Here is a 72,089-nt window from a genome sequence, read left to right on the forward strand (position 1 = left end):
ATACAGGATGGACCCAGAAATTGATGTTTTTAGTCAACACTACTGTTGATCAGGCTAAAGTTTGAGAACTACTGTTACAGAGAATAGAGAGACACTGAGTCTCTAAACAGAAAATGTACATGGTTTTATATATTTTAATTAATTTCCTTCCTATAGACATGGGAAAATAGATGGGTAATGGTTTCTCGAGGCTCTTAGATAAGAGTAATTAAGGAAATGGGAAGTTTCATGAAATTAAATCAATATCAAAAGTTATTCTTGGGGTACCTGGGTGGCTCAGTCAGTTAAGCTTCCGACTTTGGCTCAGGTCATGCTCTCACAGCTTGTGAGTTCAAGCCCCGCGTCAGGCTCTGTGCTGACGGCTCAGAGCCTGGAGCCTGCTTAAATTCTGTGTCTCCCTCTCTCTCTGCCCCTACCCTGCTTGCGCTGTCGCTCACAAATGAATAAATGTTAAAAAAAAATTTAAGTTATTCTTTATTTAATACGATATTCTTGCCCTTTGGTTTTATAATTGTTCTCCTTGTATTCAATTATGGTGACAGTTGATGGTAATTTTGGCAAAGGGGTTTGATGCTCTTATTTGACAAAAAAAAAATTTAGCAATGTCATGTTTTTTCCCTATTATTTTTCACTTTGTTTTACTGGGAAATGCATTCAAATTCTGAGTATCTCTATTAGGAGAAAAAACACTCTTCTTCTCTACAAGTTGATCATTTCAGAGATTGGAAATGCCCTGCGTGTGAGAGTCCTCACATTTATGGGGCTCGTGCTCTGTGATTTCAAGGCCGAATGAGGCACAATCTACCAGAGTATTGGAGTGTGAATATGGAGTTGTAACTGTTAATGGTCTTTTCTCTCCCATATTTAAACCTTCTGGTTTCCAGGTTTCCACAGTAAAAAAACTAATGTTGTCATTCTTTTCTGAGTAGCTTTAAACCTGACAGGTGTGTAAGCCTTGATAAAAATAAGAATCTGAAAGAGGATGATGATACCAAAACATAGGAAGGCACAGAGAAAATATAAACTTCAAGGAATTGTAAAGAGTTTGAGAGGACAACATATAAAATGGTGACAGTCTGATCACTGAAAATGGATATAAACTTTTCCTTGTGAGAAAATCTCATCCCAATCTTGATAAACAATTAATTTACCACTTAAAAATCTCTCAACTTCTACACTCAGTTATACACTCAGTTGATATCTTACTCATGACAAATGTCCTTACAAATCTCATAAATTGTCCTTTGAATTCCCTCCAAAAACTTTCCTATCACTATATTGGCATTATCTCATCATATATATTTATTTGTATAAATGTTTGAGGAGAAGGCATTGGCGAACTTTTCAACAACATAGAACCTCTCATTCATGTGAGATTTTGCTGTGTCTAAACTGACTTCTAACATGAAATACATACTCTGTAAATATCGATAGTACTATTAAGTGAATGAACTATTTTTAATAAATATACATGAAAATGTTACTATTCTACAGAATATGTAAAAGATTCATTGGGTAATAAATACTGGAGCAACATCTTCAGGCTTTTAACGTTTAGGACATTTGCAACGTAAGAAAAGGGAAATATAGAATACATATTTTCATGTGCATAATATTATGGAATCTTATAAGTATGTATCTGGAAATTTTAAAAAAAAGGATAAAAAAATGTTCTCATTACCTCAACCTTGAAATAGTGATTACTAACTTTGTAACCTATTTCCTTTTAATTTCTTCTCATCCATACTAAAATTTGTCACACTGAGTACCTGATTTCCTTCCCCAGTGTATGCATTCACATCACATATATCACTCCCAAGGGAGAAACCTTGGCTTCTAGGGAAGTGGTAAAACTCCTAGCAAATATATTGATGGGTAGCCCTCCAAAGACCACAGCACATGAATGCACACAGTGTAACTGATGTGAAAACGTCACTGGGAGGGACTTGCTGACAATGGCAAAAAGATTGAAAAACAATGTCTCAGTGTTGTAGCATGTGCTTGTCTTTGTCTGCAAAGATGACTGAGATCTCCCCTGGCCCAAACTGAATGACTAGCCAGCATACCCAGGCTCTAGCACCTTAGTAAGACATTAATGGTCTTCTAGGTTAGTGGCTGACACCTTGGACCCAAGGATGGTCTCAGTTAATCAGGTTCAAATGCTGGAAATTCCCTGGAATATTATAGAAAAATTTGACAACACCATGTATTACCACAAATTTGGGGAAACAGTCATCTTACTCTTGTATTAGTTAGCTGCTGCCTCATAAATATTGTTTTTAGAAACTAACGGGACTGCTAGAAGTGATAGACATAGGTTGAAAATCTCAACCCCACCAGTCTAAGTCTAAGAAGGTTGTAAAACTAACAGTGTTCGTAATTCTATTGGCAGCAAACTTGTCCTAATTATATGTGAGGCTACTTCTATTCTTTGCTTTCACTTCTGTTAAACAAAGGTAGATCTGTGTCAAAAGAAAACAATTCCTTTATAAGAGAGAATATTATTAGCTACTCGTCATTTTTCAGAAAGAGCAGCCACTTCTTAAGGAGGACACTCATTACTATCATTGCTTCATAAATCCATACATTTTCTTTGGAGCTGAGGATTCAAGAGAAACTAGACTCTGCTTTAGGTTGCAGTGATAACATGAAAGGAAATACTCCCAGAGAATAACTTAACTTTCACTTATTTCCTCTATGATGTTAAGTGCACATTTATAGCAGCCATGTGAAAAGTATGGGTCATGTTTTATCCCCTTGTTTGCCAACCAAAATATAAAAAGGAAACTTTCTGTCCTTTGTATCATTGTATCTTACTGGGATGAAATGTTCCATGAACTCTGAGTGCAAATATATGGCCTATTGCTTTCCTTCATTATCATTATTTTCCAATGTGTTCACCAGTCGCCAATTGCAGCTTTAGCAGGACGTCCAGTGTTTCCATTTTGGGCTCCCCTTCCCCAGGTATAATCTCAAATTTTCTAATCTTCAGAGTACTTGCCTATTAGTGTGCTTGCCAACCAGTAAATACTCTATATTAACTGCAGTACTACCATTTTTGCTTTGTGCCACAGGTGCCACACTACCTATTGGGGGATAATGCCACAGGTGCCAAGGCACTACTGGGGGCTGATGGTCCTTCAGGCATAAACCCTGACCATCCCTATCATAAGGAGGACCAGTATTCCAGATCTCTGCCCCAGCCTCTCTGGGCCTTCTAAGGAGGCACACTCCCCTTCCCTCTTTTGCATGAGAAATGGACCCCTGTGAGCCCTGCCTTCAGTCTTTGAATTGGCCTACACCACAACATGCTAAAGGTCTATGTGAAAAGCCAACAGTTAACATCATATTCAATGGTGGATGTCCACCCTCACCACGTCTATTCAACACAGTATTAGAAGTCCTAGCCAGAGACTGGGGTAGGAACCGAGAGGGCAGAACATCATGGAAGTTTTTTGTGTGTCTTGCATCCATGAAATACAGCCAGACCAAAACTAAACCATCCTGCACACCTAGAAAACTGGTCTGAGGATTAACACAACAATCTTCACAAACTGAACCACAGAATTCAGCAGTGTGCGGTGTGGAGAGGTGAACTTGGGGAGAGAGAAGCCGAGGAGAGCAGGGAGGTGCTTTTGTGTGCAGAGAGAGGATGGAGATTGAGGGTGGGTGAATATGGGAAAATCACCCCTCCCCAAAAGTAGCTGGAGAGAAAGTGGAAAATTGGAAACAGCCACAGGGACTGAACTAAAAAGGGAGAAAGGAGAGGGTTTAAATTCCAGTAAGACTGTAAACAGGGGGAGTGCAGAGTCTGCAACTCTGCAACTTGATACCTAGTGGTGCTCTGGTATAAAGGGTGAATCCCCAGGAGCAGAAAGGGGTCTGGGAGGTTCTCGGGCCACATGGGGAGAAACGGTTCCACTGCTGGAAGGATATTTGGTAGAGGCTATGAGGCCACCCTGGCCCAACAAACCCCAGAGAATGGCCACATTTGTTGGTGCTGGAACAATGTTGTTGGCTGTGAATCCTGGTGACAGATGTGTGTTGTGATTTTCCATAATCCAAGGCACTGCTGCTACACTGTCTCGTGAACTATTTCTGGGGTAGGCAGGCATCTGTCCACAGTCTCTGGGCATTGGCAGCAGCATGGTCCTGTGAACATTCCTAGGTGTCGCCAGTGACCAGCCACTGCTTGGTGAGACCCTTCTGCAGAGGGGCAGAGCAGGTCAAAGCTACAGTCCCTCAGAAGTGGGGGGCTGTGGAAGGGAGCCTCATCTGAGACAAAACTTGGGAGGGAGGTGTTGCCTGGGGCTTGGTCATGGACACTGTGGAAACGGGGAGTGGATGGAAACAAAAGACGAAGTATGGGTGCACAATTGCTGATGGGGAGAACAGAGTTCCAATACTAGAGACTGGGTAGCTGGGTGAGCCATTGTCAGCCCTCCCACACATGCGCATACGCACCTACAAGAGCCACAGCAATCCACCCCAGTAGGCTAGCAGTGCCATCTAGTGGAGAACAGACCTGTTACACCAAGTCCCTCCCAACAGGGCCAACCTCCCTCTTCAAGAATACAAGTCTCACTGCCAGCTTAGTTTATGGACTATACAGCCCTCCATACGTTGACTTCTAGGGGAAAATGAAGCAATTTTAGTCATGTTTCAGTCTGTTAGCTGCTCCAACTATTCAATTTTCTTTCTTTTTTTTCTCTTTTTCATTTCCTTTTCCTTGAATATAAAAAAAGAAAAATTCGTTTTTACTTTCAATTTTTATTAAAAGATATATTTTTTATTTTTTTCTACTATATCTTTTGCTTTTGCGTATTTTTTTCAAATCCCATTTTACTTACATCATTTCATTTTAGTCTATTCAGTATATTAATTTTGTCAAATTTTCAAATGACTTACTTTTTTTCTTTTTTTAACCTTTTTCTCTAATCTATCAAGCCCCTTTCAACACCCAAACCAAACCACACCTAGAATCTAGCATCATTTATTCAAATTTGTGTGTGTATTTGTTTTTAATTTTTTAATTTTAATTTATTTTTTTAATTTTCTAATGTTTTACTTCTTTTCGAGAGAGAGAGAGAGTGTGAGTGGGGGAGGAGCAGAGAGAGAGGGAGACACAGAATCTGGAGCAGGGTCCAGGCTCTGAGCTGTCAGCACAGAGCCTGATGTGGGCCTCAAACTCACGAACAGTGAGATCATTACCTGAGCCAAAGTCAGATGCTCAACCGACTGAGGCACCCAGGGTACACTAATTTTAAATTTTTTATTTTAATTTTTTGTAATTTTAATTTTTTCTACCTTGTTAATTCCTTTTCACCCTGCAAAATGATGAAATGAAGGAATTCACTGAAATTAAACAACAGGAAGAAAAGACAGCCAGGGACTTGACCAACACAAATACAAGCAAGATGTCTAAACCAGAATTTAGAATCACGATAAGAATACTAGCTGGAGTCAAAAATAGATGAGAATCCCCTTCTGCAGAGACAAAAGAAGTAAAAGCTAGTCAGGATGAAATATAAAGTGCTATAACTGAGCTACAATCTCGAATGGATGCCATGGTGGCAAGGATGGATGAGGCAGAACAGAGAATCAGCGATATAGAGGACGAACTTATGGAGAATAATAAAGCAGAAAAAGAGGGAGATTAAGCAAAAGAGCACGATTTAAGGATTAAAGAAATCAGTGACTCATTAAGAAGGAACAACATCAGAATCATAGGGGTCCCAGAAGAGGAAGAGAGAGAAAAAGGGGTAGAAGGGTTATGTGAGCAAATCATAATGGAAAACTTTCCTAACATGAGGTAAGACACAGACATCAAAATCCAGGAAGCACAGAGAACCCCAGTTAGATTTAACAAAAACTGACCTAAACAAGACATGTCATAGTCAAATTCACAAAAATTCAGGCAAGGAGAAAATCATGAAAGCAGCAAGTGAAAAAAGTCCTTAATGTACAAGGAAAGACACATCAGGTTTGCAGCAGACCTATCCATAGAAACTTGGCAGGCCAGAAAGGACTGGCAGGGTATATTCAATGTGCTGAATCAGAAAAATATGCAGCCAAGAATTCTTTATCCATCAAGGCTATCATTCAGAATAGAAGGAAAGATAAAAAGTGCCCCAGACAAACAAAAATTAAAGGAGTTTGTGACCACCAAACCAGCCATGGAAGAAATTTTAAGGGGGACTCTCTGAGTGGACAAAGGATGAAAAAAAAAAATAAAAATAAATAAATGAATAAATACCAAAACCAACAAAGATTAGAAAGGACGAGAGAACACCACCAGAAACTCCAACTCTACAAGCATCATAATGGCAATAAATTCATATCTTTCAGTACTCACTCTAAACGTCAAAGGACTAAATACTCCAATCAAAAGACATAGGGTAACAGAATGGATAAGAAAACAAATCCATCTGTATGCTGTTTACAAAGGACCCACTTTAGACCTAAAGACACCTTCAAATTGAAAGTAAGGGGATGGAAACCATCTATCATGCTAATGGGCAACAAAAGAAAGTGGGAGTAGCCATACTTATATCAGAAAAGCTAGACTTTAAAATAAAGACTGTATCAAGAGATGCAGAAGGGCATTATAATAATCAAGGGGTTTAGCCACCAAGAAGACCTAACAACTGTAAACATTTAGGCAACAAACACAACAACACAACAGAAATAAAAACAATAATAAGAGAATATTATGAGCAATTATATGCCAATAAAATGGACAATCTGGAAGAAATGGACAAATTCCTAGAAACATATACACTACCAAAACTGAAACAGGAAGAAATAGAAAATTGGAACAGTCCCATAACCAGTAAGGAAATAGAATTAGTAATAAAAAAAAAATCTACCAAAAAACAAGAGTCCAAGGCCAGATGGCTTTCCACGGGAATTCTACCAAACATGTAAGAAAGTTCCAAAAAATAGAAATGGAAGGAAAACTTCCAAACTTATTCTATGAAGCCATCATTACCTTGATTCTAAAACCAGACAGAAACCCCACTAAAAAGGAGAACTACAGACCAATATCCCTGATGAACATGGACGCAAAAATCCTCATTAATATATTAGCCAATTGGCCCCAAAAATATATTTAAAAAAGTATTCACCCCAACGAAGTGGGATTTGTACCTGGGATACAGGGCTGGTTCAATATCAGCAAAACAATGAACGTGATTCATCACATCAATAAAAGAAAGGACAAGAAACATATGATTCTCTCAATAGATGCAGAGGAAGTATTTGACAAAATATACCATCCTTCCTTGATAAAAACCTTCAAGAAAGTAGGGATAGAAGGATCATACCTCGAGATCATAAAAGCAATATATGAACGACCCAATGCTAATATCATCCTCAATGGGGAAAAACTGAGAGCTTTACCCCTAAGGTCAGGAACATGACAGGGATGTCCACCGTCACCACTCTTATTCAACATAGTATTGGAAGTCTTAGTCTCTGCAATCAGACAACACTAAGGAACAAAAGGCGTCCAAATCAGCCAGGAGGAGGTCAAACTTGCACTCTTTGCAGATGACATAATACTCTGTATGGAAAACCCTAAAGATTCCACCAAAAAACTACTAGAACTGATTCACGAATTCAGCAAAGTTGCAGGATATAAAATCAATGCACGGAAATTGGTTGCATTCCTATACACCAACAATGAAGCAACAGAAAGAGAAATCAAGGAATCGATCCCATTTACAGTTGCACCAAAAACCATAAAATACCTAGGAATAAATCTAACCAAAGAGATGAAAAATCTATACACTGAAAACTATAGAAAGCTGATGAAAGAAATTGAAGAAGACACAAAGAAATGGAAAATGATTCCATGCTCCTGAATAGGAAGAACAAATATTGTTAAAATGTCAATACTACCCAAAGCAATCTACATATTCAAAGGGATCCCTATCAAAATAACACCAGCATTCTTCACAGAGCTAGAACAAATAATCTTAAAAATTTTATGGAACCAGAAAAGACCCCAAATAGCCAAAGCAATCTTGAAAAAGAAAACCAAAGCAGGAGGCATCACAACCCCAGACTTCAAGCTATACTACAAATCTGTAATAATCAAGACAGTATGGTACTCGCACAAGAACAGACACTTAAATTAATGTAATAGAATAGAGAACCTAGAAATGGACCCACAAACGTATGGCCAAATAATCTTTGACAAAGCAGGAAAGAATATCCAATGGAATAAAGACAGTCTCTTCAGCAAGTGGTGCTGGGAAAACTGGACAGTGACATGCAGAAGAATGAACCTGGACCACTTTCTTACATCATACACAAAAATAAATTCAAATTGGATGAAAGACCTCAATGTAAGACAGGAACCCATCAAAATCCTCGAGGAGAAATCAGGCAAAAACCTCTTGGATCCTGCCCGCAGTAATTTCTTACTCAACATGTCTCCGGAGGCAAGGAAAACCAAAGCAAAAATGAACTACTGGGACCTCATGAAAATAAAAAGCTTCTGCACAGCGAAGGAAATAATCAGCAAAACTAAAAGGCAACTGACAGAATGGGAGAAGATATTTGCAAATGATATATCAGATAAAGGGTTAGTATCCAAAATACATAAAGAACTTATCAAACTCAACTCCCAAAAACCAAATAATCCAGTGAAGAAATGGGCAAAAGACATGAATAGACACTTCTCCAAGGAAGACATCCAGATGGCCAACTGAGACATGAAAAAAATGCTCAACTTTACTCATCATCAGGGAAATACAAATCAAAACCACAAGGAGATACCACCTTACACCTGTCAGAAGGGTTAACATTAACAACTCAGGCAACAACATATGTTGGCAAGGATGCGGAGAAAGAGGATCTCTTTTGCATTGTTGGTGGGAATGCAGGCTGGTGCAGCCACTCTAGAAAAAAGTATGGAGGTTCCTCAAAAAACTAAAAATGGAACTACCCTACGACCCAGCAATTGCACTGCTAGGCATTTATCCACGGGATACAGGTGTGCTGTTTTGAAGGGACACATGCACCCCCATGTTTATAGCAGCACTATCAACAATAGTCAAAGTATGGAAAGAACCCAAATGTCCATCAATGGATGAATGGACAAAGAAAATGCGGTGTATATATACAATGGAGTATTACTCGGCAATCAAAAAGAATGAAATCTTGCCATTTGCAACTATGTGGATGGAACTGGTGGGTATTATGCTAAATGAAATTAGTCAGCCAGAGAAAGAAAAATATCATATGACTTCACTGATATGAGGAATTTAAGAGACAAAACAGATGAACATAAGGGAAGGGAAGCAAAAATATTAGAAAAACAGGGAAGGGGACAAAACATAAGAGACTCATAAATATGGAGGACAAACTGAGGGTTACTGGAGGGATTGTGGGACGGGGTATTGGATAAATGGGTAAGGGGCATTAAGGAATCTACTCCTGAAATTATTGTTGCACTATATGCTAACTAATTTGGATGCAAATAAAAAAGTAAAACTAAAAAGAAATAAAATAAACAAAAAAGAAATCCTAGCCAGAGCACCTAGGCAAGAAAAAGAAATAAAGGCAACCAAATAAAGAAGGAAGAAATAAAACTGTCTGTATATGCTGATGACATGAGGTCGTATAAAGAAAATCCTAAAGATTCCACCATAAAAGTGAACTACTGAACAATTTTGTAAAGTTGCAGGATACAAATTCAATATACAAAAATACATCATTTTTATAGAATAATTGCAAACTAGTAGAAGGGAAATGAAGAAAACTAATCCCATTTACAATCACGTCAAAAAGAATTAATTTCACCAAGTATATGAAAGACCTGTACACCAAAAAGTATAAGGTTGATGCAAAAAACTGAAGACACACAAATAAATGGAAAGACAGTCCATGTTTATGGATTGGAAAAATATTTTTTAAATGTATATACCACCTAAATCCAGCTACAGATTCAATACAATCCCTATCAAAATTCCAGTGGCATTTCTCCTAGAAATACAACCAAAAACCTTAACATTTATATGGAACCACAAAAAGCCTTGAAATTCTAAAGCAATCTTGAAAGAACAACAATGTTGAAGGCATTACACATCCTAATTTCAAACTATATTAAGATCCATAGTAATCAAAGCCATGTGTTGTTAACATGAGAACAGACACATGTATCAATGGAATAAGGGGCATATCAGAAATAAATTCATATTAATAGGAAACCTATGATTTATGAGTATATATATATATATATATATATATATATATATATATATATGTGTGTGTGTGTGTGTGTGTGTGTGTGTGTGCGCGCGCTCACACACACACACACACACACACACACACACACACACACACATATATACTTGAATATTTCTCATCCACAAGAATGGACACCCTGCCATAGTGACAATACGGATGAACTTTGAGGGCATTATGCTAAGTTCGATAAGTCACAGAAAGACCCATACTGCATGATGTCGCTTATATGTGGAATCCTAAAAAAAGAGTCAAACTCATTGAAACACAGAGAGAAAAAATGGTTAATAGGGGTTGAGGGTGAGGGAAATAGGGAGATGTTGATAAAAAGGTACAAACTTCAGCTATAAGATGAATAAGGCATGAGAATCTCGTGTAAAACATGGTGTCTAGAGATAATAACACTGTATTTCATAATTTAAATCTGCTGAGAGAGTAGAACTGAAATGTTCATACCAAACCAAAACACTAAATACATAAGGCAATGAGGCACCTGGGTGGCTCCATCAGTTGAGTGTCCAACATCGGCTCAGCCATGATCTTGCACTTCATGAGTTCGAGCCCAACATCAGCCTCACTGCTGTCAGCACAGAGCCTGCTTTGGATCCTCTGCGCCCACTATTTTCTGCCCCTCCCCCGCTTGCACTCTCTTAAAATTAAATAAACATTTAAAAAATACATGAGCCTATGGATATGTTAACTATATGGGGGAGGGTATCTTTTCAAAGTGTATACGTATATCAAATCTCCATGATGTACACGTCAAATATGCTACAATTTTATGTCTGAATTTTATTTCGATAAAGCTGAATCTTGAAAGAAAGAAAAAAGGAAAGGAAGGAAGGAAGGAAGGAAGGAAGGAAGGAAGGAAGGAAGAGAAAGAAAGAAAGAGAGAGAAAGAAAGAAAGAAAGAAAGAAAGGGCAGCTTTAGGGGAGAGCGGTGAAAAGTGCTATTTTAGAAAAGGTGGTCCAGGAGGGTTCTCTGAGCAGAGACCTGAATAAAGCAAGAGGGTCAGTCTGAAGACACTTATGAGGAAGAGTATGCCCAGGAAGTTGCAAGGGATACATTTGATGTGTTTGGTAAACAGCAAGAAAGGCCTTGCAGCTGAGTCCTAAGTGGCCCTCCAGCAGCAGCAGCAGCAGCAGCAGCAGCAGCAGCAGCAGCAGCAGGAAAAGCACTAACCATGAGAAGCTTGTATTTCATAACATTTTTAGTCTAAAAGGAATTATTCAGAATTAGGAGATTCTATAAGACAACTTGCCTGGCCTATTTTTTTTAAGTTTTAGTCAACATACAGTTCAATATTAGCGTCAGGAATAGAATTCAGTGATTCATCACTTACGTACAATATCCAGTGTTCATGCCAAGTGTCCTCCTTAATGCCCAACACCCATCTAGCCTATCTCCCACCCACATCCCTCCATCAACCTTCAGTTTGTTCTCTATCATTAAGAGTCTTCTGTGGTTTGTTTTTCTCACTCCTCTTCCCCCGCCATTCCCTTATGTTCACCAGTTTTGTTTCTTAAATACCACATATAAACAAAAATCATACAGTATTTGTCTTTCTCTGACTTATTTCACCTAGCATAATACATCCTAGCTCCATCCACATTGTTGCAAATGGAAACTATTTCATTCTGTTTGAACGTTGAGTAATATTCCATTATATATATCTATATTGTCATATTTTCTTTATTCATCAGTCAATAGACATTTGGGCTCTTTCCATAATCTGGCTATTTCAGATAATGCTGCTATAAATATCGGGATGCAATTCAAATCAGCATTTCCATAAACTTTGGGGAAGAACCTAACAGTGCAATTACTGAGTGGTAGGGTTTTTCTATTTTTCGTTTTCTGACAAACCTCCATACAGTTTTCTAGAGTCACTGCACCACTTTTCCTTTCCACCAGCAGTTTAAGACGGTTCCCCTTTCTCTGCATCCTTGCCAACATCTGTTGTTTTCTGAGTTGTTAATTTTAGTCATTCTGATTGGTGTCTGACAAGTGATGAGGTACTACTATGGTTTTGATTTGCATTTTCCTAATGATGAATGATGTTAAGATCCTTTCATGTGTCTCTTGGCTATCTGGATGTCTTCCTTGGAAAAAAGTCTATTCTTGTCTTCTGCCCATTTTTAACTGGATTTTTTGTTTTATTAGTGTTGAGTGTTATATGTTGTTTATATTTTTGGATACTATCCCTTTATCAGATATGTCATTTGCAAATATCTTCTCCTATTTTATAGGCTGCCTTTTAGTTTTGTTGGTTGTTTCCTTTTCTGTGTGGAAGCTATTTATCTTGGTAAAGTCCCAACAGTTCATGTTTCCTTTTGTTTCCCATGCCTCACAAGAATTTTCTAGTAAGACCTTGCTATGGCCAATGTCAAAGAGGTTACTGTCTTAGTTGTCCTCTAGGATTTTGATGGTTTCCTCTCTCACATTTAGGTCTTTCATCCATTTTGAATTCACTTTTGTGTATGGTGTAAGAAAGTGGTCCAGGTTCATTCTTTTGCATGTCGGTCTCCAGTTTTCCCAACACCATTTGTTGAAGAGACTGTCTTTTTTCCACTGGATATTCTTTCCTGCTTTGTTGAAGATTAGTTGACCATATGGTTATGGGTCCATTTCTGGTTCTCTATTCTGTTCCATTTATCTAAGTGTCTGTTTTTGTGCCACTGCCATACTATCTTAATGATTACAGTTTTGTAACACAACCGAAAGTCTAGAATTGTAATGCCTCCAGCTTTGCTTTGCTTCTCTAGATTGCTTTGGCTATTTGGGGTCTTTTGTGGTTCCATACAAATTTTAGGATTGTTGCTACTAGCTCTGCAAAAACTGTCCGTTGTATTTTCATACGGGTTAGTTGCCTTAGTATGGACATTTTAACAATATTTTCCTTTCCAATCCATGAGCATGGAATGTTTTTCCATTTCTCCGCGTCATCTTCCATTTCTTTCATGAGTATTCTATAGTTTTCAGAGTACATACATTTTCCCTCTTTGGTTACGTTTATTTCTAGGTTTCTTATGGTTTTTGGTGCAATGGTAAATGAGCTGGATTCCTTGATTTCTTTTCTGCAGCTTCATTATTCGCATATAGAGATGCAGAATTTTTCTGCTCACCGATTTTGTATCTTGTGACTTCACTGAATTTGTTTATCAGTCTAGTAACTTTTTGGTGGAGTCTTTCAGGTTCCCTACAAGGAGAACCATGTCATCCTAGAATAATGAAAGCTTGACTTCTTCCTTGCTGATTTGGGTGCGCTTTTTGTTTTTTTCGTGTTGTCTGATTGCAGAGGTTAGGATTTCTAGTACTATGTTAAATAACACTGGTGAGAGTGGACATCCCTTCTTGTTCCTGAATGTAGAGGTACAGCTCTCAATTTTTCTCCCTTGAGGATTACCTTATCTTTGAGTATTTTGTATATGGCTTTTATGATTTGGAGGTATGTTCCTTCTATCCCTACTTTATTGAGTGTTCTTATGATGAATGGATGTTGTACTTTGTCGTTTTTTTTTTTTTTTCTGCATCTATTGACAGAATCCTATGGCTCTTATCCTTTCTTTTATTGATGTGGTGTATCACATTGATTGATTTGCCAATATTGAACAACTTTGCAGCAGAGGAATAACTCCCACTTGATCATGGTGAATAGTTCTTTTAGTGTATTGTTGGATTCAATTTGCTAGTATTTTCTTGATAATTTTTGCATTCATGTTCATGGAGGATACTGGTCTGTTCTTCCCTTTTAGTGGGGTCTTTGCCTGGTTTAGGAATCAGGGTAATGCTTACCTAATAGATGCATTTGGAAGTTTTCCTTCCATTTCTACTTTTTGGAATAGTTTCAGAAGAATGGCTATTAACACCTCTTTAAATATTCGGTGAACTCTCCAATGAAGCCCTCTGGACTTCAGACTTGGACTTTTTTTTTTTTTTTCTAGGAGGTTTCGTATTCCTTGTTCACTTTCCTTGCTGGTTATCAGTCTTTTCAGCCTTTCTATTTCTTCCTTTTTCAGCTTTGGTAATTTATATGTTTCTAGAATTTTATTCATTTCTCCCAGATTTCCCAGTTTGTTGACATATAAATTTTCATAACATTCTCTTATATTGTTTGTATTTCTGTGGTGTTGGTTGTTATTTCTCCTCCCTCATATGTGATTTTATTTATGTGAGCCTTTCTCTTTTCTTCTTGATACATCTGGTGCGGAGTTTCTCAATTTTATTAATTTTTTCAAAGCGCCAGCTCCTGGTTGCATTTACCTGCACTACTGTTTCTTTGGCTTCCACATCATTTATTTCCGCTCTAAAATTTATTATTTTCTTCCTTTGGCTGGCTTTGGGCTTCATTTGTTGTCTTTCTCTATTTCCTTTTGGTGTAAGGCCAGGCTGTTTATTTGAGGTTGCTGCTCAATATTGAGGTATTGTTGCAGAAAAAGACTCGCTGAGCACTACAGGAGAATTCTAGGCCCAGAAACATACTAGCTCCCTCACATCCACACACACATATGAAGGATTTTAATAATAAAGAGATATGATAGCATCATTGGGAAAAGAAAAATATTTAATAAATTAAACTGGAATTTGATTATTCATATGGAAAACCAAATTTGGCCCCCTATGCTCTGCTATACACATATATTAATTCCACGTGTGTTTAAGGTATGACTTTAAAATGATTAGGAATATATATATATTTATATATGTAAATATCATTCTGACTCTGGAATAAAGGAGAAGGATTACTAAAGATTAATTAAAATATTCTTCCATGATTAAATTTAGAAATTCTGACCAGCAAGAGACATGTCTTTTAAAGTAAAATGCCAAGGGAGCACCTGGCTGACTAAGTTGGTTAAGCATCCAACTTTGGCTCAGGTCATGATCTCACAGTTTGTGCGCTCAAGCCCTACATCAGGCTCTATGTTGACCACTTAGATCCTGGAACCTGCTTCAGATTCTGTGTCTCCCTCTCTCACTGCCCCTCCCCTGTTCACATTCTGTCTCTCTGTCCTTCAAAAATAAATACATATTTAAAAAATTAAAGTTTAATGCCAAGGAAAAACTAAGAAAAAATATTGCCAGGCATACAACCAACAGATAGTTCAAATAAATCATAAAAATCTCTAAAAATTAATAAGTAAAAAAGAGAAGCAAGGCCAAAGAACAGTTGTCAGAACCTACAAATGGGTTTTCAAAGAAGGCCAATGTTACGTAGCAGTAAGTATATGAAGATAAGTCAACTTCTTTAGTTTTTAGGTAAATGGAAATCAAGGCTACAGCTAGATAGCACTTATAATCTTTCAGTTGGCAATAATTTAAAAGTCCACAGGACAAGGCATGGAGAAAATGTAGATCAATGGAATAATTTATACAAAACTAGGGTAGGAGAAATTGATAAAACCATTTTAGGGGGAAATATCTTATAAAGTTTGCTTATTTCATAGCCAGCAATTCTTATCCTAGGCATACACTCAAAAGACCTTCTTGCATACACTATCCCAAGAGACATGAACAAAATTGTTCATCTTAACTAACGTCTTTCATATGAGTCCAAAAGTATAATCAGCCAAAATGGCCATCAGTGAGTTGAGGAGACAAAATAATTATAATATGTTCACACAATGGAATATTATACAGTAGTGTAAGTAAATGAACCACAGCTACCCAAAAATATTGGATAATCTCAGTGACAAAAAGGTGAAAAAAGGAAAATGCCAAAAGAACATATAAGATATGATACCATTTTCAAATGAATTAAGCTTTAAAATACATGCTATTTAGGCATCAACATATGTGTGTGTGTGTCAATATAAAAACTACATTCTAATGCAAGTGTGTAATGAACACAAAATTCAGGATCATGATTTACCAAGGGTCAGGTAGGAATAAGAATTGTAAAAGGGGAGAAGTAGCTATAAATTTAAGATCCCAGTTCTTGAATTGAGTGGTAGGCCAAAATATGTTCATGGTATTATTTTTAATTGATTGAAAAAGGAACAATGATGATATGGCTCACTTACCACAGAATTAAGATGATTCTGTAATTTTTTTGGCATATATTATCTTCTGGCAAATACAACAACTAGATAATGCCTACATTTCTTCAACTGGACATAAAAAAAGTTCAATTAAATGTACTAATTTTTGTAGACAGTTTACATTATATTTGAAATCTTCAATAGTAAATATAATACACAAATAAATCCATCTCTGAAATTAATTTCCATGGAAGAAATTTAAAAAGAAAAAGACAAGATGAAACCCGGTATCTTAAGGGAACCTTTCCTAAAATAGTTGTTTGGAGAAGCGTCTGACCATAGTCTAAGATTTGTTAATCACCTCTGTGGGGCACCAGTCCCCAAGGTCTACACCACATGCACCGACTAGCCTTCATGTTCTACATAAACACTTCTTGGAGCACAAGTATACCAGAGAAGGGCTCTCCTTTCATGGGCAGACATCAGCCTACAAATGTTTCTAATGGGAGTGCTCATTAAAAGACTACAAATATCCCATAAAAAACACATTTACGAAACAAAATTTGTCAACTTTACCACAAATCATGATTCTAGTTTTTCTCCAACAACCACATTAAATAGAGACTTCACTGAATCTTAGCTCAGCTGTTGCATTTAAATGCAAATGTGATTGTGGAGTTAGTATAATAAAGTGGTGGCTCACCAGTATTTCATGGACTCAGTAACTTGCCAAACAAGAATTCTTCTGACGACCTGTGTAATAATGGCAACATGGATATCTTTGGGCTACATAAGAACATGAGAGCTGTGAATTCTTCAATCCTGAAATGTAAATATGTTCTAATTTTCTTCCTAGTTTTCTTTCCACATCATTGTTACATTCAAATTATGTTTAAATATGTGTGCTCTATTTGTCTTAAATTTCACTGAACAAACAAAAATGTAAGCTCATGCTATACCATTACAAACTAAAGTCCACACCATGAAAAATTAAAAGCTGTTTCAGTGAAAACATAGCATTCCTCCTTTTTAACATCGTTTCTTCTGCTTGCGTTCATAGTCTTAAACATTGACTTTTAAATTAAAATTACAATGACATCTAAAAGTTGAGACCCATGGTTTAAAACAATATGGAAAATGTTTGCAAGCATAAGATGAAAGTCCTATTTTGGCTTCACAGTATTAAATTACATAAGGTGTAACACTGGCTGGGCACTTCCAATTAGTATACCTGGGGCCTTATGTTCCTCAAAGCTTAAACTGGGTCAGTAATGTTTTTCACCTGCTAAACCTACTTAACATATATTTTAGAAACTGCGTGTGTGTCATGAATGCTCCCTCCTTTCTTCAATGATTTAGCACATCTGCAGTACTACGTTCACTTCTCAACTAACTAATCCAAGGTATTTTATAATCCATGGTGAGTCCAATGGATAGCCACCAGAAAAGCATGGTAATTAAACTTCTTACAGTGTGAGCAATGGCTGACAAGCATCTACACTTAATCTGGGAACATAAATCTAAGAGTATATTTGATAACAGGATCTAATATTAAAGAAAACTCAAAAGATATATGAAAATATTTAAAGAGGCAAAATAAAAAATATTGTCTAGGGATACACAAGTGGGTAATCACACTACTAAAATACAAGGAGGTTATTACTATAAACATGAGGATAGTGGGTACTTTAGGGGACAAGGAAGGGTAATGATTGGGATGAGACACAAAGAGAAGTTCCTGGGGTGCTTGCCAAGGTTCTATTTTTTGAACTGAATGTTAGTTATCAGAATATTCACCTTGATTCAGTGAGCTTTTTGCTTCTATGTTTTATTTCATAATAAAACTGTCTTTTTTAATGAAGCCATATTGAATTGACTTATTCCATGTTATTTCCAGAATAAAGAAAAACAGGCAGTGCCTGAGAGTTAAAGAGGCATCTCTGAACTCAACATAAGGAGTAAGTATGAATCCCTCTTTAAAAGATATTTAGGAGCCTATAAATGCTGGTGACTATGTGGAGAAACAGAAATCCTCTTGCACTGTTGGTGAGAATGCAAACCAGTGGGGCCACTCTGGAAAACATTGTGGAGGTTCCTCAAAAAATTAAAAACAAATCTACCCTATGACCCAGCAATAGCATGGCTAGGAATTTACCCAAGGGATACAGGAGTGCTGGTGCCTAGGGGCACGTGTACCCCGATGTTTATAGCAGCACTTTCAACAATATCCAAATTATAGAAAGAGCCTAAATGTTCATCAACTGATGAATGGATAAAGAAGATGTGGTTTATATATACAATGGAATACTACGTGGCAATGAGAAAGAATGAAATATGGCCATTTACAGCAACGTGGATGGAACTGGAAGGTATTATGCTAACTGAAATGAGTCCATCCGAGAAAGACAGATACCATATATTTTTACTCTTATGTGGATCCTGAGAAACTTAACAGAAGACCATGGGGGAGGGAAGAGGGAGGAAAGTTACAGAGAGAGAGAGGAAAGCAACCTATTAGAGACTCTTAAATACAGAGAACAAATTGAGGGTTGATGGGGGGTAGGGGAGAGGGGAAAGTGGGTGATGGGCATTGAGGAGGGCACCTGTTGGGATGAGCACTGAGTGTTGTATGGAAAACAATTTGACAATAAATTATATTTAAAAAAAATAAAAGACAGAAAGCTATGAAAACAGGAGTTGTGTGAATATTCTGTGGAAGGCCTGCTTCGTAGGACAGAAGGCTGGATTGTGGCTTCTGAGTCTATGTAAACTCTAAAATTCTATGGCTTTCTCATTCCCAACACTATCCCAACTCGACATGGTCAAGAAAAGCTGACTACATTTTGTAATCAAGGCATGGGGAGCTTAAGTCCTCTGTCTTTTCCTGCCTCTGAGTTGGTCAGTTCACTATGTACATTGTGTTTGTGGGCACTTTTGTGTACATGAGTGTCTGTGCATTTGAAAAGTTATCCACACATAAAATTTTAACCATTCCAGTTTAGTTTTAGACCATCATGGTAATATTACCAGTGGGAAAAATAAAGAGAGTAAGGAAAAAATAAAATAATAATAATTTGTGGGTAGGTGAATACAATGTTTAACGTTTTAGAATTAAATATGAACCAAGCATAGTTCTAGTGTTTTCACAAATACTAACCCTCACAGCCTCCCTGTGAGGGACATTATTAGCTTTACAGAATGTACAGAGAACATGATGTACAAACAGGTTATATAACTGCCCAAGGAGACTTTACTTCCCACTACTTAGCTAGGATTTCACACCAAGCTCTGAGTCCAGAATCCATGCACTTAAACACTAACTCAACTTAACTGACATCCTATCAGATAAAGACTTCACAATCGTTAATTAAATGAAATTTCCATTTTTATATTGAGAAAAGCTGTATCCCTGTATCATACTACTTGGTAATCACAGTTCCTTCTTCATGTTTATAACATTTTCAAGTTCTAACTAAAATGCTTGTAACAATGATACACTGTAGGGAATTTTCCTTATTTTACTATAACTGCAACAAAGAAATTTAGTATTCTTTGGCTCCAAACACACTATGAATATAAAGTACTCTAGCCAAAGCTCATGTTCTAACACTATATGCATAAAAAATTTATAAGCCAAAAAATAAAACTAAAAAAAATATAGTAAGTTAATTCACTCATTAATTACTCCATCTATTTAATGATATGATAATGTATTCAGAAATAATGAAATTTGTGTATTCTTTATCCTTTTTCTGTATTCTTTCAGAATTGAAGTCAGATTTTACCTACAGATTTCTGAAGCAAACAGAGAATTGATCCATATGATTGGTAAATTCCACGGGAAAAACAACACACTGACTGTTTAATGAACTGATTTTTGTTCAAGTTACCTATCTTGCTAATCCTGCTGAATGGCCTGATGAGTAGGAGCTAACACAGGTTTTTGACGTGTGTAAGTGATAACCAATCCTTCTGGAATAGGTTCCTTTTAATTCTGCAAAAAATTATAAGGCTATTTAACTGGTATAATAGCAGTCATGAAAGGTATTCAAAGAAACGAATGGCCTCTGTACATGTAAATAATGGTTAATAAGAAAGACAATTTTTTCCCAGCACCAAAAAAGAGCAGTATAGTGAGGAACACCAAAATTGATTCAGAAATATCAGTGTCTGCAGGGTTGAATAGGAGTGAAAATATGAGGAGAGGTTGGTGGTGATGCTGGTGGTGATGATAATAGCTGGAATGCAGACATTTGGACATGAATGTGGAAAGTGATTTTCCTACCAAATGGTGCAGCTTATCCAAAAATAGTAGGTTATTTACCTTTTTACCTTAAACTCCACTCCTTTGATAAGGGAAAACTTGTCATGTCAAGTGATCTAATGTCATAATTTCAAGAAGGAACAGCTCTAAATATATCCTACTCCTAACTTATGTCATTAACTTTATGGATTTATTGCTTACCCAAAATACAGAGAACCCTAAGTGTTGTAGTATATTAAGCCTTTTCAATTGTTTACAATTTAGTGTGATTGCAATTATCGTATTATTTTTATTATTTTTATTTTTTTTCTTTTAATATGAAATTTATTTTCAAATTGGTTTCCATACAACACCCAGTGCTCATCCAAACAGGGGCCCTCTTCGATGCTCATCACCCACTTTCCCCTCTCTCCACCCCCCAAAGACCATCAGCTTGTTATCAGTTTTTAAGAGTCTCTTATGCTTTGGCTCTCTCCCTCTCTAATTTTTTTTCCTTCCCCTCCCCCATGGTCTTTTGTTAAGTTTCTCAGGATCCACATAAGAATGAAAACATATGGTATCTGTCTTCTTCTGTGTGACTTATTTCACTTAGCATAACGATCTCCAGTTCCATCCATGTTGCTACAAAAGGCCATATTTCATTCTTTCATTGCCAAGTAGTATTCCATTGTGTATATAAACCACAATTTCTTTATCCATTCATCAGTTGATGGACATTTAGACCCTTTCCATAATTTGGCAATTGTTGAAAGTGCTGCTATAAACATTGGGGTACAAGTGCCCCTGTGCATCAGCACTCTTGTATCCCAGCACTCTTGTATCCCTTGCTAGATACAGATCCCACTGTATCTAGCAGTGCTATTGCTGGGTCATAGGGTACATCTATTTTTAATTTTTTGAGGAACCTCCACAATGTTTTCCAGAGTGGCTGCACCAGTTTGCACTCCCACCAACAGTGCAAGACGGTTCCCATTTCTCCACATCATCACCAGTATCTATAGTCTCTTGATTTGTTCATTTTAGCCACTCCGACTGGCGTGAGGTGGTATCTCAGTGTGGTTTTGCTTTGTATTTCCCTGATGAAGAGTATCTTTTCATGTGCCTGTTGGCCATCCGGATGTCTTCTTTAGAGAAGTGTCTACTCATGTTTTCTGCACATTTCTTCACTTGATTATTTGTTTTTTGGGTGTGGAATTTGGTGAGTTCTTTCTAGATTTTGAATACTAGCTCTTTGTCTGATATGCCATTTGCAAATATCTTTTCCCATTCCGTCAGTTGCCTTTAGTTTTGTTGATTGTTTCCTTTGTAGTGCAGAAGATTTTATCTTCGTGAGTCCCAATAGTTCATCTTTGCTTGTAATTCCTTTCCCTTTGGAGATGTGTCAAGTAAGAATTGCTGCGGCTAAGGTCAGAGAGGTTTTTCCTCCTTTCTTCCCTACTCCTTTTGGATATTTTTTGATGGTTTCCTGTCTCACATTCAGGTCCCTCATCCATTTTGGGTTTATTTTTGTCAATGGTGTAAGAAAGTGGTCTAGTTTCATTCTTCTGCATGTTGCTGTCAAGTTCTTCCAGCACCATTTGTTAAAGAGACTGTCTTTTTTCCATTGGCCAGAGACTAGTTGGCCGTACTTCTGTGGAACTAATTCTGGAGTCTCTATTGTATTCCATTGGTCTATGTGTCTGTTTTTGTGCCAATACCATGCTGTCTTGATGATTACAGATTTGTAGTAGAGACTAAATTCTGGGATTGTGATGCCTCCCGCTTTGGTCTTCTTCTTCAATATTACTTTGGCTATTCGGGGTCTTTTGTGGTTCCATACAAATTTTAGGATAGCTTGTTCTAACTTTGAGAATGCTGGCACAATTTTGTTTGCGATTGCATTGAATGTGTAGATTGCTTTGGGTAGTATTGACATCTTAACAATATTTATTCTCCCAATCATGAGCACAGAATGTTTTTCCATTCCACCATTGGGGCTACAGTGAGACTGGTGTGTACCTTATCTTCCCCTCTCCCAGGGACAGGACTCACTGTGGAGTGGTGTGGCCCCTGTCTGGGCTATTTGCACACTGCCAGGCTTGTGGTGCTGCTTTGATGGGATCTGGCCAAGGGTGTATTAGCTGGGGTGGATCAGCAGGTTGCACAGGGGCAGGAGGGGTAGGCTTAGCTCACTTTGCTGTTGATGGTCCCCTGCGGGAGTGGCCCTGCAGCACCAGGAGGGAGGCAGGACTTTCAAAGAGATGGATCCACAGAAGCCCAGCATTGGACATTTGCACAGTGCAAGCAAGTTTGGTGACAGGAAATGGTTCCCTTTGGAATTTCACCTGGGGCATGGGAGAGGGAAATGGCACCTGCCAGGGCCTTTGTTCCCCTGCTGAGCTGCATTCTGTCTTCCAGGGCTCAACAACTGTCTCTCCTGGCATCCTCTCACCCTCCCTGCTTCCCAAGAGCAGAGCTGTTGACTTTTAACATTCCAGATGTTAAGTCCTGCTGGCTGTAAGGACTCACGCAGTCCAGCCCCTCCTCTTTTCAAGCCAGACTTCAGCGGCTCTGCCTTGCTGGGAGGGCTGCCCCTACACACCCCAGCTCCCTCCTGCCAGTCCGTGTATCACGCACCACCTCTCCTCCCTTCCTACCCTCTTCCATGGGCCTCTTGTCTATGCTTGGCTCTAGAGAGTCCATTCTTCTAGTCTTCTGGTGGTTTTCTGGGTTATTTAGGCAGATGTAGGTGGAATCTAAGTGACCAGCCAGACAAGGTGAGACCAGCATCCTACTATGCCGCCATGTTCTGGAGAGCCTCTAGCATATTATTTTTAGAATCACTCTGGTTATGAATAAACACAGGGAAGCTATGGTCACTGAATACAGTGTTAAAAGAAATATTCCAAAAGGAGAGAGCACACAAACAAGTGAATGTGGGATACTCATGCAGACTTTAGACATTTTATTTCTACCTAAAGTGATGCTATTTTTTGTTACCAGGGTATTGACCTCTAGACCTTCATGAGGAGTCATGGACACAAATAATGAAAGTTCCACTACAGACTTCATCCTGCTGGGGTTTTCTGATCTGCCCCAATTAGAACACATAATCTCTGGGGTTGTCTTTGTCTTCTATATTATGACTCTAGTAGGAAACACAGCCATCATCCTTGTATCTAACCTAGACAGCCAGCTCCATACTCCCATGTATTTCTTCCTATCCAATTTGTCTTTTCTGGATCTCTGTTATGCAACTAGCATTATCCCACAGATGCTGGTAAATCTATGGGGTCCAACAAAGTCTATTACCTATGGAGGGTGTGTGCTCCAATTCTTTTTTGCCCTTGACTTGGGAGCCACAGAATGTCTTCTCTTGGCTGTGATGGCCTATGATCGCTATGCTGCTGTCTGTCAACCTCTTCACTACACAGTATTAATGCACCCTCAGCTTTGCCAGAAGATGGTGCTCACCGCCTGGTTAGGTGGTCTTGGCAGTGCCTTAATTGTTTGTTCCTTGACTTTGAAGTTGCCAAGATGTGGGCACCGGGAGGTGGATAATTTTTTCTGTGAGATGCCAGCCTTGCTCAAGATGGCTTGTGTCTACTCAAAAGTAATTGAGATTGTTGTCTTTGCTCTTGGAGTGATATTTCTTCTAGCACCTCTATCAATAATTTTCATCTCATATGCAATTATCACTCAAGCTGTCATGAGGATAAAGTCAACAGCAAGGTGGCATAAGGTCCTTAATACATGTGGTTCCCACCTCACAGTAGTAACTCTGTTTTATGGAACAATCATTTATATGTACATGAAGCCACAGAATAGCACATCTGAAGATGAAGGGAAGTTCCTTACACTATTTTACACAATCGTCACACCCACCCTTAACCCTCTGATCTACACTTTAAGAAACAAAGATGTGAAGAGTGCAGTAAAGAGAATACTGTGTGAACGAAAATGGTCAGCAAAGTCATGAGTTAGATGGAACAGAAGTAAGGAAATAACACTGACCTTTACCAACAGAAGATGAGTCAATTCATTTCTGTAAGGAACACTTACTGGGTGTCTACCTTGTACCAAGAATTGTACCAAGTTCCGATTTGTAAATAAGTAGGAAGTACACCAAAATTATAGGAGATAGAGATACAGATACATAAAGGAACTTCAATTCACACACTTAAAATGCTTCAAGACTAATCTGGGACTACATATAAGTAAACATATAATGATTAAATGTGCTTAAGTACAGTAATAGAGATATGTACTAACTACTAAGAATATATTTCACCTAGAATATTTTTATGTAGGATTACACTGGACACTGATTTTTTTCTTCCCAGACACCCCGTACATCCACTTGATACTGCCAATGGGGACTTTGTGGTGGAGACCAACTACCCACCCTTATTCATTCCACTTTCTGCTTCAAGTTTTAACTGCTGCAGGGTCACCATGTGGCATATCATATCTCTGAGACTGGCCTCCACTAACATAATGTGAGGAGTGAAATGTGTGGAACTCATGGTTTATCTTATCTAATAAGAAGGTATTTATTCTCACCCTCCTCCCTCCTGTTCCTGCTGGCTGAAGTGTGGATGTGGAAGGTCTCTAGCTTTGCCAAAAATCCTAAGAGGGAATGAAACAATAAGATGGAACCAGAACCCCCACCAGCAGAGCAACGCCTCCACAGTATTACAGCAGAAAAATATTCTATATTATTTAATATAATTAAGTCATTTTATTTTGGGGTTTCTCTGTTAGAGTAACTTAACTTTTAACCTCCATAGCCTGATAAAGAGTTTTAGCTTTTTCTTCTAAAGTTGTGTGGTCCTGGACCAGCACAAACAGCGCCACTTGTCAACTTATCAAAAATGCACACTCTTGGGCCCACCTCAGACCTACTGAGCCAACAATGCAGGATGGACTCAGCAGCTGACGTTTCTTACTAAACACTACAGGCAATGAGCCTAAATTTGAGAACCACTATTACAGCGAATGGGGAGACATTGAGTCTCTAAACAGAATATTAACATGACTTCATAGATTTTAATTAATTTATTTCCTATAGACATGTGAAAATAGATGGGTACCATTTCTCAAGGTTCTTGAATAACAGAAATGAAAAACATAAAATGTTTCATCTATCATGATCTCACGGTTCTTGGGTTCAAGCCCCGCATCCTGTTCTGTGCTGACAGCTCAGAGCCTGAAGCCTGTTTCAGATTCCATGTCTCCCTCTCTCTCTCTCTTTCCGCCCCTCCCCTGCTCATGCTTTGTCTCTCTCTGTCTCAAAAAATAAACAAACATTAATTTTTTTTTAAAGTTACAAAGTTCCTGTTACAAAATAACAAGTCATGGGGTACTTAGATGGCTAAGTTGATTGAGCATCAAACTCTTGATTTCAGCTCAGGTCGTGATCTCAGGGTCATGGGATTGAGCTCCAAGCTGGACTCTGTGCTGAGTGTGGTCCCTGTTTAAGATCCTCTCTGTCTCTCTCTGTCTCTCTCTGTCTCTCTCCCTCTATCTCCCTCTTTCTCTCTATCACTATCCCTCTTCCCCTCTCCTCTGCTTGCTCTCTCTTTCTCTAAAATAAGTCACGAGAATGAAAAGTACAACACAGGGAATATAGCCAAAATATAGTAATGTATGGGAACAGGTGTGACTATATTTACTGTGGTGAACACAAAGTAATGTATAGAATTGTTGATTCACTGTTTATATCTGAAACTAACCTAATATTGTATATCAATTATACTTCAATTAAAAATAAATTTAAACAAAAAAATGTTACACATGGATTTTCAGCTGCATGGAGGTACCCTAACCCTTGTGTTGTTCAAGGGTCAGCCATAGAATGTTAGCTTTGTCACCAATAGATCCGAGTCAGCACCACTTCCTCTGCCTACCAATCATAAGATACATTTTAACTTTTCTGAGCCACCTAACCTTTAAGCCTACTTCATAAGATTGTTGTTGGCCATAAGTGCCTCATGCAGAACAGCTCTTGATAAACGTTTGCTATTACTAATGTGTGATCAATATATCAAATACAAATGCAGAACTCTCAACATCCCAGTGTCTTGGTAAGGTCCATCTTAGTATTGATGGTATGGCATGTTTTCAAATATATTTATTTACCATGTTCATACTTTGGAAATAAATAAATTTATTTTATTTTCTAAATAAAAACTTTTACTGGAAAAAATTTCATGTAAGAAAATGGTTATAATTTAGGGACATCTGGAGGAAGATAACAAGGTAGAAGGACCCTAAACTCACCTCATATGACAAATACAACTAGGTAATACATCAGTGTAAATAATCCAGAAAATGACCCAAAGACTGGCTGAAAAAACTCCACAACTAAACATAGAAAAGAAGCCACATTGAAGAGGGTAGGAAGAGTTAAGACATGCTCAGGAGCTAAACTGCAGGGTCTGGCCCCCAGATGGAGGGACTGGTGGGCAAAGAGAGGGGAGAGAAACAGACTATTACACCTGGAAGCCTTCATGGGGGAAACACATCCCAATAGTGTTTGGATTTGAAAACAGAGGGGCCAAATGTTGTCAGTTCTTACAACAAGGAGACTTAAAGCCTAGAACTTTGAAAATTAGTGGGTCTAGCTTTGGGAGAGCCTGGAAGGCAATAGGAAACTGAGTCCTCATCCTTAAAGTCCCTGATAAGAAACTGAGTTCCTCATCCCTAACTGAGTCCCCTAAAACAACAAACAGCCCTCTGAGATACAGCATAGAAGCAACATTTTGAGAAACATATGAGGCGGATGTGAGGGAGTTATTTACTAATCTCAGGGTTTATTGTGGGACTTATCCAAGAAAAATGGAGCTGGTGCGTGCCATTATCCCTGCCCCCCCCCCCTCATTTCCAGCATGGATACAAGGATACCTGCAGGAATCTATAATGGCTCTGGCATTCACTGCCTAGATAATTTACACCACACCCTGGCCCCTCCAGTCAAGTCTGTATCAGTCCTGGCACTGCAGATCCCGTGCACCAGAATACCAGTACCCCTTGCCAATGCCATGTATCCTGAATGTGCACTTTGTGGGGCATCAGTCTAGTGGATGATGAACTCCTAGGGAGGATGCACACATCTTGTTAAAACTGTGGACCTCACCCATGTGTGCTTTGTGAAGTGGACCCTGCCGGCCCAATCTCTGTGGTGACTGTGTATCCCATATGGAAGAGGGCCATAGCAAACTTGTTAAAAGTGTGTGCCCTGCCAACTACTATCAAGAGCATGAAATATAGATGATGTTCCTAACAGAAACAGACACAGAGAGTTAGGCAAAATGAGAAGACAGAGATGTGTGTTCCAAATGAAAGAACAAGACAAAATCACAGCAAGAGACCTAAGTGAAACGGACATAAATAATATGTCTTATAGAGAATTTAAAATAATGATCTAAAGATACTCATGCCTTGAGAAAAGAGTGGAGAACATCATTGATACATAGAGATAAACAAAGAGATAAAAAAGGAACAAACCAGACATAAAGAGCACAATAATTGAAATTGGAAATACATTAGACACTTAGGCTCTTTCCATGGTTTCGTTATTGTTGACAGCGCTGCTATGAACATTGGGTTGCATGTGTCCTTTCTAACCAGCATTTTTGTATCCCTTGGGTAAATTCCTAGTAGTGCAATTGTTGGGTCTCAGCTCTACTTTTAATTGTTTGACGATCCTCCATACTGTTTTCCAGAGTGACTGCAATGGTTTGCATTCCCACAAATAGTGCAAAGGTGTTCCCCTTTCTCTGAATTCTCACCAACATCTGTTGTTGCCTGAGTTGTTAATTTTAGCTATTCTTACTGGTGTGGAGTGGTATTTCACTGTGTTTTTCTTTTTTCTTTTTTTTTTTTTTTTTTTTGGCTAATAGACACATTTTTTTTTTGGTCCGAGAGCTTTTTTTTTTTAATATGAAATTTATTATCAAATTGGTTTCCATACAACACCCAGTGCTCATCCCAAAAGGTGCCCTCGTCAATACCCATCACCCACCCTCCCCTCCCTTCCACCCCCCATCAACCCTCAGTTTGTTCTCAGTTTTTAAGAGTCTCTTATGCTTTGGCTCTCTCCCACTCTAACCTCTTTTTTTTTCTTCCCCTCCCCCATAGACTTATGTTAAGTTTCTCAGGATCCACATAAGAGTGAAAACATATGGTATCTGTCTTTCTCTGTATGACTTATTTCACTTAGCATAACACTCTCCAGTTCCATCCATGTTGCTACAAAGGGTCATATTTCATTCTTTCTCATTGCCATGTAGTATTCCATTGTGTATATAAACCACAATTTCTTTATCCATTCGTCAGTTGATGGACATTTAGGCTCTTACAATAATTTGGCTATTGTTGAGAGTGCTGCTATAAACATTGGAGTACAAGTGCCCCTATGCATCACCACTACTGTATCCCTTGTGTAAATTCCTAGCAGTGCTACTGCTGGGTCATAGGGTAGGTCTATTTTTAATTTTTTGAGGAATCTCCACACTGTTTTCCAGAGCGGCTGCACCAGTTTGCATTCCCACCAACAGTGCAAGAGGGTTCCTGTTTCTCCACATCCTCACCAGCATCTATAGTCTCCTGATTTGTTCATTTTGGCACTCTGACTAGCATGAGGTGGTATCTCAGTATGGTTTCAATTTGTATTTCCCTGATGAGGAGTGATGTTGAGCATCTTTTCATGTGCCTGTTGGCCATCTGGATGTCTTCTTTAGGGAAGTGTCTATTCATGTTTTCTGCTTCATTTCTTCTTTGGGGGTTTTTTGGGTGTTGAATTTGATAATTTCATTGTAGATTTGGATACTTACCCTTTATCAGATGTCATGTGTAAATATATTCTCTTGTTCCATCAGTTGTCTCAGTTTTGCTGATTGTTTCCTTCACTGTGTAGACCTTTTTATGTTTTTTTTAATTTATTTAAATCAAAGTTAGTTAACATCTAGTGTAATTATGATTTCAGGAATAGAATTTAGTGATTCATCACTTATATATAACACTGAATGCTCATCCCAAGAGCCCTTCTAATGCCTATCGGCCATTTAGTCCACGCTTCCACCCAACAACATGCCAGCAACCCTCAGTTTGTTCTCTGTATTTAAGAGTCTCTAATGGTTTACCTACCTCTCTCTTTTTATCTTATTTTTGCTTACCTTCCCCTATGTTTATCTTGTTTGTTTCTTAAATTCCACATATAAGTGAAATAAAATGGAATCTTTCTCCTACTGTCTTATTTTGCTTAGCATAATACACCCTAGTTCCATCCACATTGTTAAAAATGGCAAGAGTTCATTTTTTTTTATTGAATCACATCTTCTTAATTCATTCACCAGTCAAAAGACACTGGGGCTCTTTCAATATTGGCTATTGTTGATAGTGCTGGTATAAACATTGGGGTGCAGGTGCCCCTGTGAATCAGCATTTTTGTATCCTTTGGATAAATACCTAGTAGTGCAATTGCTGGGTTGTAGGGTAGTTCTATTTTTAACCTTTGAGGAACCTCCATATTGTTTCCCAGAGTGGCTGCATCAGTTTGCATTCCCACTAACAATGCAAAAGGGTCCCTCTTTCTCTGCATCCTCGCCAACATCTGTTGTTGCCCGAGTTGTTAATTTTAGCCATTCTGACAGATTTGAAGTAGTATCTCATTGTGGGTTTCATTTGTATTTCCCTGATGATGAGTGTTATTGAGAATTTTCTCATGTGTCTGTTAGCCTCTGGATATTTTCTTGGAAAAAGTGTCTGTTCATGGCTTTTATCCATTTCTTCATGGGGTTATTTGTTTTGGGGTGTTGAATTTGATGAGTTTTTTATAGAGTTTGGATACTAACCCTTTATCTGATAGTTTATTTACAACTATCTTCTCCCATTCTGTCTGTTGCCTTTTAGTTTTTCTGATTGTTCCCTTTGCTGTGCAGAAGCATTTTGTCTTGATGAGGTACCAATAGTCCATTTCTGCTTTTGTTTTCTTGCCTCTTGAGAAGTATTGATTAAGAAGTTGCCGCAGCCAAGGTCAAGAGGTTTTTGGCTGTTTTCTCCTCTAGGATTTGATTTCCTGTCTTACATTTAGGTGTTTCATCCATTTTGAGTTTATTTTTGTGTATTATATAAGAAAGTGGTCCATGTTCATTCTTCTGCATGTCGCTGTTCAGTTTTCCCAACACCACTTGCTGAAGAGACTGTCTTTTTCCATTGGATATTCTTTCCTGCTTTATCAAAGATTAGTTGGTTATACATTTCTAGGTCCATTTCTGGGTTCTTTATTCTGCCCCATTGATCTGAGTGTCTGTTTTTGTCCCAGGACCATACTGTCTTGATGATTACAACATTGTAGTACATGCTAAAGTCTGAAATTATGATGCCTCTGGCTTTGGTTTTCTTTTTCAACGTGGCTTTGGCTATTCATGGTCTTCTATGGTTCCTTATAAATTTTATGATTGTTTGTTCTGTGAAGAATGCTCGTGTTATTTTGATAGGGAATGCACTGAATGTGTAGATTGCTTTGGGTGGCATTGACATTTTAACAATATTTGTTCTTCTAATCTATGAGCATGGAATGTTTTTTCATTTAGTTGTATTTCTTCAATTTCTTTAATAAGCTTTCTATAGTTTTCAGTGCATATAGATTTTCACCTATTTGGCATGGTTTGGATGCTACTGTAATATGGGATAGATGCCTTCATTTCAAATTCTGCTCCTACATTACTGGTGTCTAGAAATCCAACGGATTTCTGTACACTGATTTCATATCCTGCACTTCGCTGAAATCATGGATCCGTTCTAGCAGTTTTTTGGTGGAGTCTTTCATGTTTTCCACATATACTATGATGTCGACTGTGAAGAGTGCAAGTTTGTCTTCTCCCTTACCAATTTGTATGACTTTTATTTCTTTGTGTTGTCTGTTTGCTGAGGCTAGGGCTTCAGTACTATGTTGAATAACAGTGGTGAAAGGGTACATCTCTGTCATGTTCCTGACCTTAGGGGGAAAGGTCTCAGTTTCTCCCCATTGAGGAAGACATGAGCTGTGGGTCTTTCATATATGGACTTTATGATCCTGAAGTTGTTCCTTATATCCCAACTTACTTGAGGGTTTTTTCAAGAAAGGATGCTGTATTTTGTCAAATGCTTTTTATTCATCTATTGAAAGTATCGTGATATTCTTATCCTTTCTTTTATTAATATGATGTAACATGTTGATTGATTTCTGGATATTGACACATACCTGCAGCCCAGGAATAAGTCCCACTAGATCATGGAGAATAATTCTTTTAAAAAGTTGTTGAATTCGATTTGCTAGTGCTGCTGTTGAGAATTTTTGTATCCTTGTGAATCATGGAAATTGATCTGTAATTCTCCTTTTTAATGGGGGTCTTTGGTTTTGGAATCAAGGTAATTTTGGCTTCATAGAATGAGTTGGGAAATTTTCCTTCTGTTTCTGTTTTTGGAACAGTTTTAAAAGAATAGGTATTAGCACTTTTTAAAATGTTTGGTAGCATTCTCCTGGGAAGCCATCCAGCCCCGGGATCTTATTGGTTGGATGAATACTGATTCTACTCCTTTGCTAGTTATGGGTCTGTTCAAATTTTCTATTTCTTCCTTTTTCAGAGCACAAATGTCCACCAGCTGATGAATGGATAAAGATGTCCCTAAAGTTTGGGGGTTTTAAAAGATAGTAGGCTTGGCTGAATTAGAGCCCAAAGGCCACGGTGTTACTCTGGACACTATATGACCTCTTCTTCATAAAGCCATTACTCTCAGGGACAGAAAGTAGAACAGACTTTCCTAACACAGAGAAGACAGACTTAGACAAAATGTGGACAGAGGAATTCATCCCAAAAGAAAAAACAAGAAAGGTCACAGCCAGAGATCCAATTCAAACAGATATAAGTAACATGCTTGATGGAGAAGTAAAAGCAACAATCAAAATGATATTTGCTGTGCTTGAGAAAAGAATAGAAGATTTCAAGAAGACCCTCATGGAAGAAATAAGAGTTAAAAAACAAGTGGTCAGAAGTGAAAAGTGTAATAGCTGAAATTTGAAACAACTGGATGTAATGACCACAGAATGGAAGAAGCACAGAAACAAATATGTGATATAGAAGATAAAAATAATGGAAAATGATGAAGGTGAACAAAAGAGATAAAGAAGAATTATGGATCATGAGAATACACTAAGAGAACTCAGGGACTCTATCAAACATAATATTTGTATCATAGCAGTCTCAGAAGTAGAAGAGAGAAAAAAAGGGCGCAGAGGGTTTATTTGAGAAAATAATAGTTGAAAACTTCCCTAATGAGGGGAAAGAAACAGACATCGAAATTTAGGAGCACAGAGACCTCCCATCAAAGTAAACAAAAGTAGACCAACACCAAGAGAGATAAATAAAAAACCCTAAAATCAGCAAGACAGAATAAATCCCTAACTTACAAGGAAAGACGTATAAGACCACCTGAAGATTTCTCCACAGAAACTAGCGAAGCCAGGAGGGAGTGATATGATATATTCAACAGGCTAAATGGGAAAAATATGCAGTCATGAATACTCATTCCAGCAAGGTTCTCATTCAGCATAGAAGGAGAGATAAAGAGTTTACCAGAGAAACAAAAACTAAAGGATTCCATGGCGACTAAACTAGCCATGAAAAAATATTAAAGGGAAGTCTTTGGTGAAAAAAAAGGACCAAAAACACCAAAGATTAGACAGGAAAAAGAAAATCTCCAGAAACAACAGCAAAACAAATAATAAAATGGCATCAATACATATCACTAATTAATCTGAATGCAAGTGGACTAAACACTCCAATTAAAAGACACAGTGTGTCAAAATGGATTTAAAAAAAATACCCAGCTCTAGGTCTCTCTCAAGACAATCACTTAAGGCCTAAAGACACCTGCACATTGAAAGTGAAGTGATGGAGAAACATTGGTCATACATATGGATGTCAAAAGAAAGCTGAAGCTGAAGTAGCAATATATACATCAGACAAACTAGAGTTTAAACCAGGAACTGTAACAAGAGATGAAGAAGGGCACTATATCATAAAAAGGGGACTATCCAACAAGTGGATCTAGCAATTGTATATATTTATGTACCCAACCTGGAAGTACCCATATATATAAAACAAATAAGAATAAACACAGAGGAACTCACTGATATAAAAATAACAATGGAACTGGTAACACCCCAGTTACATCAATGGACCCATCACTCAAGCAGAAAATCAACAAGGAAATTTAGCTGTGAATGACACACTGGACCGCATGGATTTAACAGTTATATTGAGAATATTTCATCATAAATCAGCAGAATACATATTCTTTTCGTGTGCACATGGGACATTATCAAGAATAGATTACATATTGGTCATAAATCAGGCCTCAACAGCTACAAAGAAATTGAGATCATACCATGCATCATTTCTGACCAAAATGCTAAAAAACATGTTGCCAACGACAAGAAAAAAATTGGAAAGACCACAAGTTCATGGAGATTAAATTGCATGCTACTAAACAATGAATGTGTAAACCAGAAATCAAAGAATAAATTTTCAAAAAATAAATGAAAAAAAAAAGAAAATGTAAACACAACAGTCCAAAACCATTGGATGCAGGTAAAGCAGTCATAAGAGTGAAGTATAGAGAAATACAGGCTTACTTCACAAATCAAGAAAAATCTCAAGTAAACATCCTATCCATACACCTAAATGAGCTAGAAAAAGAACAATTAACAAAGCCTAAGGCCAGCAGAAGAGGGAAAATAATCAATACTAGAGCACATATAAGTGATACAAAAACCAAAAAAAAAAAAAAAAAATTGAACACAGAGAGAAACCAGGAGCCAGTTCTTCGAAAAAATAAAATTGATAAACCCTTAGCCAGATGTACCAAAAATAAAAGAAAGCACCTCGATAATAAAATCACAAATGAGAGAGGAGAAATACAACCAACATCAGAGAAATTCAAACAATTATAAGAGAACATTATGAAAAACTATATGCCAACAAATTGTACCACAAGGGGAAAAACTGACAAATTCCTACAAATATATAAACTATCAAAACTGAAATAGAAAGAAATGGAAAACTTGGGCAGACTGATAACCAGACAAGAAAGTGAATTGGTAATCAGAAGTCTCCCAACAAAAAAAACCAGGGCCACATAGCTTCACAAGGAAAATTCTACCAATGATTTAGAGAGGAATTAATACCTATTCTTTTCAATCTGTTCCAAAAAAGGAGAAAGAACAGTAAAACATCCAAATTCATCCTGTGATGTCAGCATTACCCTGATTCCCAAAACAGACAAACCCCCACTAAAAAAGACCAAATTCCAGATGGATATAGATGCAAAATTTCTCAACAAAATACTGGTAAATCAAAACTAACTGTACATTAAAAGAATCATTCACCACAATCACATAGGATTTATTCCTGGATGGCAAATGTGGTGCAAATTTGGGAATCAATCAACATGATACACCACATTAATAAAAGAAAGAATAAGAATCATATGATCCTCTCAATAGATGCAGATAAGTCATTCGACAAAGTACAATATCCAATCATGATAAAAACCCTCAATTAAGGGGACTTAGAGGGAACATAGCTCTATATAATAAAAGCCATATATGAAAACCCATAGCTAATATCATCCTCAATGGGGGAATACAGAGATTTTCCTCTCCAGTCAGGAACAGGACAGGGATGTCAACTCTCATCACTGTTATTTAACACAGTAGCAGCAGTCCTGGCCTCAGCAATCAGGCAACAAAAACAAAGAAAAGGCATCTACACTGGTGAGAAAGAAGACAAACTTTCACTACATGCAGATGACATGATACTCTATCTTGAACACCCAAAAGATTCCACCCAAAACTTGCTAGAACTAATACATGAATTCAGAAAAGTCATGGGATACAAAATCAACATTCAGAAATCTGTTGCATTTCTATATACCATAATGAAATAACAAAACAAGAAATCAAGGTATTTATCCCATTTACAATTGCACCAAAAATCATAAGACACCAAGGAATAAACCTAAGTAAAGAGGTAAAAGATCAGTACCCTCAAAACTATAGAACACTGAAGAATGAAATTAAAGATGAGACAAATAAACGGAAAAATATTCCATGCTCATGGAATGGAAGAAATATATTTTTAAAATGTCAATACTACCTAAAGCATCTACACATTTAATGCAATGCCTGTCAAAATACCACCAGCATTTTTCACTGAGCTAGGACAAACAGTTCTAAGATTTATATAGAGCCACAAAAGACCCGGAATAGACAAAGTAATGTTGAAAGAGAAAAGCAAAGCTGGAGCCATCACAATTCCCTATATTACAAAGCTATAATCACCAATGCAATATGGTACTGCCATAATAATGGACACACAGATCAATGGAATAGGTAAGAAAACGCAGAAATAAACCCATAACTATCATAACTATATGGTCAACTAATCTTCAACAAAGCAGCAAATAATATGCAATGGGAAAAAAGTGTCCTCAACAAATGGTGCTGGGAAAACTAGACAACTACAAACAAAGTAATGAAACTGGACCACTTTCTTACACCAGATACAAAAAATATAAATAAATAAATTCAAATGCATTAAAGACCTTAGCTTGAGACAGGAAAACATTAAAAACCTAAAGAACAAAGGCAGTAACCTCTCTGACATCAGCCACAGCAATTTCTTACTAGATATGTCTCCTGAAACAAAAGAAAAAATGAACTATTGGAACTTCATCAAGATAAAACCTTCTGCACAGTGAAGAAAACAATCAACAGGCAGCCTACAGAATGGGAGAATATATTTGCATGCCATATCTTAAAAAGGGTTAGTATCTTAAATCTATAAAGAATTTATCAAACTCAAACAATACAGTTAAGAAATGGGCAGAAGACATGAATAGACACTTTTCCAAAGAAGACATCCAGATGGCCAACAGACACATGAAAAGATGCTCAAAATCACACAGTATCAGGGAAATGCAAATCAAAGCCATGATGAGATACCACCCTACACCTGTCAGAATGGCTACAATTAACCACTCAGGCAACAATAAATGTTGGTAAGGATGTGGAGAAATGGGAACCCTCTTGCACCATTGGTGGGAATGCAAAATGGTGCAGCCAATCTGGAAAACAGTATGGAGTTTCCTCAAAAAGTTGCAAATAGAACTACACTACAATACAGCAATTGCTCTGTTTGGTATTTACCCAAAGGATAAAAAAATACAGATTTGAAGGGGCACATGCACCCCAATGTTTACAGCAACATTACCAACACTAGCCAACTATGGAAAGAGCCCAAGTGTGTGTCAACTAATGAATGGAGAAAGGTGTGATATTTATATACAATGGAATATCACTCAGTGATCAAAAAGAAAGAAATCTTGTTAATTGCAATGACATGGATAGAGCTACAGAGTATAATGCTAAGTGAAACAAGTCAGTCTTAGAAAGATAAATACCATATGATTTCATTCATATGTGGAATTTAAGAAACAAAACAAATGAACATAAGTGGGGGAAAAGAGTAAAACCAAGAATCAGCCTTTTACAACCAACGGAATGGGAAAAGATATTTGCAAATGACACATCGGACAAAGGGCTAGTATCCAAAATCTATAAAGAGCTCATCAAACTCCACACCCGAAAAACAAATAACCCAGTGAAGAAATGGGCAGAAAACATGAATAGACACTTCTCTAAAGAAGACATCCGGATGGCCAACAGGCACATGAAAAGATGTTCAACGTCGCTCCTTATCAGGGAAATACAAATCAAAACCACACTCAGATACCACCTCACGCCAGTCAGAGTGGCCAAAATGAAGAAATCAGGAGACTATAGATGCTGGAGAGGATGTGGAGAAACAGGAACCCTCTTGCACTGTTGGTGGGAATGCAAATTGGTGCAGCCGCTCTGGAAAGCAGTGTGGAGGTTCCTCAGAAAATTAAAAATAGACCTACCCTATGACCCAGCAATAGCACTGCTAGGAATTTATCCAAGGGATACAGGAGTACTGATGCATAGGGGCACCTGTACCCCAATGTTTATAGCGGCACTCTCAACAATAGCCAAATTATGGAAAGAGCCTAAATGTCCATCAACTGATGAATGGATAAAGAAATTGTGGTTTATATACACAATGGAATACTACGTGGCAATGAGAAAAAATGAAATATGGCCTTTTGTAGCAACATGGATGGAACTGGAGAGTGTGATGCTAAGTGAAATAAGCCATACAGAGAAAGACAGATACCATATGGTTTCACTCTTATGTGGATCCTGAGAAACATAACAGAAACCCATGGGGGAGGGGAAGGAAAAAAAAAAAAAAAAGAGGTTAGAGTGGGAGAGAGCCAAAGCATAGGAGACTGTTAAAAACTGAGAACAAACTGAGGGTTGATGGGGGGTGGGAAGGAGGGCAGGGTGGGTGATGGGTATTGAGGAGGGCACCTTTTGGGATGAGCACTGGGTGTTGTATGGAAACCAATTTGACAGTAAATTTCATATATTAAAAAATAAAAAATAAAAAAAAATAGATTAGAATCCCTTTCTGCAGAGATAAAAGAAGTAAAAACTAGTCAGGATGAAATAAAAAAATGCTATAAGTGAGCTGCAATCACAGATGGATGCCACAGTGGCAAGGATGGACAAGGCAGAAGAGAGAATCAGTGATATAGAGGACAAACTTATGGAGAATAATGAAACAGAAAAAAGAGGAAGATTAAGGCAAAAGAGTACGATTTAAGAATTAGAGAAATCAGTGACTCATTAAAAAAGAACAACATCAGAATCATAGAGGTCCCAGAGAGGAAGAGAGAGAAATAGGGATAAAAGGGTTTTGTGAGCAAATTATGGCAGAAAACTTTCAGAACCTGGGGGAAAACACAGAAATCAAAATCCAGGAAGCACAGAAGACTCCAATTAGATTCAACAAAAACCAATCATTAACAAGGGATATCATAGTCAAATTCACAAATACTGAGGCAAGGAGAGAATCATGAAAGCAGCAAGGGAAAAAAGTCCTTAACCACAAGGGAAAACAGATGAGGTTCACAGCAGACCTATCCACAGAAACTTGGCAGGCCAGAAAGGAGTGGCAGGATATATTCAATGTGCTGAATCAGAAAAATATGAAGCCAAGAATTCTTATCCATCAAGGCTGCCATTCAAAATAGAAGGAGAGATAAAAAGTTTCCCAGACAAATAAATATTAAAGAAGTTTGTGACCACTAAACCACCCATACAAGAAATTTTAAGGGGGACTCTCTGAGGGGAGAAAAGATGAATGAATACATACATACATACATACATACATACCAAAAGCAAAAAAAGATTAGAAAGGACCAGAGAACACCACCAGAAATTCCAATTCTACAAACATTATAATGGCAATAAATTCATATATTTCAGTATTCACCATAAACGTCAATGGACTCAATGCTCCAATCAAAAGACATAGGGTAACAGAATGGATAAGACCACAAAATCCATCTATACACTGTTTACAAGAGACCCACTTTAGACCTAAAGACACCTTCACATTGAAAATCAGGAGATGGAGAACCATCTATCGTGCTAATGGTCAACAAAAGCAAGCAAGAGTAGCCATACTTATATCAGACAATCTAGACTTTAAAATAAAGACTGTAACAAGAGATGAAGAAGGGCTTTATATCATACTTAGGTGGACCATGCACCAAGAAGACTAACAATTGTAAACATGTATGTGCCAAATATATAAATCAATCACAAACATAAAGAAACTCATTAATAGTAATACCACATTAGTAGGAGACTTCAACACCCCACTCACAGCAACAGACAGATCATCTAATCAAAAAATCAACAAGAAAACAATGGCTTTGAATGACACACTGGGCCAAATAGTTTTAACAGATGTATTCAGAACATTTCATCCTAAAGGAATAGAATATACATTCTTCTCTAGGGCACATGTTCTCCAGAATAGACCATATACTGGGACACAAATCAGCCCTAAGTAAGTACAAAAGGATCAAGATCATACTGTACATATTTTCAGACCACAACACTATCAAATGCAAAATCAACCACAAGAAAAAATTTGAAAAGGTAACAAATACTTAGAGGCTGAAGAACATCCTACTAGAGAATGAATAGGCCAACCAAGAAGTTAGAGGAAATTAAAAAGTATATTGAAGCCAATGAAAATGATAACATCACAACCCAAAACCTCTGGGATGCAGCAAAGGTGGTCATAAGAGGAAAGTATATAGCAATCCTGGCCTTCCTAAAGAAGGAAGAAAGACCTCAGATACACAACCTAACCTTACGCCATAAAGAACTGGAAAGAGAACAGCAAATAAAACCCAAATCAGCAGAAGACAGGAAATAATAAAGATTACAGCAGAAATTAATAGTATCAAAACCAAAAAAAAAAAAAGTAGAACAGATCAATGAAACCAGAAGCTGGTTCTTTGAAAGAATTAACAAAATTGATAAACCACTAACCAGTTTGACCAAGAAGAAAAAGGACCCAAATAAATAAAATCAAGAATTAAAGAGGATACATCACAACGAACACAACAGAATTAAAATAATAAGAGAATATTATGAGCAATTCTATGCCAATAAAATAGGTGATCTGGAAGAAATGGACAAATTCCTAGAAACATATACACTACCAAAACTGAAACGGGAAGAAATAGAAAATTTGAACAGACCCATAGCCAGGAGGGAAATCGAATTAATAATCAAAAATCTGCCAAAAAACAAGAGTCCAGGGCCAGATGGCTTTCCACAGGAATTCTACGAAACATTTAAGGAAGAGTTAACACCTATTCTCTTGAAACTGTTCCAAAAAATAGAAATGGATGGAAAACGTCCAAAATCTTTCTATGAAGCCAGCATTACCATGATTCCAAAAACAGACAGAGACCCCACAAAAAGGAGAACTATTGACCAATTTCCCTGATGAACAGGGGTGCAAAAACCTCAACAAGATATTAGCCAACCGGCTCCAACAATTCATTGAAACAAATTATTCACCCCAACCAAGTGGGATTTATATCTGGGATACAGGGCTGGTTCAATATCTGCAAAAAAAAAATTAACGTGATCATCACATCAATAAAAGAAAGGACAAGAACCATACGATCCTCTCAATAGATGCAGAGAAAGAATTTGACAAAATACAGCATCCTTTCTTAATAAAAACCCTCAAGAAAGTAGGGATAGAAGGAACATACCTCAAGATCATAAAAGCCATATATGAAGGACCCAACGCTAATATCATCAAAATGGGGAAAAACTGAGAGCTCTCCCCTAAGGTCAGGAACAAGACAGGGATGTCCACTGTCACCACTGTTATTCAACAAAGTATTGTAAGTCTTAGCCTCTGCAATCAGAGAACACAAAGAAATAAAAGGCATCCAAATTGGCCAGGAAGAGGTCAAAACTTTCACTCTTCACAGATGACATGATACTCTATATAGAAAACCCAAAAGATTCCACCAAAAAAACTATTAGAATTGATTCATGAATTCAGCAAAGTTGTAGGATATAAAATCAATGCACAGAAATCAGTTACATTCCTATACACCAACAATGAAGCAACAGAAAGAGAAATCAAGGAATCGATCCCATTTACAGTTGCATAAAAAAAAACCATAAAATACCTAGGAATAAATCTAACCAAAGAGATGAAACATCTATGCACTGAAAACTATAGAAAGCTTATGAAAGAAATTGAAGAATACACAAAAAATGGAAAAAGATTCCATGCTCCTGGATAGGAAGAACAAATATTCTTAAAATGTCAATACTACCCAAAGCAATCTACATATTCAATGCAATCCCTATCAAAGTAACAACGGTATTCTTCACAGAGCTACAACAAATAATCCTAAAATTTCTATGGAACCAGAAAAGACCCCAAATAGTCAAAGTGATCTTGAAAAAGAAAACCAAAGCAGGAGTCATCACCATCCCAGACTTCAAGCTGTACTACAAAGCTGTACTCATCAAGGCAGTATGGTACTGGCACAAGAACAGACACTCAGATTCAGATCAATGGAACAGAATAGAGAACCCAGAAATGGACCCACAAACGCATGGCCAACTAATCTTTGACAAATCAGGAAAGAATATCCAATGGAATAAAGAGAGTCTCGTCACAAGTGGTGCTGGGAAAACTGGACTGCGACATGCAGAAGAATGAACCTGGACCACTTTCTTACACCATACACAAAATTGAACTCAAAATGGATGAAAGACTTAAATGTAAGACAGGAAGCCATCAAAATCCTTGAGGAGAAATCAGGCAAAAACCTCTTTGATCTTACCTGCAGCAACTTCTTACTCAACACATCTCCGGAGGCAAGGGAAACCAAAGGAAAAATGAACTACTGGGACCTCATCAAAATAAAAAGCTTCTGCACAGCGAAGGAAACAATCAGCAAAACTAAGAGGCAACCGACAAAATGGGAGAAGATATTTGGAAACGACACATCAGATAAAGGGTTAGTATCCAAAATCTATAAAGAACTTCTCAAACTCAACACCCAAAGAACAAATAATCCAGTGAAGAAATGAGCAAAAGACGTAAATAGACACTTCTCCAAGGAAGACATCCAGATGACCAACTGCCACATGAAAAAACTGCTTAACATCACTCATCATCAGGGAAATACAAATCAAAACCACAAGGAGATACCACCTTACACCTTAATGTCAGAAGGGCTAACATTAACAACTCAGGCAACAACACATGTTGGCGAGGAGAATGCAGAGAAAAAGTATCTCTTTTGCATTGTTGGTGCAATGCAAGCTGGTGCAGCCATTCTGGAAAACAGTATGGAGGTTCCTCAAAAAACTAAAAATAGAACTACCCTATGAGCCAGCAATTGCACTACTAGGCATTTATCCACGATATACAGGTGTGCTGTTTCTAAGGGACACATGCACCCCCATGTTTATAGCAGCACTATCAACAATAGCCAAAGTATAGAAAGAGCCCAAACGGCCCTTGATGGATGAATGGATAAAGAAAATGTGGTATATATGCGATGGAGTATTACTCGGCAATCAAAAAGAATGAAATCTTGCCATTTGCAACTAGATGCATGGAACTGGAGGGTATTACGCTAAGTGAAATTAGTCAGTCAGAGAAAGACAAAAATCATATGACCTCACTCATATGAGGACTTTGAGAGACAAAACAGAGGAACATAAGGGAAGGGAAACAAAAATAATATAAAAACAGGGAGGGGGACAAAATGGAAGAGACTCATAAATATGGAGAACAAACTGAGGGTTACTGGAGGGGTTGTGGGAAGGGGGATGGGCTAAATGGGTAAGGGGCATTAAAGAATCTACTCCTGAAATCATTGTTTCACTATATACTAACTAATTTGGATGTAAATTTTTAAAAAATAAAATATAAAATTTAAAAAAATAAAAGAATGAAATCTTGCCATTTGCAGTGATGTGGATAGAGCTAGAATGTATTACGCTAAGCTAAATAAGGCAGTCAGAGAAAGAAAAATACCATATGATTTGTCATATTTTCAAATAAGAAACAAAACAAATGAACATGGGGGTAGAGAGAGAACCTAAGAACAAGATTCTTATGTATAGAGAAGAAATAGATGGTTATTAGAAGGGAGGTCAGTGAGGGAATGGGTGAATTAGGTGATGGGTATTAAAGAAGGCACTTGTAGTGATGAGCATTGGGTATTGTACGTCAGTGATGAATCACAACATTCCGTACCTGAAACCAACATTACCCTATATGTTAACTAACTGGAATTTAAATAAAAATGTGGACAAATTCTTGTATATTAAAAAAATCTATGAAGGATATTCTACAAATGAACATAGATGCTAAAGAAACTGACATTTAAATCCCCCAGAATCGTTTCTTCAAACTTGCTTTATTCCAATTGTATCCTATTTAAAATTAGTGTTTATGTTGGGAAATTAAATTAGTTTATTTTAAAACAAACCTAATACAGACAGGACTTGCTACCACCCTCAGTTCAGTAAGTAATTAACCATAATAAGAAGCATTTCCATGGTGACCCCTCCCAAGGAACTGTCTCTGTTAGCTCATTAAGGATAAACACAAATGGCCTGTTTGAAAACAATGCCCAAGAGTCTGGAGCACATACTATAAATAGCACACCCAGAATGCATTCTCCATATTATGTACTACTGTCTTCCTAACCCAAGTGTTTTCTCTTCAGCAGCATTGTTGCAAATGAAAAACAAATATTTCTGAAGCCAATTCTTATATATTCATCTGTTTCTCTGTCCTTCTCTGAAAGTTTGAGATTCATGTATTCTTCCAAAATTCCTTTTTATCAAGTGATATTTACCAAAATAAGGTGAGTAAAAAAAAAAAAAAAAACCTTGTTTTAAATTGCCCATTCTTAGGGAGGATGGAAATGTATGTACATCACAGTACCTAATATACATAAGTAAAGAGAAAGCATTTCATTCAGGAAACGTTTTCTAGACTTTGGAAATACCTCATTTCATGGCTCTAGAATGCAAGTAGATTTCTCTTGGTAATCAGTCCTTCTCAGGGTCTCACACCAACAATGTGTGATGAAGATGATGTATGAATAAAACAAAAATGGATGAAAATGTGATTGAATATGCAAAGGAGATGTCAAAAGGAATGAAGTCTGGCACTTTCTTAATGTGACTTTAAGCATCCATGGATAAATAGACCTCTATGCAGTAAAACAGTGATTAAAAATCAATGGAAGTTAGAAGATCCAAAAGTCATGGATCCGAGAACTAACAATAATTAAGTACCATGAGAATGACATGGAGAAGATTATAAATCAAAGTAAAATTGTAAAGTTCAATCAAGAGTGAATTTCAGCGATTAGGACACTGACGAGGTATCCCTAGGGAACTATCTAAGGAAATAAAGGAGGCCATGGGCTGGTCACCATCACAAACAAAACTAGCCTCTGTGATGAGTAAAGTGAACAAAATTACAAATAATATGAATTTCATAAAATTGTTGTAAGCATACTTGATTCCTTAAGGTTAGATAGAATTAACTATGGTAGAATTCACGGAGGCTCAAGCCTGAAATTACTCCTTAAAAAACTGAACAGTATTCCATGACAGAAACATCTAAAAGGGGGGCCATGAGAACACCATAAGGATCTTAATGTGCAATTATTTAAGAATGTGGGTGGATCACAATTTTAAAATATTTATTTTAACAACCAAATTAATTCATACCATGCTTTTATGTCGTATCCCATCTAAAACATAGGATTTTCACCTGAAAAACAACTTTGGCCAACATGTGTCCCTAACACAATGCACTCATGCCACATCTTGAAAAATGTCAAGGTCAAATAAGGTGTAGGAGAAACACCTTTCAGGAAACATCTCTAGACTACCAACGCTTTCTTTGGAATCTTGAATCTCTGAAATCATAGTTTCATTATCACACTACATCATTTAAGGAATTGATTGATTTTTGATCTTTAGAACCTCCCTAGGTATTCGCAACAATCTTTCATTGAATGATTAACGGTATCCTAAATGAATGATTAACACCATTCTAAAATCTGGATACTAAAATTTCCTTTCTCATAAGGTCTGGGAAGGAGTACTAAATGGTTTCATGGATGCAAAATGCTTACTGAAGTTTTCAGTAAACAGGTCTTACTAAGGATTAGTTTGAATTATTTTGTTATCTGTGCACTTCTGACCTAGGGATAGTTTGTAATCAAAGGACAACATTCACATCTTAGCCATGATTTGTTTTTTAAGTTTTTATTTAAATTCCAGTATAGCTAACACAGGGTGTAATATTTGTTTCATGTGTGCATTATAGTGATTCATCACTTCTATACAACACTCCATGCTCCTCACAACACGTGCAGGGAGTCCTGGCTGCAACATCTGTCACCCCATCTATCGCCAGGGTTGATACGGCTGATCTTGCTGGGTGGACAGGTGTCCCCCCACCTCCCATGCCACTCAATGTGCATGCCTTCTGGAGCTGTGTGCTTGGTCAAAAAGAATGGCCTTCCCCCCATAGAGGAGGACCATTCTTCTGTCAAGGGTATATGAGTATCTGTGCTCCCTGCTAGCACCTCCAAACAAACTCTCAAACTGTGAGTTTTGTGTGACACCTCACAGGATGGCTTGGAGGATTTAATGAAATACAGAATACGAAAACCGTACTTTGTAACCATAGATGGTGATGTTACCCTTAAACCACTAACTCACTGGTGAGGTAACCTAAAATTTGTCAGTGGAATACCTCATAACCATAATCATGATCTATCTTATCCTACAGAAGATTCTAGATACCGTGGAACAGTTAACAACTAAAGAATAGTATACTTAAATAAATTCATTACCTAGTTAATCTTACCAAAATACTGCTTTATTCAGCCACTTAATTTTGCTGTTACAATGTGCCTCTTATCTTAAAAAGGAAAATAATATATAACATAATTTGTGGATATGTGCAAGCCTCTGGTCCTGACTGAATTGGAATATAGACTTTTCTCTTGAAACCAGTTCTCTGAGTTAAGGGTTGTATTGGTAGCTACATGCAATCAAGTGGATGACTAATAACCATCCAGATTAGTATAAAAACAGAATGATAAGCCCACTTGGTAAAGAAAATAACTACTAGATAAATAAACTAAAATTTAATTTAAAAAACAAGTGCTCAGTTTGAATGAAGTACTTATGCAAGAAAATATACATCCGAAAATTAATTCTTTAGCATGGGAAACAGATGTCATAGCTCATCTCTCTCAGTGCATACTTCAGGAAGCTGACATTTCTTATTACTTATTTCCAAAATACTAAGATAGACTTGTTTAAAACCTACCTTCCTACTCCCCATAGGGATGATATAACTATTCAACACTGGTTGAGTGTGAACAAGACTGTCATGGTGAGTATTAGTGCTCTGGCATTTCTTCTCCTTCTTGGGCATCAGTGACCTCAAGACCTTCACCGCTCATAACATTTCAGTAATCCCTTGCATTGGTGTCTTCTAGGTCCATGCCACATCCACTCTATCAGACACTCAGTGACAGAAACCAATGAACTACATCTTAACGACCCCCTCCGATGATTTTTACGCAAGCAAGCCAAGTTTGAAAAACCTGATTTGGAGTTTCCCAAATACAAGATGCTCCCACTTTGCTTTTAACTCTCCCTGTAACACAAGGGGATAGTTATCGTCATCCTTGCTCTACATTCAGTTTCAGAATGGTCAGGTTACTTGTCTAAAGACATCACCTCTATTCTGTAGTGAGGGAAAGTAAGTCACTGGTGCCAGATCCTGTTTATTGCTTCCCTCACAAGCGACTATGACCCATCTTCTGTGAGTGGATGGTGGACGCAGTTCTCGTAACGCTTCCAACCTTTTCTGCCACTTCTCTGCTGTAGGTAAAATCAGGTGAAGATGGCGGCACAATGAATAACAGCCATCCTAAAGAGTTTGTTCTACTAGGCTTTGCAGATCGTCCTTGGCTGGAGCTTCCTCTATTTGCTATTCTTCTTATAACATACCCCATGGCCGTGGTAGGAAACACAGCCATCATTCTGGTGTCCAGGTTAGATGCCCGTCTGCACAGCCCCATGTATTTCTTCCTCACCAACCTCTCCTTCCTGGACATGTGCTACACCACAAGCATCGTCCCTCAGATGCTGTTTAACCTGGGAAGCACCAAGAAGACGATCAGCTATGTGGGGCGTGCAGCTCAGCTTTATTTCTTCCACACAATGGGGGGCACAGAATGTCTGCTTCTGGCTATTATGTCTTTTGATCGCTACCTGGCTATCTGCAAGCCTCTACACTACACCCTCATCATGAACCCACGCATCTGTATCCTGCTGGCATCCACTGTGTGGTTGACTGGAATCACGTATGCTGTCTCAGAGGCCACTGCTACCTTGCAGTTACCACTGTGTGGACTCAATAAATTGGACCACTTGCTGTGTGAGATTCCTGTTCTGATAAAGGCTTCCTGTGGAGAAAAGGCTGCTAATGAGCTCACACTCTCTGTGGTGTGTATTTTTATGTTAGCTGTCCCGCTAGGCTTAATTCTTGCTTCCTATGCTTGCATTGGACACGCTGTATTTAAAATTAAGTCTTCTGAGGGAAGGAAAAAGGCCTTTGGAACATGTTCTTCCCATCTCATTGTAGTTTTCTTGCTTTATGGTCCAGGCATTAGCATGTACCTTTCGCCCCCCTCCTCCATCTCAAGAGACCAGCCCAAATTCATGGCGCTCTTCTATGGAGTAGTGACCCCTGCGCTGAACCCTTTTATCTACACCTTGAGGAATAAGGATGTAAAGGAGGCATTAGGCAACCTAGTCAGGGGCATTTTTGCATCCAAGTGACAGCTGAAATTATTTAACAGTTACAGAAGGTTTATAGGGTTTTCTCTAGTAACTCATTCTTGTCTTCTATTTCCCCAAATCTCATGTGAGATCTTCTTGCAGAACACGTCATGTTTCTGATAACTCAATATAACGATGTTAGGCAACAATGATACTTGGCTATATGCACCATTAAGTGCATGATTTGTGAAAGTGCATTAAAAATAGTTCCACTCTGGTTGGTACATACCAAAATACTGACTGTATTAAGTAATAAAATATGTAATAATATAAACAAAAATATAAACTCATTCGTTCAAACAAATGATCATAAAATTCCATGGCAACCACTCATCAGTGGACTTTCTGTTACAGCATCACCTGAGACGCAGTTCATTGTTCTCTGCCACATTAGGCCATGTCTCAGTTGGCAGCATGGCTACACTGTGCATTCCACGTGGGGCACCTGACCCTTTAGTACAACCACGAGACTCCTAAGTGTATCAACCTCCATTATGAAGACACGATTGTTCTTGAAAAATACACTGTGACTCTTGTTTAACAAACAGGTGTGCAGTGTTGCATTTTTTAATTAAGAAATTTATCGTTAAATCTTAAAATAAATAAAATAAGGACAAATCATACAGATGAATTTCTTAATGTTCCTTTTAAAGGTCATAAGTGTGTGTCTTCTGAGTCAGTGAGAGAACAAAGAAGTCCTATTAATAATGAACTCCATCCTGTAACCATTTTGTGGATCTGTTCTATTGTTTTCTTTTTAATTTTTATATCATTTATTTACGCTCTAATCTTTTATTGATAAGTCCCTGCAAGACCAATTAAAAGTAAAAGTGAAAGGATGCACATAAATAAAATAATGAATGAGAGAGGAAAGATCACAACCAATACAACAGATATACAGATTATTAAAAGAGAATATTATGAGCAAGTATATGTCAATGAATGGGGCATCCTGGAAGAAATGGATAAACTCCAGAAACATATAAACTACCAAAACTGAAACAGGAAGAAATAGAAAATTTGAACAGACTCATAACCAGTAATGAAATCAAATCAGTAATAAAAAATACCCTAACAAACAAGAGTTCAGGGCAGGATGGCTTCCCAGGGGAATTCTACCAGACAGTTAAATAAGAAATCATACATATTCTTCTGAAATTGATCCAAAAGATAGAAATGGAAGGAAAACTCATTCTATGAGGCCAGCATGACATTGATTCTCAAACCAGACAAAGACCCCACTAAAAATGAGAACTACTGGCCAATATCCCTGATGAACATGGATGCAAATTTCTCAACAAGATACCAACAAATCAAATCCAACTGTATATTAAAAGAATTATTCACCACATTCAAGAGGATTTATTCATGATGTTGATCCTCAACATCACTCATCATCAGGGAAATGTGTACCAAAACCAAAATGAGACATCACCACACACCTGTTGGGATGGTTATCATCAAGGACACAAGAGATAACAACTGCTGGTGAGATGTGGAGAAAAGGGAGCCCTTGTGTGCTCTGGATGGGAATGTAAATTGGTTCATATACTATGGAAAACATAGAGTTAGGAGGTTCCTCAAAAAATTAAAAATAAAAATACTATTTTATCCAGAAATATCACTTCTGATTACATATCCTAAAGGACATGACAACAGGATCTCAAAGGGGTATCTGCATTTTCATGTTTTTTGTGGCATTATTCACAATAGCCAAGATATCAAAACAACCTAAGTGTCTGTCAACAGATGAATGGTTAAAAATGTGATATATATATTTATATGTATACACACATATATGTGTGTGCATATGTATATATGTGTATATAAATATATATTCAATACAGATAATAAATATATGGCAGATGAAAGAAAGAAGGAAAGAAAAAAAGGAAAAAAGAAAGAAAAAGGAAAAAAGAAAAGAAAAGAAAGAAAGAAAGAAAGAAAGAAAGAAAGAAAGAATTCATCTATGAAAAAGAAAGAAATTGTGTCATTTGCAACAACATGGATACACCTCGAGGGGATTATTCTAAGTGAAATGTCAGGCATAGAAAGACAAATACTTATATGCTTAATCTTGAAATTCAAATTCATAAGAGTAGAATGCTGGTTTTCAGGGGCTAAGGGGTGGGAGAACTGGGAAGATGCTGTTTAAGGTTTTAAACTTGCAACTACTAGATATGGAAGTCCTAGACAGCCTAGAAATTATCTAATTCACAGCATAGAAACTTTAGTCAACAATACTATATGATAAACTTCAAAACTTCCAAGAGACTAGATATTAATTGTTCTCACCACAAAAAAGAAATTATAATTATGTGACATTATAAAGATGTTAGCTAACATTATAATGGTAATCATATGGTAATGTATAAATACATCAAATGAAAAAAATGTACATCTTATACTTCCACAACTTAGCTGTCAATAATAACTCAATAAAAAATAAAAACAATAAATTAAAAAATAAAATAAAATCAGTGAATGTTGTGGAGTGGCCAGGTGCTTTGCTTTTCTATTTGAGACACATTTCCAAAAAAGTCATTAAATTCTTAAATAATTGACAGTATACAAAGTACTTCCTAAACATCTCATTTGAAATAGATTTTATACAGCCGTAGGAGAAAACTGAGATGCATTCCTTTATTTTATTTATCTTTTAAATTTTACATCCAAATTAGTTAGCATATAGTGAAACAATGATTTCAGGAGTAGATTCTTTAATGCCCCTTACCCATTTAGCCCATCCCCCTTCCCACAACCCCTCCAGTAACCCTCAGTTTGTTCTCCATATTTATGAGTCTCTTCCATTTTGTCCCCCTCCCTGTTTTTATATTATTTTTGTTTCCCTTCCCTTATGTTCATCTGATTTGTCTCTTAAAGTCCTCATATAAATTAAGTCATATGATTTTTGTCTTTCTCTGACTAATTTCGCTTAGCCTAATACCCTCCAGTTCCATGCACATAGTTGCAAATGGCAAGATTTCATTCTTTTTGATTGCCAAGTAATACTCCATTGTATATATACACCACGTTTTCTTTGTCCATTCATCCATCGAGGGACATTTGGGCTCTTTCCGTACTTTGGCTATTGTTGATAGTGCTGCTATAAACATGGGGGTGCATGTGTCCCTTTGAAACAGCACACCTATATCCCGTGGATAAATGCCTAATAGTGAAATTGCTGGGTCGTAGGGTAGTTCTATTTTTAGTTTTTTGAGGAACCTCCATACTATTTTCCAGAGTGGCTGCACAAGCTTGCATTGCTACCAACAATGCAAAAGAGATCCTCTTTCTCCGCATGCTCGCTTCAGGCATCCGTTGCTGCCTGAGTTGTTAATGTTAGCCCTTCTGACAGGTGTAAGGTGGTATCTCCTTGTGGTTTTGATTTGTATTTCCCTGATGATGAGTGATGTTGAGCATTTTTTTATGTGTCAGTTGGCCATCTGGATGTCTTCCTTGGAGAAGCGTCTATTCATGTTTTTGCCCATTTCTTCACTGGATTCTTTGTTCTTTGGGTATTGAGTTTGATAAGGTCTTTATAGATTTTGGATACTAACCCTTTATCTGATATGTCATTTCCAAATATCTTCTCCCATTCTGTCGGTTGCCTCTTAGTTTTGCTGATTGTTTCCTTTGCTGTGCAGGAGCTTTTTATTTTGATGAGGTCCCAGTAGTTCATTTTTGCTTTGGTTTCCCTTGCCTCTGGAGACATGTTCAGTAAGAATTTGCTGCGGGCAAGATCAAAGAGGTTTTTGCCTGCTTTCTCCTCAAGGATTTTGATGGCTTCCTGTCTTACATTGAGATCTTTCATCTATTTTGAGTTTATTTTTGTGTATGAGATGCATTCCTTTTAAGATATTTGATAAAGGGTTGTCATATGTCCTAATGTCAGAGACACTCCTTTGAACATATTAGATGGATATCTAACTTCTTAACATGTAGTTACTACTGAACTATTATAATATCTGGTAAACAGATCTAAAAACTGAACATGCTAATGACAGTTTTTGGAAAATTCTTTGCCCAAACTTACATTTTGATTCCATGACTTAGATTAAGTCAACTGTTCAGTTATTAAAAATAGTACTTTATAGACTATTATTTTTGTATGATCCTACTCCAAAATGGCCATACCTGTATAAAATACATACCTTCTATCCTACCCCTTTGGTTTTGCATTAACAATGAATATCAAATATAAATTATTGTATATTATTGTCTATTCTCCTAATGGCTATTATTTTATATGACCTCCTTAAATGATCAGATTATGTTTTTATACTATTAACCTGAAAGTTAAAATAGAGAATTCATCTTTTTTAACACATGATATGATTTCACTCATATGTGGAATTAAGAAACAAAACATATGAACACATGGGAAGGGGGTGGAGAGGAGAGGAGAGAGGGAAACAAACCATGAGAGACTCTTAAATACAGAGATTCAACTGAGGGCTGATGGAGGGAGGTAGGATGGGGGAAAGGGCTAGATGGGTGATGGGTATCAGGAGGGCACCTGTTGGGATGAGCACTGAGTGTTGTATGAAATTGATGAATCCCTGAATTCTACTCCTGAAACCAACATTCTACTGCATGTTAACTAACTAGAATTTAAATAAAATTTTTAAAGGAAAAAAAACATGTTTTTCAGCTTGAGATATAAATATGTAATTAACAAAATTGTATATATTTAAAGTGTGCAATGGGATGATTTGACATATGTGTACATCGTCTACTTACCTTGTGTGTGTGAGTGTGTGTGTTGGGGGGTGCCTGTGGTGAGAATGCTTAAGGTTTACTGTCTTGGCAAATTTCAAGCATGCAACATGTTATTAGCTCTAGCCACCTTGCAGTACATTTGATACCAAGAGGTTATTCGTTTTATAGCTGAACTCTTGTATGCTTTGACCAGCATCTCCCCGTTCCTGCCATCCAGCCCTAGGCCCTGATAACCACCATACTACTGTCTGTTTATACAAATTCTACTGTGATTTTTAGATTCCACATATGAGTGGCATCACACAGTATTTGTTTTTCTCTGTTTAATAATACTTAGCATAATGTCCTCTAGGCTTTTCCATGTTGTCACAAATGACAGAATTTCTTTCTTTTTGTACCTGAATATTCCATTTCATATAATGTATGTAATGTATACACATATATTTACATATGTAATATATATGATTATATATAAGTTGTATATGTAATTTAGGTATAGTTATTTATAATTTTTGTGTATATAATATATAAATATACACATATAAAATATATATGGTTATATATATTATATATATTATATATATATTGCATCTTTCTATCCATTCATGTATTGATAGACACATGTTATTTCCATGTCTTACCTACAATGAACAAAGCTGCCATGAACATAGGAGTGCTGATTATCTCCTCAAGATACTGATTTACTTTCTTTGGATATTTGCCCTGAATTGGATCATATAGAGGTGCTATTTTTAATTAGCTGAGGAACCTCCATATCTTATTTTTCTTTCATTTCTGATATTATTCACTTCAGTCCTGTCTTTGCCTTCTCCAACTTCTAGAGGCCACCTACACACCTCAGTTGTTGGCTCTTTCCACCATTTAAAGCCAGCAGTGTAATAAATATGTCCTCTCATCTCTGACATCCTGACTCCCTCTTATAAGGAACCTTGTGATTAGATTCGCCCACCTAGACAATGCAGGATAATCTTCCCATCTGAAGATCTTTCATTTATTTGCATCTGTAAAAGTACTTACTTTTGCCATGTAAGTAATATATAATCAAAGATCCTAGAGATTAGGATGTGGACACCTTGTCAAAAGAGAATAAGGAGACATTATTCAGCCTATCACACCACCAAATATATATACACAGAATGATGAAACTCTGAAAACCAACTTTGGCGACCACTGTGGTAACAATTGTTTCTGGGTGGAATTAATAAGGGATGGTTGATTATAAAACTGGTAGGTAAAATTAGGTGAAAATAGAATTCTACCTAATTTTAATGTATCTCCTCACAAGGCATTTATAAATTACCAAAAGAAACATAATAACCTTGTAACAGACAGCCCAAATGTCTATCAGTACATGAATGGATAAAAAAGAGGTAGTGTACTATATGCTAACTAATTTGGATGTAAATTTTAAGAAAAAAAATTAAAATTTAAAAAAAATGAAAAGAAAAAAGAAAAAAGGTAGTGTGCGTGTACATATATATATATATATACACACAGTCATGTGTGACTATATATATACACACACTATATAATGGAATATTCCATGTACACATAATGTATATATACATTATATATATGCTATAAATAATGAAATATTATTTAGCCATCAAACACAATGAAATCTTGTCATTTGCAATGATATACATGGAGCTAGATAGTGTTATGCTAAATGAAATAAGATAGTCAGAGAAAGACAAATAACATATGATTTCACTCGTACATGGAATTTAAGAAACAAAGCCAAATGAGCAAAGGAAAAAAGAGAGAGAGAGAGAGAGAAAGAGGGAAACAACCCCCCCCAAAAAAACCCAAAAAAATAAAACACAGCCTCCTAACAATAGAGAACAAACAGATGGTTACCAGAGGGGAGATGGGCAGGGGGATGGGTTAAATAAGTGATGGGGATAAGGAGGGCACTTGTTGTGATGACCATTGGGTGTTGTATAGAAGTTTTGACTGATTGTATTGTACACCTGAAACTAATATTACACTGTATATTAACCTACTGGAATTTAAATAAAAACTTTAAAATAATCCTGGCAGGCACCAATATCACTAATATCACAATATCACTTCTATGGTATTCATGCCAATAAATGAATAAATTGAATGTAATCATGCATAAATAAAACTTAAACTGAAAGATAATTATACTAAATGGTCTATATTCTTCAAAAATGTTAGGCCCATTAAAGACAAAGAAAGACTAAAAAATGTTTCCAGATTATAGCACAATAAGAGATGTAGTACCTAAATCCAACTTGTAATCCTGGGTTAGATCTTTTCTTCAGGAAATACTCCCATGAGCACTTAGGGGTAAGTATGTGTACTATTCTCCATATGTTTCAGAGAAATATTTAAAGTGCATATTAACATTACATTACTATAGACAGAAAATTATAACACACTCAGGGTAAAGTGTTAACATTTGTGGAATCCAGTGAAGGTCTACGGTAAGTGTACATGCTATTTATCTTTTATGTAAGTTGTTCTTGTTGTTGTGGTTGTAAAATTATAATAAGAACAGGATGAATGTGAATTTGAAATTTGTATTATTTTTGAAATCACTTGATGTTGTCATGACATAACCATATTTGTCAAACATACAGCAGACATGACCCCGAAGCCAACAGAAGAACCGAGAATGAATGCACCTGCTATAAGCCAGAGCTAGTTTCTGTGATGACCTGGATGGCGTGCCTGTGCTAGTAATCCTGTACTGCTGAGGCACAACAGAGACATAATTAGGTGTGTGTAAAGGGTGTATTCTGCACAGGAGCAAGTATAAGATGAAGCAGGAAAAGACTGGGAGACACCTTTCTGGCTGAGGGGGAGAGATTTCCTGGGACCAAACAGCAGCTGGCACGTCAGTGGATTTGGCCACCAATGGCAGCCGGTAGAAGGCCAGATCCATCACTGGTTCTTCAGAAAGGTTACCTGTGGCCCAAATCCATGTATGCTGGGTAAATGCCAATTTTCCAAAAGTTAGTTTGAAGTTTAGAGTTGGCAATAGGACGATCCCAGGGCTTCTAGTCTATCTTGGATGGTGGTGACCCTAAAAGGCACCTCCAGGGCTAAAAATCTATTGTCATTATTCTTCGCTTGTCAGATGCAAGTTAAGCTTAGTCAAGTCATGTATTTTCTTCCTGTAGTTTCTTCATGTACAAAGAGAGAAAAAGCTTATACCTACCACCCTCACCCTGCCTGTGATCAAACTGCATTAGGTTCATGTAAGTGGTTTGAAAGGTACAAAACAAAATGTCTATGTTAATTGTTGGCATAATTTTGGTAACTGATCTTTGTTTTAGATTATAAATTAAATACAGTATCACATTAATGTGGCTAGGAATCAACATCACATATAGCATTCTGAAAACAAGCCAACACATGTAGAAGAATATATGTTCTATAGCAGAACAAGAAAAAAGGAGAATGGGAAATTTAAACTTTTTTTAAGTTAGATAGTGAGAGGGGTGGCCCACTCAGTTAAGTGTCTAACTTCGGCTCAGGTCATGAACTTGCTGTTCACGAGTTCCAGCCCTATGTTGCGCTCTCAGATGACAGCATAAAACCTGGAATCTGCTTCGGATTCTGTGTCTCCCTCTCTCTCTGCCCTTCCCCTGCTCATTCTCTCTCTCTCACTCCCTCTCTCTCGCTCTCTCTCCCTCAAAAATAAACATTAAAAAAATGTTTTTAAGTTAGACAGTGAGAGAATACAGTACTACGTGAGGCATCCTAAATAGTAAGATTTCCACAATGCAAGATGATTTGAAGAAACAAGCTATGTTTCTTGTTCACTCTATATGGTCCCAGTTACTCACTAAAAGTTCATTTGTATGCATGATTCTTGGTTCTTCATTTCTTGGACAGTAGGTAAGGACAACTGAATATACACCATATTGTTCTTTATACCTAGTTGGCCATAAAGGAAGTATCACAGATATACAAAGGAGAAGAGAAAGTCAACATAATCAGTGTAGTTTCAGCCACACAGGAAATGGGGGGAAAGTTTGGGGACGTATTTTTCATCTTAATAATTTGGGAAATAGGGTTTGAATCATCACATCTAAACTAAAGGCCTCAAAAGCTACAAATAAGATTTGGTTTACCATACAAAACTCAGATTTCAAGATTTTACTTTACAGTGAATTGCCCTTCATCTGCTCTAGCTGAATAATACAGCTGCCAGTTTAGTGTTATGTACACAGCACACTTATTTCATAAGAAGATGGTTGGCAATAATATAGGTAACAAAACTACTACATTTATAAAAAATACATTTCTTTGTATGGAAAATATATAAGTTGATTTTCATTATGTACTTTCTAATCTCAAACATTCAAATTAGATCAAGCTTAAAAAGAAAACAAACATTTTCCATAAGCTTTTTTTTTCAAAATGATTGAATGATTTTATATTCCATAAACAATGTGTGATAGCTCCAATTACTTCATAGTTTTGCAATATTTGGGGTTGTTATATTATCTGTATGTTTATAGATATGTTACTCAGGGTTCCATAATCTTTTCTAACAAAATTTTTCTACTATATTTTCAGATAATTCTTTCAAATACCCATTGGATTCATGCAGTCATTTCCAGAGCCTAGAAGTCTGTCTGCCTCAGATATTTCTTATTGCTCCTCAGGCTAACCATGTGCCCCAAGCGCCTCTCCTAATGATCCCTGGCCTATAATGACCCTTACCTTACAGGCTATATCCCACAGCTCTTTAAGTGATTTCCACCTCCTATACACTTCCCACTGCCTCGAGAAAGAAACACAATATGCTTATGTTGACCTCATTACTTCAGAGACTTTCTTGCTATAATTCATAAAACTTATTTTCTTACTGTTGCTATAGGGTATTAAAGAATACAGACCAATATTCTTCTCTATATTAATTCACAAAAGAATAACAGTATTGTAGAAAATATTTAAGGTATTTCAGTATGTCTTTAGTTAAACCAAAAATAGAAACAAATTTTATGGCAAATGCTGCCTTTAAAGCAAGAAATTAAAAGACAATAGTCCAGGTTAGAAAAAAAAAAGTATATCACTTTTATATAGGAATTTCATTTCTTGATTTTCAGTTAAGAATGAGATACCTTTGTTTTATTTATTGTGCCACTGAAAAATATGTTTGATCTTGGTTTTACTTGGCTGTTTCTTCCATGAGAGAGTGATTGGTATTTAGCCAGACTGTTTAATTCATATCTGTGAGTCAGAGCTCTGGGGTCCTAAGAGACACACACTCCACTGGTGCTGACAGAGTGAGTAAATGGGAGAGTAGATGATAGATGGATGCAGACTAGTCCTTGTTGAGGAGGCGCCTTGCTGTCCTATGAGGGTCATGAATGCGGTGGTCTCTACCATCCCACTAGTCTCCTTACTGCCCCTCTTACATCTTTGTTTCTGAGAGTGTAGATTAGAGGGTTGAGGCTAGGTGTGACAACAGTATAAAAGAGGGCAATGAACTTGCCATGCTCCTGAGAACTTCCTGATGTTGGCTGCAGATATATGCACATGATTGGAATGAAAAAGAGGGACACAACCATAAGATGGGATCCACACGTTCCAAAGACTCTCTGAAGTCCGGTTGATGACTGCATCCTCAGCACAGCCCGAGCAATGGCACCATATGAGCTGAGGATCAGGATGAGTGGTATCAGAACAAAAATGGAGCTTGTGGCCAGAAGGGTCAGCTCATTAGCATGGGTATCAACACACGATAATCGCAGCAGTGTTGGAACTTCACAGAAGAAATGGTCCACTTGGCGATGTCCACAGAGGGGGACCCAGAAGGTAAAGGAGGAATGAAGTGCTGAGTTGGTAAAGCCACTGACCCAGGAAGCCACAGCCAACAGGTGACAGAAACGAGGGTTCATGATCACAGTGTAATGCAGGGGTCTACAGACAGCTGCATAACGGTCATAGGACATGACCACCAGGAGGACACACTCTGTGGTTCCCAGTGCAAGGGCAAAGTAAAGTTGAGTCATGCAACCGGCATAAGAGATGGTCTTTTCTGGGCCCCAGAGATTGACCAGCAACTGAGGGATGGAGCTGGTGGTGTAGCAGAGATCCAGAAAAGAGAGGTTTGAGAGGAAGAAGTACATGGGAGTGTGGAGATGGGCGTCCAGGTATGACAAGACAATGATAAAGAGGTTGCCTATCAATGTCGTCAAGTAGAACATCAAGATAAGCACAAAGAGAATTACTTCCAGATGAGGCCAATGTGAAAAACCAAGTAGAATAAGGTAGCCTTCATAACTTTCATTTCTCCCCTTCATCATTCATTTTTTGTTACCTAAGGAAAGAATCACATACTTCCCAAAATTGTAAGAAAATGCTCCAAGAATCACAGGGACACATGAAAAAGAAACAGAAGCCAGTTTAAAAGGACTGCCACTGTTCAACTCTGTGACAGTTGGGCATTAAAAGAAACTATACTAATGAACTGAGAGAAGTAAGAATCCACAAGTTCATAGTGATGTAAATATATACATATAAATGTAAATTATATATATATATATATATATATATATATATATATATATATATATAAATTATTAGTGGAAAAGTAAAAGTTATTCCTGTCAGTAGGATTCTAATAATATGTATAGAAAGAATGGTAGAGTTTAAAAAGGTAAATATATGCTAAAAACTAGTGAATGAAATATGATGAGAACCAGGATATTTACATGCTCTAAAATACCTCCCCACTAATTACCTATTAATTACAAAATGAAGAAGAGTAAACTTCACAAGAGAAAAATGTGGTGGATGGGCATCACCATAAACAAGATTAGTCAATATTAACAACACCAGTGTTGAGACAAACCAACATTGTGCACCTAGTGACATGATACTCTGAGCAGGACATAATGTCACTCAGTGACATTCCTGCCAAAAAACCACAGCCTGATTCCAGCAATGAAGACACATGAGAGAAACTCAAATTGAGACAAGCTGGACAAAATAGCTGTCCTGTACTCTTAAAAAATATTCTGTTAAATGAAGACAAATAAAGGTTGAGGAACTGGTCCAGACTAAAAGAGACCAAAGAGACACGTTATCTAAGTGGGAGGCTGGACTGAGAAAACATAGCTAATAATAGCATATTTGAGAGTATTGGAAAAATATGATTATCCACTACAAATTAGATAATAATATTGATTTCATATTACATTTTCTGTTTTGTCAACTCTGCTGTGTTATGTAAAATAAAGTCCCTGTTCTTAGGAAATAAACATCAAGCTAAAGGATAAAGGGACATGATGTCTCTTGCTTAGTCTCCAATGGCCAGAAAAAGAGATGATGATAGACAGGTAGGTAGTTAGGTAGCTACGAAGGTCCACCTGTAGAGGGATAGAAAACCTCTTTCTAGGCACAATATAAACTACTGCTGGATCTGTAAATGGTTAATGGTGGTTCTTTGTACCACTTTTGCCACTTGTCTGTAAATTTGAATTTCCACCAGAATAAAAAATTTCACAAATATGAAATAAAACATTTTCCACTTTATATTTTATCCAGCTATTTGCCATGTTATAGAAACATAGCTTCTGAACTATCAAATTCTCATTTATCCCAGGGTGATATCTGGATAAACAGTAATTGGAAACTTCCTCACATAACTACAGAAGAAAATTTCCATGGAACAAATCATCTCTTCTTGATTAATAGCTTGAGTTTTCTTTTCAACATATTCAGGCTTTTTTCCATTAATTAGATTATTTAAAAACCAGAATAATTGTAATCTCAATAAGATCTCTTGGGCAAAAAGTCATGATGAACAATATCAAATTTATTACTGATTTCAAAATGTTTTCTGCAGCCCTGCCTTATTCACTGGGTTCCAAGACCCCCAGTGGATGCCTGAAACCAAGGTTAGTACCAAACCCTATATATACTATAGTTTTCTTATAAACACATGCCTATTATAAAGTTTAACTTACGAATTTAGGCGCAGTAAGAAATTAACAACAGTAATAAATAGAACAATTATAACAATATATTATAGTGAGTTATAGGACTGTGGTATCTCTCCCAAATATCTGATTGTACTCACTCTTCTTCTCCTTGTGATTCTGTAAGATAACGAAATACCCACCTGATCAGATGAAGTGACAAGAATGACCCAGGCAGGTGACCTAATGTTGGACTGCCACTGACCTTCTGATGAAGCCTCAGGAGGATCATATGCTTCTGTAAGCCATGGTTGATCACACGGTCACTGAAACTACAGAAAGTGTTACCTCAGATAAGGGGGCTACTGTACACAGGATAAAAATCTGGAGCTTTAGTTAAATATTCTTGTAGGAAGACCGTTCTCTTCTGATGGTTTAGTTGCACTCAGAGCATGTTTCTAAACTGAAAACTAGGATATAAATTGAAATACAAAAAAGACAGATGGACACACAGCAACTTACAGATACTCATGGTATGAACACTGCTGGAAACCTTAGTGTTTTTTTTTTAATTTTTTAATGTTTATTCATATTTTGAGACAGAAAGAGATCACAAGCAGGGGTGGGGAAGAGAGAGAGAGGGAGACACAGAATCTAAAGCTGGTTCCAGGCTCTGGGCTGTCAGCACACAGCCTGACGTGGGGTTCAAACTCACAAACCACAAGATCATGACCTGAGCCTAACTCAGACGCTTAACCAACTGAGCCACCCAGGCGCCCCAGAAATCTTAGTTTTGATGAACATATCTGTGACATGGGCTGGGAAGAAAATGATAGAATGCTTCCCAGAGGACGTGTGAAAGGACTGAGTTTGAAAAGAAATTTTAGGAAAAGGAAGATACTAATTCGTTGAGAGACCAAAGGAGGAAGAGTGTGAGTATGGGGAGAAATAGAAAGTAACCTGATCATAGGGTGTAAAGCTGAATCTGTGTCTATCACAGGCCTGATGAAGGTGTTCACGTGATTTCTTTCTTTCCAGGCTGAGAACTGAGATAATATTTGAATTCTGAGTATAATTTATAATTTCCACATATATTTTTATTCTCCAACTTCAAGAAGAATGCCGAATATTTATTGAAACTCCTGAATGGCTATTTATCATTTAATATACCGTGCCTAGTGAGTCTTTCGTTTCTTTATTGTTAAAAAAATTTTTAAGCATTTTAATAAATAGTTATACCTGTTAAGTGATTCTTTATCTCTTGTGGGTTTTGAATCTGTCATGGGAGAGATTGATGCTACCTACTGTCCTACAGTTACTGTGACAGGGCTCTGCCTCATTCAGCTTTGCTGCATCTGTCCCCACCTTCCACAGCCAGGTCTCCCTCACAGTTCCTAAGAAACTACAGTGAAGGAAGGAAACCACAGAAGGAAACCACAGCAGAGACATCTGTGGTTGCCCTCTCATCTTGCTCACCTTCTACAAACACAACTCTTGAAAAAGATGTTACAGTGGCTACTTGATTGAGTTTCAGCAGGAAAGTTAGAAACAGTTTGCCCCAAGCCTGTAGGATTGACTCAACCTCATCACTCTTAATCATTAACTAGTTGTTACATGAAGCTAAGCCACTTTCTGCAGCTCAGAAGCCATCCAGGATAATCACACAAGTGCATTGCTTAAAAATAAATTCATTGTGAGTAAACAGAAGTTTAGTTCAAAGAATTACTAAACCATGGGAGAGAGTAACTATAAAGATGTAGAGAGCTGTAAAGGGTAACTTGGACCAAGGGACAGTATCCAAGAAAAGAAACTTGGAAGGGGGGCTCCCTCTCCATGGCTGAGGGTCAGACCTCACCAAAGAGGAGTGGCCTCAGCCCACTGGGTGAAGACATCTGCTTTGGCTGAAACAAACAACAGTAACAGACGGTAAATCACAAAGATCACTTCACATAAGAGTCACTGCCATTTGAGGGATGAAGAAAAAATCCTGAGATTCTTTTTTAATTTAGATTCTTTTTTAATCTAATTTTATCTCCCCTAGAATGGGAGATAATACATCATAAGATATATGATCTAAATACCATTGCTCCTTCTAATGCAGATATAACTTTCTCCTTCTTTACACAGTTACCTGGACAACTTGGTGCGTTAGCTGAAAGTGTAGCAGTGAGGTGTCTGTTGCAAGGCTCGTCCTTAGCATTCTACAGAACTTAGAAAGGGGAAGGAGATGAGGGAAGAAAGGATACCAGACATGACTAGAGAAAAGGTAGGAACTCTATGGTTTAATTTTCTTCCTACTGGAAGGGAGAGAAGTGAAGACTTTATCACTAGTTGCTTTGGTAGGCTGTAGAATGAAATATCTCCATTCTTTTTTTTTTTTTTTTTTTTTTTGAAAAAAGACACTATGGAGGAAAAGACATGAGTCGTTTCGCTTCTGCAAATCACTGGCCACCTTACTTTTTTTCTTATTTTAGTTTTTTTATGCTCTTACCTAGTGCTTAATTAGTACTTGTCCATCCTGTGTCTGTCCACATTCCCTTCATCTATCTTCATGATCTACACCCTCTTTCCTGGTGGACCTATCTGACCTCTGGTTTTCATCTCCTTGAAATTGCCAACATAGATGGATGCCCATACCATACATTCTAATCCTCTATATTACCGTAGGAGAACAGAGTCTGGAAATTACTATGATTATCACTGCTACAAAAGAGAGTCCGTGTTTGCCCAAAATATTTGGCTTTAGTTGAAAGGAGGACCTCATTAGAGCATACAGCGTATCAAGGGATGGACCCTTTTCCTACAATAACTGGAGCCTTTATGGAAATAAAATAATCCTCTTGACAAGAGCCATTGGGAGGGTAAATCCCAGAGAGGCAATTAATGCCCTTCCAAGAGTTGTTCTGGTCAGAACAGTTTCTGGGGGATATCTTCCACATTATATCACACTGTTGTACTGACCTAACAATGAATCTACGGACCAAACATCACTGACAAACATGCTTTAAGGTGTGTTGATAGGGAAAGGAATGGGTTGCCCTGAATTACCTGAAATTTCTTCCTCAATTCCTCATCATGCTAAGGGCCAAATCTGAGGGATAACTTGTTAGAAGTATTCCAAGTTGGGGAAGGAAAGGAAGTATGAAACATTTTTAAATGTAATACATAAAGACTATACAAACATTATATGATGAGTTTATAAATTAATAAACACTTTTGCATTTTACATTGTTTCTCCCTAATATATTCCATTTGTACCAAAGAAAATCTTGGTATGAAAATCATATCATAAGATTACATTTAAAAAATAGCAATTTTTAAGGGCACCCGGGTGGTTCAGTTGGTTAAGCATCTGACTTCAGCTCAGATTATGATTTCACAGTTCGTGGGTTCAAGCCAGGTCGGGCTCTGTGCTGACAGCTCAGAGCCTGGAGCCTGCTTCGGATTCTGTGCCTCCATCTCTCTCTTCCCCATCCCCACTCAAACTCTGTCTCTCTCTCTCTCTGAAAAAAAATAGCAGTTTTTAGAGACCAATCAGGTATTCCCTTCTCTATTTTAAAAGAGCACCAGAAAATAATCTTTGTGTTTCAGAGGTCTTGATTATCGTAAGAACTCAATAACAAAAACATATAAACATTGTCCACAGGGCTTAATATATAATTTGTCAATACATGTTTGCTCCTACTACCATTATAGTGAATTTTAATTTAAACTGATATTTTAACAATTATACATTATTTCTTTGTTATTCTTTATTTTATATATTAAAAATACTAAAAATAAAATACTGACATTCTTTTTTTTTTTTTCAACGTTTTTTATTTATTTTTGGGACAGAGAGACAGAGCATGAACGGGGAAGGGGCAGAGAGAGAGGGAGACACAGAATCGGAAACAGGCTCCAGGCTCCGAGCCATCAGCCCAGAGCCTGATGCGGGGCTCGAACTCACGGACCGCGAGATCGTGACCTGGCTGAAGTCGGACGCTTAACCGACTGCGCCACCCAGGCTCCCCTAAAATACTGACATTCTTACAACTCACAATCATCAACTATTACTTTTATCATATTTATTTCTAACATTTTTACACATAAAATATCACAAATAGTCTATGTACACTTTAACTACCTTTTTCTGACTGGACACCTAACCCAAATATAACCACTATCATGAGTTTGGTGTGTATAATTTCAGTTCACTTTAATATATATGAAATATTATTCAAATAATAAATATTTACATTTAAATATTGATGTTATTAAATACTTCTATATTTATAGGGTGTTTCCTACTTTATTGGGGGACAATTTAACCAGTGATACAGTACTAGCAGAATTAGCTCAGTCACCAAAATCTGAGGAATGTCTAACCACCTGGGCTGTAGAAGATTATACCAAGCTCCAATATTCTTCATGCTCAGTCTCCAGATTTGTACGATAATTTTTTGCCTTTGCCAATCTATTGGGTGCTAGCCAATGTTAAAGATTTTATATGCAATATTATGAACTTGTGGGGACAACACGAATGGCATTAAATGATCTAATTACAGCAAAGTATTTCTAAAGGAACAGATGTCAACTTTTGTTTTTCCTCCAACACACTTCAGAGATGAAGGATACTGGAAGTGTGTGGATTTCAGAGTAACTTCTGGCAGAAATATAGACTCTGACTCCATACTCAGACTCAAAGGTAAGAAACCAATGCAAAACATTTTAGTTAGAAAATCATTATGGTTGGGAGGAGTTCAGATGGCAGAGAACTAGGGGGACCTGACTTTCATTATTCCTCAAACACAAATGTATTGAGGTCAGATCGCTAGGAACACCCAGGAAATCAATCTGCAGAGTGGAAGAAGGATCTCCACAGTCGGAGGGAGGCAGCATGGTAGTTGCGAGGTGCATGGACCACGCAGCAGTGGACTGTTTTTCTGGGACAAAGGACATCAAACATAACATGGAGAGGTTCTACCCAGGAGGAGGGGAGTGGTTTCACGTCGTGCCTGGTCTTTTAAGGTTTTGAGTTTTGAATCCCAGCCATGTACCAAAGAAGAAAATACAGGAGAGTCATGGCACAGGGCAAGCTGACTACCCTTGCTATTCTGTGAGGGCTTCCTGAACAGTGGGGGGTATGAGATCCCCTGTCCAGGGATGAGAAATAGGTGGAAGACACCATCCCCCCCCAACACTAACATGTGAGACTTTCTAGAACAGCACAGTGGCCCGCAGTGGAAGCAGGACCCTCTTACAGCTAACCCCACCCCGCCACTTGATAAACACTTCTGTACTGGGACAAGAACGACTCTGAACCAGTGTAGCAGGCCTCTCTTCCAGACCAGCAAAGACAACACTGCATATGCACAGAAAATAGAGTGCATCAAAACGTCACCTGCAATTATGACAGAAATAGGACCAGGCTTCCATTATTTTTCTTTCTTTTTTTCTTTTGAAATCAGGCTCATAGTTTGTTTGTTTCAATGCTTTTGTTTGTTTGTTTGTTTTTCCTTTCCTTTTCTCTTTTTTTTCTGGAGAGACTTCTTTTTTTCCTTTTCTTTTTGTTATTTTTTCCTTTATTTTCTTTCTTTTTCTTGAGAATCAGGCTTACAGTTTTTTGATTGTCTGGGTTTTTTATTCCTTTTTCCTCTCTCTCTCTCTCTCCCTTCCTCTCTTCTGCATTAGGTTTTTAAAATTCTTTTTCAGGTTATTTTAACCAACTATCAAAGTGCACTTAGTTAATGGTCCAAACACTCCCCATTGCCATCAAGAAGGACCTCTTCAGAGGAATGACTGGTGACAAAGAGCAGCTAAAACACAAGAGAAGAGTGCACACAGCATACGCCAGAAGCACTTCCTACACTGTCAGGTCCTGAAGAGGATATATATATATATAACTCTAACGCTAACCTTTTTAATATAGCATTACTCTCAGGTGCAGGAAACATAACAACCTTTCAAAACAAGTGAAAGATAGAAACCTAGCCAAAATGTCAACACAGAGGAATTGTCCCTAAAAGAAAAGTCAAGAAGAAAACACAGCTGGGGACTTTCTCAAACAGATATAAGCAATATATCTGAACAACAATTTAGAACAGTAGTCATAAGAACACTAGTGAGGCTTGAAACAAGCATAGGAGACATCAGAGAAACATTTTCTATACAGATAAAAGACTTAAACCTAGTCAGGCTGAAATAAAAAGTGGTATAACTGATATTTAAAACCAACTAGATACAGTCACACTGAAGACTGAAGAAGCAGAGGAGAGAATAAGTTATATAGAAGACAAAATTATGGAAAATAAGGATGCTGAGAAGGAGAGGTAAAGGAAACTGAAAGATCATGAACGGAGACTTGGGGAACTCAGGAATGCATCAAGGGAAAGAATTTCTGTATCAGAGGAGTCCCAGAAGAAGAATCATGTGAAAAAGGGGCATAAGGTTTATGCAACAAATTTTAGCTGAGAACTCGTGGACCTGAGGAAGGAAACAGGCATTCAACTCCCAAAAGGCACAGAGAAATCCCCTCAAAATCAACAAAAACAGGTCAACACCATGACACATCATAGTAAAGCTTGCAAAATACAAGCATAGAGAATTCTGAGAGCAGCTAAGCACAAAAGGTCCCTAACCTACAAGTGTAGGCACACAATGTTAACAGCAGACCTGTCCATACAACTTGGCAGGCCAGAGGGAGTAGCAGTAAACATTCAATGTGTTGAATGGTAAAAATATTTAGCCAAGAATTCTTTATCAAGCAAGGCTGTCATTCAGAATAGAGGGAGAGGGGTGCATGGGTGACTCAGTCGGTTAAGTGTCTGGCCGGCTCAGGTCATGATCTTACAATTCATGGGTTCGAGCTGTGCATAAGGCTCTGGGGTGACAGCTCAGAGCCTGGAGCCCCCTTCATTTCTGTATCTCCCTCTCTCCTTCTTCCCCGCCCCCTCTCACTCTGTCTCTCTCTCTCTCTCAAAAATAAATAAACACAGGAGCCAAGATGGCAGAACAGCATGGAAGTTTTTGTTTTTGTTTTTGTTTTTTCCATCTCTCATCCCTGAAATGCAGCCAGATCAACACTGAACCATCTTGCACACCTAGAAAACTGATGTGAGCATTAACACAACACTCTGCACTACCTGAACCACAGAACTCGGCAGGTACATGGTGCAGAGAGGTGAATTGGGGAGAGAAGCCACAGAGGGCAGGGAGCTGTTTTTGCTTGCACAGAGAGGATGGAGATGGGGGAAGAGTACAGGAAAGCACCCACAACCACCCCACCAAAAGCAGCTGGAGAGAAAGTGGGAAAGAGGAAACAGCTGCAGGGACTGAACAAAAAAGGAAGAAAGGAGAAAGCAGAGGGTTTAAATTCCATTAAGACTCTATAAACAGTGGAGCACAGAGTCTGAAACTCTGCAGCTCCATACCTGGTGGTGCTCTGGTGGGAAGGGTGAATCCCCAGGAACAGAGTGCAGCCTGGGGGGTCTTTGGACCACACATGTAGAGGTGGTTCCCCTGCTGGGGGGACATTAGGTAGAGGCTATGCAGCCACCCAGTGCCAGTGGACCCCAGAGAACAATCACATTCACTGGTGCTGGAACAAGATCCTTAAGGGGGATATCAGGTACCAGATGTGTGTTGTGAATTTCCATAATCTCTGAAGCACTGCTACTACACGATCCTGTGAACATTTTCTGGGGCAGGCTGGCACCCAGCCGCAGTCTCTGGACATTGGCAGCAGCACGGTCTCACAAACATTCCTGAGGGTGGGCCAGCACCCAGGCATTGCTCAGCGAGCCCCTCCCCCAGAGGGTCTGAGGGGATCCAAGCTGCAGTTCCTCAGAAGTGAGGAGTTGGGAAACACAGCAACATCTGAAGGTAAAATTCAGGAGGGAGGTGTGGCCTGGCAACCTGACGGCTTGGTCACAGACATTGTAGAAGCCAGGAGCGGATGGAGGCTGGAGACAAAGGAGGGGTGCTTGATTGCTGCCCATGGAGAGCACAGAGTTCCAATACTACGGACTGGGTAGCTGGGTGATGCCATTTTCACCCCTCACAAGCATGTGCATAGATGCGTACAGGTAACATAACAATCTACCCCAGTAAGCTAAGCAGTGCCATCTAGTGGAGAACGGAGACTTTACACTAAATCCTCCACAATTGGGCCAACAGCCCTATTGAGGAACACAAGACTCTCCACCTGCTTAGTTTATGGACTATAAAGTGCTTCATAGTTTGGCTTTTACAAGAAATCAGATGTAATTTGAATGGTATTTCACTCTATTCACTGGTAATTTTATTCAATTTTTACTTTCTTTTTCTTTTCTTATTCTTGAATATAGAAAGAAAAAATTTATCTTCATTTTCCGTTTTTATTAAAAAGATTTTTCCTTAATATTTTTCTCCTATATTTTTTACTTTTTTATAAATCTTTAAATGCCATTTTACCTTTATAATTTCCTTTTATTCTGTTCTATTGTATTCATTTTTTCAAATGTTCAAATATTTTCCTTTTTTTCTTTTTTTTTTTCCTTATTTTCTTTTCTTATCTTTCCCTTTTTCCTCTAATCTATCAAGCTTCTTTCAACAACCTGACCAAAACACACCTAGGATTTAGCAGACTTTATTTGATTTTTTTGTGTTGTTTTCAATTTTTAATTTTAATTTTTTTATTACTAATTCCTTTTCATCCTTAAAAATTACAAAACTAAGGAATTCACCCCAAAAGAAAGAACAGGAAAAAGTTACACCCAGGGACTTAATCAACACAGATACAAGCAGGATGTCTGAACCAGAATTGAGAATGACAACAATAAGAATACTAGCTGGGGTTGAAAATAGATTAGAATCCTTTTCTGCAAATATAAAAGAAGTAAAACCTAGTTGGGATGAAATAAAAAAATGTTATAAATGAGCTCCAGTCTCAAATGGCTGATGCAGGGACAGGGATGCATGAGGCACAATACTGAATCAGCGATATACAGGACAAACTTATGGAGAATAATGAAGCAGAGAAAAAGAGGGAGACTAATGCAAAAAAGCACGAAATAAAAATTAGAGGACTCAGTGACTCATTCAGAAGGAATAATATCAAAATCATAGGGGTCCTAGAAGATGAAGAGAGAGAAAAAGGTGTAGAAAATTTATGTGACCAAATCACAGTGGAAAACTTTCTTATACTGGGGAAAGATACAGACATCAAAATCCAGGAAGCAAAGAACTCCCATTAGATTCAAAAAAAACTGATCAAAAACCTTGTTAGGAATATCAAAGTCAAATTCACAAAGTACACAGACAGGGAAAGAATCATGAAAGCAGCAAGCAAAAAAAAGTCCTTGACCTACAAGGGAAGACAGATCAGGTTCACAGCAGACCTATCCACAGAAACTTGGCAGGCCAAAAAGGAGTGGCAGTATATATATCAAATGTACTGAATCAGAAAAATATGCAGCCAAGAATTCTTTATCCATCAAGGCTGTCATTCAAAATAGAAGGAGAGCTAAAATGTTTTGCAGACAAACAAAAGTTAAAGTAGTTCATGACCACTAAACCAGCCCTGCAAGAAATTTTAGGAGGACTCTCTGAGGGGAGAAAACTTGAAAAAAGAAAGACCAAAAGCAACAAAGACTAGAAAGGACTAGAGAACACTACCAGAAACTCCAACTCTACAGACAATATAATGGCAATAAATTCATATCTTTCAGTAGTCACTCTAAATGTCATTGGTCTAAATGCTCCAACCAAAAGACATAGGGTAACAGAGTGGATAAGAAAACAAGATCCATCTATATGCTGTTTACAAGAGATCCATTTTAGACCAAAGACATCTTCAGATTGAAAATACAGAAATGGAAAATCATCTATCATGCCAATGGTCCCCAAAGGAAGCTGGAGTAGCCACTCTTATATCAGACAATCTAGACTTTGAAATAAAGACTGTAACAAGAGATGAAGAAGGGAATTATATCAAAATTAAGGGGGTTATGCACCAAGAAGACATAATAACTGTAAACATTTATGCTCCAAACATGGGACATCCACATATATAAATCAGTTAATCACAAACATAAAGAAACTCATTGATAATATTATCATAATATTAGTGGGATTCAACACCCCACTTACAACAATGGATAGATCATCTAAACAAAATCAACAAGGAAACAATGGCTTTGAATGACACACTGGACCTGATGGACTTCACAGATATATTCAGAACATTTTATCCTAAAGCAGAATACACATTTTTCCCCAGTGCACATGGAATATTCTCCAGAATAAATCACATACTGGGACAAAAATCTGCCTTCAGCAAGTACAAAATTATCTAAATCACACCATGTGTATTTTTAGACCACAGCTATGAAACTTGAAATCTGAAAAGAAAAAATTTGGAAGATAAAAAATATTTGGAGACTAAAGAACATTCTACAAAAGAATGAATGGGCTCAGAAGTTAAAGAGGAAATTAATAAGTACATGGAAGCCAATGAAAATGATAATGCCACAGCCCAAAACCTCTGGGACACAGCAAAGGCGGTCACAAGAAGGAAGTATATAGCAATCCAGGCCTTCCTAAAGAAGGAAGAAAGGTCTCAGACACACTATCTAACCTTACATGTCAAAGAGTTGGAAAAAGAGCAGCAAATAAAAACCAAAATGAGAAGACAGGAAATAATAAAGATTAGAGAAGAAACCAATGCTATCAAAGCCAAAACAAAACAAACACACACACAAACAAAAACAGTAGAAGAGATCAATGAAACCAGAAGCTGTTTCTTTGAAAGAATTAACAAAATTGATAAACCTCTCTCTGGTTTGATCAAAAAGAAAAAGGAAAGGACCCAAATAAATAAAATCAAGAATGAAAGAGAAGAGATCACAACCAACACTGCAGAAATATAAACTGGTTCAATATTGGCAAAACAATCAACATGATACACCACATTAAGAGAAAAAAGAATAAGAGCCACATGATCTGCAAATAGATGCAGAAAAATCATTTGACAAGATACAGCATCCATTCTTGGTTTTTAAAAAAAACCTCAACAAAGTAGGGATGTATGGAACATACCTCAACATCATAAAGTCCTTATACGAAAAACCCACAGTTAATATCATTCTCAATGGGGAAAAACTTAGAGCCTTTCCCCTATGGTCATAAACAAGACAATGATGCCCACTCTCACCATTACTATTTAACATAGTACTGGAAGACTTAGCCTCAAACAATCAGACAGGAAAAAACATAAAGAACATCCAAATTGGCAAGGAGGAATTCTAACTTTCACTATTCACAGAGGACGTGATACTCTGTGTAGAAAACCCTAAAAAGACCCCACCAAAAAATTGCTAGAACTAATACATGAATTCAGCAAAGTTGTAGGATGTTTCTATAAAACAATAACAATGTAGCTGAAAAGGAAATCAAGGATTCCATCCCATTTACAATTGCACCAAAAACAGTGAGATACCTAGGAATAAACTAAACAGGTAAAAGATCTGTACTCTGAAAACTGTAGAACACTTATGAAAGAAAA

General features: G+C 37.5%; 3 protein-coding genes across 3 annotated transcripts; 2 read left to right on the forward strand and 1 right to left on the reverse strand.

Annotated features, from left to right (window-relative positions):
- Positions 1–23,513: 23,513 nt before the first annotated feature.
- LOC132666379 (olfactory receptor 2W1-like) lies at positions 23,514–24,458 on the forward strand. Its single transcript, XM_060614492.3, has one exon. It carries the CDS (start codon positions 23,514–23,516, stop codon positions 24,456–24,458), a length of 945 nt encoding a protein of 314 aa, XP_060470475.3.
- A 22,419-nt stretch (positions 24,459–46,877) lies between these two features.
- LOC132676235 (olfactory receptor 2B6-like) lies at positions 46,878–47,912 on the forward strand. The gene has a single exon (XM_060628368.3). It carries the CDS (start codon positions 46,983–46,985, stop codon positions 47,910–47,912), a length of 930 nt encoding a protein of 309 aa, XP_060484351.3. The 5' UTR covers positions 46,878–46,982.
- Positions 47,913–57,963: 10,051 nt separating this feature from the next.
- Positions 57,964–58,952, reverse strand: LOC132666550 (olfactory receptor 2J3). The gene is given in 2 exon segments (XM_078446409.2): positions 57,964–58,934; positions 58,936–58,952. Coding segments are annotated over 2 exon segments (930 nt in total). The 3' UTR covers positions 57,964–58,021.
- Between the last annotated feature and the right edge of the window lie 13,137 nt (positions 58,953–72,089).

The sequence above is a fragment of the Panthera onca genome, chromosome B2 (assembly GCF_046562875.1).
Source record: "Panthera onca isolate mPanOnc1 chromosome B2, mPanOnc1 haplotype 2, whole genome shotgun sequence".
In the NCBI taxonomy this organism is placed as follows: Eukaryota; Metazoa; Chordata; class Mammalia; order Carnivora; family Felidae; genus Panthera; species Panthera onca.

Bases quoted from the DNA above. Each gene is read 5' to 3' on its own strand.
- LOC132666379 (XM_060614492.3), top strand. From the start codon at position 23,514: ATGGACACAAATAATGAAAGTTCCACTACAGACTTCATCCTGCTGGGG.
- LOC132676235 (XM_060628368.3), top strand. From the start codon at position 46,983: ATGAATAACAGCCATCCTAAAGAGTTTGTTCTACTAGGCTTTGCAGAT.